Genomic DNA, 72,089 nt, shown 5'->3' on the forward strand with positions numbered 1-72,089 from the left:
CGAAATAATAACTCCAAGAACATGGAGTTTAAACGTGAGCTCTCCAATGTTTTGGTTCATATGTTTAGGCGATAATTCTTGATGATGGCGGTAATTCTTTCAAGTAAGCTGATACAAAACTCTAAACATCTCTCTTTTCTACGTAGCTTTCAGGGGCTGTAATTTCGCTCTCATCAGTGAATCACCGTGTAAAATCAATTACATCAATAGAACACATTCAGATAAAGTTGGAATTTTTCGAAGGAATTTTCAAACCAAATGTGAATTACGTGAACCGTTAATACTACCACCGAACTCTAATTTAATACGCTTGCTGCTGGCACACAATAGAACCCTGCTGTGAGGATTTCCATAGAAATTCCCATAAACTCAACCGCTCCTGTTGTCACATTCTGTCGGTGTTCGTTCCACAGATGGTAATTATTTTCCCAATCATATTAAAACTCCACTTGATGCGCGCGCCCGCTGCCGAAGGAAGGTTCTTGAGACGTTCGCTGCGGTATGCACCGCATCGGCGCATACCCTTTCCGCCACCTTCCCCTAGATGCCGACAAAAGTCAGCTCGAATGATGTGTTTTCTTTCAATTTCGTTTCCGGAGCGTAAAGTGAATTACAACCGACAAAAGAAACCACAAATCTATAGTTTGCCCCATGTTTACTTTTTTCTCTCGTTCTTTTTTTTGAGGGGGCCTTGGGCTTTCATGCTTAACGAAATTGCTTCCGGAGAGTTACCATAATAATGAAACATTACGGGCGAACCAAGCACCAAGTGAGTGTGTGCGGCCGCGTTCTTTACGGCCGCGATGCAGCTTGCACCCCGGGCCCAAGAAAGCCCGCTACGACGGTAACGGAGATCGGCGGGACCAAAAAAAACCGACACTTTGCGTTTGACACGCTCCGGCCTCTCCGAGGGCTGCTGCTGGCTCCAGGACGCAGAGCTTCTTGCACGGATCGCGAAACCGTACGCCAGGGAACGTGCAGCAAAAGATAATAAAAATATGGTTTAACTTTTAAACTCATCGCACACACGACACGCCGCACACGGAGACACGTGTATAGGATACACATCCACACACACGGGTACGGGACGTCCGGGACGCCGCCACCGCGGGCCCCGTCATAGTCACTAGTCGGGCGTCGTTGCAGAAGAAGGCTTCCGTCGGCGGCTCACACACACGGTGCACGATGGCAGCGGATAAAAAGCTAATAAAACGTGCCCCGAATGCATCCTTCCGCTTTGCGGTCGATCCAATGATGAGAATGATGAGTAAGGCCACCACCTCGGCACACGGCACAGTGGGCTAAGGTTAAGCCATCGGACACCTGATTTTGTGTCGCTTGAAGAGCATTGAGTTGAAGTTCAACATAAATTAAATTTATTTATTTATTATTACTAAACACAGTCAACTGCAACGTAGTCTGTTAGACAACGTCTAAGACTAGGTAAGAACATAAAACTAATAGCAAAACTAATCACAGCTGGCGAAAAGAACGCAGAAGCTAGTATCCGCTATACAGAGAGATACATTAATGAAACAGTTACTAAGAAGACATGAAAGCAAAATCATCACAACACCGATTTAGGGACATGTTAAAGTCAAGAAGGGACGGAAAATTGTTATTAGTTTCAAGGCAGGTCTCGAACATCGGGCAGAAGGCGAAAAGTTAATTCGATCAGCGGCGTGCCAATACGTAAAGTCTAGATCTTGAATGCGAGTACGTCCTGAGCCGACCGTTTACGATGCTCGAGTGTAGAAGGCAACGCGTTTCCTTATTGGGTAATCGATCAGCATAGTACGCTTTGCTGCGTCTTTTAATTTCAAACTGGCTAGATTTATTTTTCAGCCACTTTATATCCTTCTTTACGCTGCCTTAATCATTTTCCAATCATGGAAACCCAAGGTCTTCCAAAAAGGTGGCAACTGTTGCGAACAAGTCAATTCACGGAAGCAGAGTTTCATGACGATCTGAAGATTTCATGGCGATCAGAAGACTAACTGAAGCTGTGGACCCAATACAAAATAAGAACAAATAAATGCTGAGAAAAGCTACAAACATCCTCTAAAAATTAATTCTAATTACATTTTCTGTGAACGGTTTTTTAGCATGTCTTGAATCCTGTGACGGCGCAGTCTCACAGTGCAGAGGGCTCTGCGGGTTGCACACCGAAGCGCCAGTAAAGCCACTGGAGAGGCCACCGATAGGAGCATCACACAATAACCGAAAATAAAAACAACGACATCCATCGGCAACCGAGAAAGGGGGTGAGATCGAAAGATGATGATCCCGGTTCGCCCCCAGCCACCCCGTTTCCGGCTGCCGCCGCCGCCGTTATGTCACTTCCGGTTTCCCCTGCCCGAAGTGAGTACGTATTTCATCCTTTTTCCCATTTCTTTCGTGCGATATCCGTGTGGTTCCGTTCGGTGCGCCAACGACGTCGCAAAGGGCACGAATCCACGTCTTGCATAATCGTTACGTCACAACGAAACGGAAAAACAAAAAAAAACCTTGGACGAAACCTCCCTAGGTCCAGTCCCGATGCACCACGTTTCCGGCCCGGTCGCTTCAGTCAAAACTATCAATTTTCGGGCGGAAAAATTCAATCCCCGTCCAGGCCAGGCCCGAGTAGGGTAATGTGCCTAACCAGGCTTAAAATCAAACGCGAGCCGAACCGAACCCCGACGGCATTGCGGGGTGGGCGAGAACCTCGGGGCGGTAGGCGTCCGGCGCAATCGAACGAGATGCAGTGAAAATTGCATATATGCCCTTCCGGGTCTGCCGGAAAGCTCTCTCGGCCTAACGGTGAGCCGCTGCACCACCGCTGCCAAAAACGGAAGGTTTGGGTGGGCCCGGGTAGGACCTTGTGTTCTTTCGATCGTTGCGGTCTACTCGGGTGGCTTCCGCTGACTCTGGTTGCCGGCGTTTCCGTAACGGGAATTCGCCCGAAGATGCAGAAATAATTTGCCATTTTCCGGATGCTTCCCAGCGCCACCCTGATGCAACCGGAACCCTTTCTCTCTCCCGTTCTCTCCCTATCTTTCTCCTATCTCTCTCTCTCTCTCTCTCTCTCTTGCTCTGTCGCTAGCCGAAGTACGTAGTATTGCGCATCGAGTGCCGGAAAGGCCTTCCGGAACGGAGCATCAAATTGAATACGGATCGAAGTCGCGGACGGTCGCGAAAGCGCCGGCGGGGACAAGTAACGCGGCACGGCGGCGGCGGCGGCTGCGTATGGAATGGTCTTATTTTATGCTGGGCCGCTTCGCTTCGGTCGGACACAAATTGTTACTAAGTTTCGGGTTACCTCAGGAAAGCCGTGAACAAAAAGCAAACACAGCCTCGCCGGTGGGCCGCAGCGCCGGCGTACAGACTCATGTTCCCCGGCTTCCGAGGGATTCCCCGTGGACTCGAAGGCATTGCAGGACGATGCAAATTTCGGTATGTCTTTGGTGTTTCATGTTGGTCGCTCTGAAATTTCGTGCAGCAACTTGATACTTGCCAAAGCATTCATCACGATGATTGGTGGGTACGATTGGGTGTCCGCTAAGGCTGTGTTATTACCGCTTTTTATGTTTTGCGTTCCAGCATTGTGCGCATTGTAGTGTAAAGCAAAACATATTTTCATTCAAACATGCACAATACCACTCTATGAAACCAACACTAGAAAGCGAAAAGAAGTTTAGCTACTGAACATTGGAATAATATGTGAAAAAATGAGTATATCTTCTCTTTTGAGACGTTGAATGTTAGTTTGAAGTTTGAAGGTTTGACGATTTAATGACATTTTGATTTAATTTCGAAGACTGATACGGCCATTTGTGGCCAAAGGTGAATTAGAGCACCTCGAAAACAAGTTTAGTTGAAGTTGAAAGCTTGAAGCTTTCAGTTTTTTCATCAATTGCCTTCGTGTTGCTCGTTAAAAAAGCAGCAGAGCATAAAGAACATGTGGCCATCCATGACCCTTGGAGTATTTGAAACTCAATTAATCAAAACAATCTGGAACAAAATAATACCTGAGGACTCTAGAAATATTAACAGAACAAAAGCACGATGTTTCGCAATATTGTCTGTGCGGAATGGCATGCAATGCGGATACTAAACTTGTTTTCGTGTAGGTGGAATTTAGCCTGTTCTAAATATGTTTGGTTGAAGTTTTTCTTTTGTATCAATGAGCCCAAAACACCCTAAAACTTTCATTTACACGTCTTACATAGGGTTTTTGATAGATTTTTGATTTACTAAAGTATAGTTTTTATCCTCGTATTTCGTAAAATATTTTGTGGTTTTAAAATAAATTTCTTTTTGATTTCCACTGTAAACACATTTTTTTTATTTGTCCTTAAGTGTTACATCAATTACTTGGAAAATAAAAAAAAACTTATAAATAAGATTATTAAACATAAATAAAAATTACAATGTCCCAACATAACTAATTGATATATTTGAAAAATGATCAAATACTATGCAAGCTAAAAGAATGTGATTGAAGAAAACTCAAAATAGAATTAAATTTACAAATTATAAAAATAAAGTTGAAAACACATTAGATGAAAGTTTATCGAATGCTCGAAGCTATGAAAGCTATTGAGCTTGAAGTTTGAATTGAAGTTTGAATCTTAATGCTACATGTGGTAATTCCTTCGCTTCTTTTTCATTTTGTGACGAAATTTCCATTACTTTTGGTAGAGAATCCAAAACCCACACGATTAACATGTCAAAACATTGAAACTATGCATCAATCCCTAATGGCACACTTTGTGGCACCATCGGTAGGCTCAAACACTGCTCGGCGCAGAAACTGCCCATTGTACGTTTGAAGTCACACGAGGTCGTTAGCTAACCGTCGCAGCGTCCCATTTACATCGTCTCACGTTTGAGGTTTCGTTTGCAAGTCCCGACGGAACTCCGAGGCTGACATTCCAAAGTGACCAAACTATAAGCCTGGCCTCCGGAAAAGTTGCTCGCCTGTTGGCAAGTTGGACCTTTTGTCACCCCTTTGGCCTGGATAACAAGTACTTTCCGGATCCCGCCCGGACGGCTTATGCGCCGGACTCTGGACATTTAAGTCAAGTGTTAAGTGTTGGGCAAACAGAATCGACTCAACAGCTCCACCGGAGTCCCGGTAGGTTTGGGTCCGCTCCATGTTTTTTTTTTTTGCTGCTTTGACTATTTCTGTACTTCGCCATAGCCGCTTATCACCATTTGAGAATCGCCTTCAAACCCACCCCTGGACTGCAACGGACCGAGGACAGCACAGGGGCGAACAACAACAACTTGGCAAAACTTTACCCATCGTTAGTGCCATTTCCATTCCATCATCCCTTCCGAACGGCAACGAGCCCGGGACAACCGGGAGAAGAAAGTTCAAACGAAAGCCGTTTCGGTGGTCGTTTTGTGGTGTTTGGCAGAAACAAAGATTGTGCCCGAAGAAATGAGCAATAGACGGGATTGCATCGCGTGGCACCGGCGACGGCACACCTGTAAATACGCGAAAGTTTATCCACAAGCATGTAAACAATAATCATATTTTCGTTGTGCTCACTTTCAGCTCACTGCTGCGGTTGCTGAAGGTGTTGTCGCAGAAGCTCCCAACCCCCGGCATCGACTGACTGACACGAAGGTGGCGCGAAAGGTGTGCCGATAAAGAAGCCGGTTGGCCCTTCAGCGCTTCGCGAACTTCAGCACGTCCTCGGGTGAAAAGGGTGCCTCTCGCGCGCCCGCAACGACAAAGAAGCCGAAAGTTTTGGCGTCCGCGAGCACGTGGTGCAGGCAACGAGCGAATAATTGGATGCAATCTGGGAATAATTTTGCATCCCGGCGAGGGCCATTTAGGTGTCCCCTATCTGCGGTCCGGGAGGACTTTTGATAACATTACACCGCGATTCGCGAAGCGACGCGACCGAACGGAGCCCCGCGACGGAATGGATAATAAATGTTTATGCTTGTCTTGAGATTTGGTCCGTGCTCCGCCCGGAGTCCAGAGCGGACACTTTCGCGCGCCCTGAGCTGGTGGCGGCCGGGTTTTTGAAAAGCGTTTCCCTTTATCTGCTGGGATCGTTATTGTTTACTGTGCTGAGCGGAGGGAAATACATTCTTATGGACGGCGAATGGTATGAGACGTCCTTAATCGTCCAAATTAGAAAGGCACCGTTCTGGTGACGTTACTGTTCCGAGAATCTTAGTTTGTACCGAATTTTAGCTACTTCATATAGCCAAGTAGTTTGCATGATAATTACACTTACGTCGACCCGACATTTTTTGTTTAGTTAGGTTTTCCAACGTCCATAGATTGGGACAAAATGGGACTGAGAAACAGGCTGCCTATTAAATGTTTAAAACTGTCCAAGACTTCTTGGGTTTCTGATACCACATAAACAAATTTATAAAATACTTCTTTATTTTCTCTTTCTACGAAAAACCTAGAAATTCGACGTTTTACTCGTCTTGTTGTTTCAAAAGTAAATCAAAATATGGTTCCTTGAGCCAATTCCTTCAACTTGCGCACTTCTGTATATTTACTTTCGTTTTGCGACATTGAAGAATTGGCTCTAGAAACCTTAACCTCGAACTTCGGACCTGTTTGACCGTTGGGTCGTTGGGACGATGCTGACCAAACAATTCCATGTTTTCGTTCTCTGCAGAGTGTCACCTGGGAGAACTAGTCAAACACAAGTCAAAAGCACTGCTTGACGTCACCATGGGATGAACAAACGAAAAGCCAATCAAAATGAGTCACAATCGAAAGAGGCTTTGCCAGGTTGCGAGTTGCGGAACTGTGCGTCAGTCAAAATAACGGGAACCAGCAAGCCACGTATCTCACCGGAACTCGAAGTGGCCACTGATTAGGCCAGCGGCCCGTGAGACATCCTCCGACACCCTCGGGGGAGCGGGCGGATCAATAATTAATGTCCCAATTTTCGCTACTTACCACCGTAAACGATGCCGCCCGTCAGTGATTAGTGTTAGTGGCGGGGATTCGTTTGCACCACCCCACCACCCCCAGGTGCGGCCATTCGCGGGAGACCCACCGGGAGCCGGCGTAGATATTAATCCTCTAGATTTATGACGGCAGATTGCATTAAAAATGAATTCCACCTTTCCGGGGTCTGAGTTCGCCGGGCCGGGCCGGGCTCGATGGCGAGCGGGGACAACTGTCCCCGCTTGGCTGCGTCCGCGGTGCGACCACGGTGCCGTGCTCCCTGGAGTCGACTTTAAAGTTAATTAAAAGTTCGCTGCAAAATTTATATTTCCTCCGAGAGCCGAACCCCAAACTGCCAAGGCTGCCAAGGCTATCGATGGGCCTTCTTTCACCGACCGTTTCACCCACCTGGCACGGCCGACGTTGGATGGGAATGGTGCTAATCCTCACCTTTGCGGTTCTCGGGTCTTCTCGCCAGCCCACAGCATCGGTAACCTCTTTCACGGTGAAAAAAAAGCCTTTTTTATCTTTGTCAATGGTCTGATTTATGAGACCAGCCAAGCATGAAATTTGCTCCCTTTCGCAACCAACTTACTTATTAGTGGTGAAAAGAGTCACGGCATTCACGCACACGGAAACACGGCCTGGGATGACGTGAGCTTCCCTTCGTTCGTCCGCCATCGCTCGTCTAGGTCAAGGGCAGCCCGGGCGCTGTAAAACCGGGAGTCAGCACCCCAGGTACCAGGGGATGTAACTTATTTTCAATTTTCTTTCCCAATGCCCAAAAACGCCTTTCGCAGGAAGTGGTGCAAGGAGCGGCCAAGCGGAGGGTAGCCACAGAACCCTTGGCAAACCGCCTTCGCCTAGGCTGGTGGAATGCGGAATGAAAAATGGTCGACTTAATAAATATAAAACAAACTTTCCAATCACAGGGCGGGCGCTTTTGCAGTTGATGTTGGAAAGATAAAAGTGTTCATCCAATCGACCGCCGGAGCTGAAAGCTTGATCGGGTTCTTCATTAAAACAACGCGGTGTGTGGTGAGCAGTGAGCTGTGACTTCTTGCTGGTTCCGTTTCCGTGATCCCCTGCTTACTAGGAGCTTCACTTACTTAGATTTGGCTAAATTTTATTATATTAAATAAAAAACCATAATTAACTGTTTTACGAACTATATTCTCACTGGATGAGGTTCGAACACCTCAACTAATTCGGTTTTTATGAGTTGATAGATTAACTTGACTTAATGAAACTTTAATGCACCTTTGGTTGTCGAAAATAGTCGGAAAATATGGAACCTAAAAAAAGTCCACACTCGGGCAGTTTTTGAAGGGGTCTTTGATAACGTGAATCTAAAAAGGAAAGCAATGTTAACTGTATTCGCGCAACATTTCATGGGGCCTTATTTTGTTACTTAATTACTTAATAAGCGTTGTAAAACTTATAAATTTTGATCGGACAACGAGCCGGACGAGTTCCAACTTAAAGTTTTGTACTCTAGTTGATGCTGGGTGGGGCTGGCAGAGTGCGAACTTAGAAACTGATGAACCGTTCCAGTGCCGGCGGATGATCTACGAAGAAACCCAGATAGTTGTATGAATTTAAAACTTTTACAAACAACTAAATAGACAAAGTACATCAACATTGAAACAATGATGCAAATGAAATAAACATTTTCATTCAAAAGTTATGCCAATAAACAATGAAAAAACATGGACAAGCTTGCATAAATTCTTGAAAGCATTTCAAATTATTTACCAAATTATTCAACAAAGTTGATAACACACATTTAAATTAGTCCTCTTTGGTTAAGGAAAGGAACCCAGAGCTGGCGCAGTTCATACCTTGCATCAAGTTGATAATTATTTGTTTGTGGTCGCTAAGAAACCAGAGAAACCTTATCCTGAAGGAGTAACAAAAAATGTACTTAAAAGTGGATCAAACACGTGGAACATAAACAGCATAAGACGTTTCTGATGCCAAAATCTCACCAAGATGTTGGCAAAGAAACTCAAAGTGAAGAAAGTTCGTGGAGAAAATACTAAACCGGTGCGATGGTTCTTTCTACTGGACTATTAAACCTGCAACAAGACTTGAAAAGGTCAATTTAACTGGTTGTGATCCTTTGCTTCATTTTGACTTTTACGTTATTCAATGAGACTTCTTGGTTAAGTGGTGAAATTGGTGAACCTTACATTCCTTGATTTTGACAGCTTTCCACAGCCAAATCAGTTAAACTTTTAATAATTTTATTTCGAACCCGATTCTGCGAAAGGCTGTTTCACTATGTTTGCAAAGAACGTAGATCGAAGAAAGAGTGTTCTGCACGACACCTCGCTGATTTAGAAAATACGTGCGTCACTAATCTTCGCAGCAGCATCAACAACTGCAAACGCTCCATTACAGAATGCCACCGGCACTAGACACTTAGCCGCCCGACGAGCGCCACCCATTTCCGGTGTTCCGAAAGAAAGAAGTCCTGTTTCGGGCGCACGATTTGCCGGGGCTCCTTTATTTCTTGTTATTCTGCAACACCACGGCGTCGGCAGACACCGAGTTGGCAGTCGGTTCTGGGCCCCGGCCATCGCAAGGCAGCATAAATCCTGCATCCGCCGTAAATCGGTTAGCAGCGGGAAGCTTGTGACGAAAATGTTTTAATCCAATTTAGAGCGAAAATGCATTAAAAAATTTAATTCAATTTTACACTTCTTTCCGGGCGGTGCGCTGCTTAACTCTCCCGACGGAGTTGTCCCCTCGGCCCACGGTTCTCCCGCCCCCATGGCGCCCATTTCCGAACCGTCCTTTTCGGCGCATTTCCGAACGGGATCCCGCGCCGGCAGAATGAATGTCACTCGAGGGAAACTCGAGGCTCGAGGAAGAGCCACCGTGATCCGGCCAGCAAGGGAGGTTCCGGCACTCCGACAACGAGAGTGTCAGATAAACAGAGAGAGAGAGAGAGAGTGAGTGAGGGCGCGATCGAAAGACAGAGATACAAAGCGTTACGCGCTACCGAAACCATTCACGTGACAAACAGTTCAGCTGGCCCGGCGGACGGGGCCGCATAACCTCTCCCGGCGCCACCCCTGCACAACGCGGGTTGGGTGGCGGGGCCCATTTGCGCCGTGAGCGGCACAAATTTTGAATGACAAATTTAATAAAAAGATTTTAATGTCTTTTCGCGCGTTGATTCATTTACAAAGCAACCGATTCCGCGGGAAACTCCCCGGGAAGCGCTCACGGAAAGTGCCGAAAAGGCGCCGAATGGTGAGGCTGGAAACTCGGGGAAGGCAGCATTATGAAGGCAAGGATAGCAACCTGTTATTTGCACACATTCGAGCGCCCGTGTGTGTGTGTGCGTGTGTCGTGTAAGCGTCAGTCCTGGAGCCGCGGAGTAATTCCCGAGAAACCCCACACTTTCGCCGCCCCGATTGGATTGGTGGAAAATCACGGCGCACTCACCAAGCTTTAACGTTTTATCGCCCAAGCAGCGTTTTCCGGTGTCGCATTGGGCGGAAGTTCGCATCGCATCGCAAGGGGCCGAAAACGGATCGTGGTGGTGTGGCCCGGAAAATTCCAGTCATTTTATGGCTTTTCGGCCCTCAACGGGTGACGGAAAATCCATCCGATGATGAAGAGTGCAGTGAGTAAAAAATCGGCCCGTCACTCATCGCCGGAACCGGAAGCGTGGATGGCGAAATAAAATACGGGTTATGTTGCCTTAGCCAAACAAAAAAACCCGGAACGATGGAAAACCGGAGAAAATTAGAGTTAAAATTATTTCACCCTCAAGCTTAGGCCCAGTAATTTTGTCTTGTAACTTCCCGGCTAGCGGCAAGCTCCGCTGGCACCATAAGCCATTCACCCGCACTTTACGAGCGTTTGATTTCGGGTAAGCCGTTCCGTTTTTCTAACCCGACGCCGAACGGTAAGCCCCCGCCACGTACCGGGCCAACTGCTGCCGACGCGGAAAATAAATCCATCCGCAAGACCGATTTTTGGGGTAATGAAATTTGTCAAATGTTTTCATTCGGCGCCATTCGGTCCCGCGACACATGCTGTTAAATCTCTCGGAATGCTACCAGCCGCCCGCGAGGCGGGAGAGAGAGAGAGGGAGAGAGCGAGAGAGATTAAATTTATCACCCAACCCGCGGGAGGTGGTCCAGGAGTACCGTCCGGGGGTGTCGTCAGCCGAAAATGGGAAAAAGTTAAAACACAAATAATGCTGCAACGATACCGGAATCCCCTTGGCCGGGGATAATGCGCAGCGAAAACACAAGGAGACAGGAGGAGAAAATTAAAAAAAGAAAGGGCTGGGGGAGCAACCGGCAGGCGGCAGTGGCGTTCAACCTTGATTGCTACTGACAGGCCCCGGGCCGATGACAGTACCCCGGGGGGGTGGGCCAAAAAGTTTCTAATCAGACACACGATTAGCGAAAATTGTGATGGAATCAAGCGCTTAAGCGTGACAGCGGTTCGGCGCGCCGGTGGCCCCCGGATCCCCGGTGTTGAAAGTCGGATGCCGAGCCGGTTGGCTGATGGCTGGTTGACGGCAGATTTTGGCAGGGAAAAAAATCTTGCGAACTCACTTCCGGGCGAGGTGATTATGCGAAGAAATGATGCACACTTTCAAGGTCTCCCAAAAGTCGCACGATAAGGCTTCGGTTATTGGGATATTGTTTGAGCCATGACTGAGGTTATTGTTTGGGGACACACACTGTGGTTACACCGGTTCACAAATCCCGCATTCAAAAGAGAAACGCCACATTTACCATACACCTGGTTTAAGTTACAGGGTTTTTTTAATTCAGAGGGTTCGACGAAGGAAACCCATAATTCTAAGAAGTCTCACATAACACGTCAACATAATTTTATTCGAAGTAAATATCGTTTGATGCTCCACATTTCGCCCATCCCTCAGACAAATTGTGGTTTATTTTGCAATAAAACCTTTTTTTCTTTGGTCGAAAACCATTCGGCGACCTATTACGAAAGAACTTTATGTTCTGAGAAGTTCTGGTCTGCAAGTCCCATTGATGCAATAAGGCAATACTGTGGAGGAGTCAGGTTTCACCCACCCAAAGTTTAAAGATAGAAAATTCGTTATAGAAAATCGGTTGCTTTCTATTAATGGCCTTTGCAAAGCACATATCACAAACACACAACAGAAAGATAACTGCAAAATTGGATGATTAAAAAAATAAGTCTTACTGAATTTAACTATGTTATAGACATCATGCTCCTTTTTCTAGTAGTGCCTTTATACTTATGTAGTTATTTATCATATTCAAATTTAGCTTTACTCTATTGACAGCGATATCTTATCTTCAACATATAATCATCTCACAAACCCCCGCCAATACTGTCCGCCAAATTGGCTAAACTAGGTGTCTGTCCCTTGCTCGTGAGATGGATTGTGTCTTACCTGTCTAATCGTGTCATTCGTGTTAGGGTTAGTCAGACCTTGTCCTCTGTTTTTACCAACGTCTCTGGCGTTCCCCAAGGAAGCAATTTGAGTCCGCTATTGTTTTTACTGTTCGTCAATGACCTGACTCTTCGGCTTCCTTCTGAGTGCTACTTAATGTTTGCTGACGACCTGAAATTGTTTCTACCTGTCTGTATCCCGTCTGATTGTGTTTATTTGCAATCATTACTTGAACGTTTTGTTCATTGGTGTGATTGCAATAAAATGTCATTGAATGTCGATAAGTGCAATGTTCTCACTTTCTCTAGGAAAAAGTCCCCTGTCATGTTTATGTATCGCATTGGCTCGTCTGTTGTTCCACGTGTAGATGTTATCCGTGATTTAGGTGTAACACTGGACGCGAAGCTGAGGCTTAACTTGCACTTCGAGGACATCATCAAGCGTGCGTACAGAATGCTTGGTTTTATTATTCGTATGTCTTCTGAGTTCCGTGACGTTATGTGTCTTAAAGCTTTGTATTGTTCTCTCGTTCGGCCGATCCTTGAGTATGCTTGTGTTGTTTGGCATCCGCACTTTCGGTGCTGGATTGATCGTATTGAAGCCATACAACGCAAGTTTACGAGGATCGCTGTCCGTAGACTTGGTTGGTATGCTGCGGATCGACTTCCACCATACAAAACGCGCTGCCTTCTACTCGGGCTACGTTCACTCGAGCATAGGAGACGGTCAGCACAGGCTCTGTTTGCTTTTAAGATTTTGACTTTTCGTATTGACTCGCCAACACTCCTGTCTCGTATAAATTTGTCTGTCCCTTTCCGATGCTTGAGACGACGACCCAACCTGGAACTTAGAGTTGACGCGCGGTCTTCCCTCTCTGGGCATAATGATCCATTGCTTTCTCTGTGTCGTACTTACAACAACTACTCGTCTTTTCTTGACTTTAATATGTCCCTCGATCAGTGTCGTGATGTTTTTGCTTTCATGTCTTCTTCTTGGTAAATGTTTCGTCCGTGTCATTATCGTCAATGTCTCCCACAAACCATTGGTTACCAGCTTGGTCGTTGCGTTGTGTCAGATCGATTAGCTTTAGTTCTAGTTTACGGTTAAGTTCTATTGTCAATTAGGCTAAGTCGCCCGTTGACTTATACAAACAAATAAATAAATAAATAAATAAACCAAACTACGATAGCCGATCCCGATCGTTCACGACTACTACACTGCCTGAACACTAAATATACAAAATGCGCCACACAGTAGGAGGGCCCCAGTGACTAATTTTATTTCCGTTAGATTGAAGTAAAAAACCCAAGAAACACTGTCATCTGTTGATTGCAGCGTTCTTCACCCATTGCTGTGTCGATCATGAACGTCTTACCGAACCTTGAAACTCATCCATAATTTTAAAACCATTACAATGGTGAGTGTACTGCACTTTGCAACATTAGAATGCTGATACGACGTTGTGTAAAGTAGCTTGGTTGGCATATTTGAACGAAACAGGGATTTGCTATCACGCCTAACCAGTCGATACAGTAATAATACCGGGGCCATCTTTAAAGGATGGTGGCACTCCCAATGCTTCCAGATCAAAGCCTGCATTCATCTCGGCTCGGCCGCCGAAACATTGAATGCAACATTGTGTTTCCGGTTAAAGCTCTAATCGTATTGTTTCAGTCTGAGAACGATTGCCGGTGCGATTCTGCATTGGCTATACCGAGCCTATGTAATTTGAATTCCCAATAACTCCGTTATGTGCTGCATTCATCCGGACCGAATGGTGGTGGGGCATATGTGGGGCTTCCGAATTGATCAGTGGAATTAGGGTCCTGATAAGACTCGCTCCGTACAAGCCGTACAACTCGGTGATGGCTACGAATGCATTTCAAGTGCGTCTCAGTTGCGAATCAAACATCGTTCCTTATCAATCGGAGTAATTGAAAATACTTCGCAATAAAGGGGTATATCAAAGGGTAATATTGCGATATGAAAAATTTATTAATTTTGAAAAATTTCTGAACCTTCAGCGGAACATATCGATCCCTGCATAACTACGGTAATTATGTTTTAATAATCTAAAGCAGCTTGCCGTGAAATCTACAATTCAACAACACACATCGCTGTCAGCGGGAGTGGTACAGTGGAACTCTCAAACGAAACCAACCAAAAACACTATTCTCAGCAGAAGCGTTTGAAGATGTTTTCGGAGCTCCACGGGAGTCTTTCGCTGGCCTCATACGTTAACGTGAAGAGCAGCCCACGGGACCATGTGCGTCAGCTCAAATCTTCAAGCGGCGCCCACCGTACGCTGCAGATTACAGCAAACAGCGCCGGGCGACGCTTTTCAGGATAAATTTTCTATAATTTGATGTTATGTAATTATGTTTTATGTGATGTGCTGTGCGCACACATTAGGGACGATACTTTGACGCTACGAGTTGGGCTGGTGCTTCCCGCATCCCGACGCCCGACGAAACAAGCGACTCGCTCGGCTCGTCGTAAGACGTGGCAAGTTTTGCCTTCCCGAGCAGAGCGGTTTTAGGGTAGGGCGGTTCGTCGGCTTCGTGCGCCAGTGTCGCCAGGCCGGCACCGTCTTCTTGACACGCTGTCCCAGCTACAAGTGTTGCTTAATCCACTTATGTGTCTAAATGGATACCATCATTTAGTAAAATTTATATAGAAATGTTCCATTTAAGTTTCGCCTCTCTGTGGTGTACTGTCCTTGCCGCAGTCGCCGTTACCGCCGCCCGGCTGTAAGCCGGGTTTCTTGAGCCGGCAGGGCTTCCTGCCGCATCGGAGGTTTAATTTTTTTCCTCGCTCTTCTTTTCGTTCGTCCTTTCAGTTGCAGGTTCCAGTGATTGAGCGGGACTCACGCCAAACGCAGCCAGGAACCCTGCTGGAAGGAAGAAAAGTTTCCTTAATGCACATTCCTTCTCCTGCGGAAGGGCCCCGGGAACGGTATCCTGGTCGTGGTCCTGGTGTACCTTAAAACTTCTACTTACCCAAGCCCAAGCCCACCCCCGGATGGTAGTGTCGGTTGATCGGTCGGTCTCATTTCGGAATGAAGCAACTTGGAGTCGTCGGATGCTTGCTGTGGTCCCGAAACCGGATGACACTGCACTGTGGCCCGAGCGGCCGAGAGACGTCTAACCATGTCGTGAGTTATTTGCGCCAGTTGGAATGAAGTTTATAAACATTATTGTTGATTTCTGTGCCCGGGCCCAGGATGGATGCGTTGCTTGTGCGGTTGCATCGTTTTTAGCGGCTTCACCGTACCACTCGAAAAACCGTCCATCGGCGACCCGTAATATCGTAAGCGCCAGCCGGGCAGGTTGGCCCGTTTGTGGCTTTGATTTAATGTGAAATTTGATATAAGCCAGAGAGATTTATTCGGATCATTTGCACGGCCAGTGCACGATAAAGCGAAGCGAGCTGCGACCGGCAGCCCCAGGATACACGGGAACGCAAATGACTGGTTATCTTCAAGATGAGTCCTATGAACTTTTTGCCAAGAATGCACCGCCGCTACGCTCTCTCTCTCTCTCTCTCTCTCTCTCTGGTGTCCTTTGAAGCGTGCCCACAGGGAAGGATGTTCAAATTTCGTAGCCCAGCCGAGTGCAGCATATGCAGCTTGCTTTATCGTTCGCCTGAACGAGCATTTGTCAGCGAACCAATGGTGGAGGCTGTGGCACTCCAGGGGGCTGTGGGTGTGTAATTAAATCTCCGGAGTCTGGTTCTAAATCAGGCCCCGTTTAGCCTTCAAAGTGCCCGCCGTGGATCAACCCGGGGCGAGTTAATGAGTGTTGCGAACAAGATAAAATGGGTGAGCCCCGTTTTTGTGGTCAAATCCGCCCGGGGCGACTTGTTGCTGAAGAAACCCGATGCCGGACCATGCTACGGAACGGAGCATTTATTATTCCACTTCATGTTGCATACGAAGAATTATTTCGAAGATCAAACCAGAGCCCGGGTTTTGCTTTCCCCGAAAAATAATGGCATGATCATAACTCTAATGCGTCTCGTCTAATGGATGCCTCCCACGAGAAGGAACTAGGAACGCTAATTAAGTGTCACTGCTGGACCCTCATCAGGCCTGTGTCTGACAATGGGGGGAGGCCAGCCAGCATCGTACCAGGGCATCCGGTATTATGGTAGTCTTTGCGGTTAGAACATGTTCGGTTTTTGAACAAAAACTGCCCGACCGAAGCACCTGAGTGGCACGTGCTGCTCCTCGGCCCGGTAATCGCCCCGTTGCACCGGAAACGTGTAATCGACCCCATGAACTGCTGCCAACCTCCGACCGACTGAGCAGAAGTAATATTTGCCAACAGCACCAAGCGCGATCAAAAGAAAATCATAAAATTTGGCATTGTTTACCCCGAAGATTAAAAGCCATAAATCATCGCCACCCTCGTCGTCGGTGGCGTGGGTCTGAAAGGTGGCGGTGGCCCAGGACGTCTCGCGCAACCCTGGCGACATCACGCACAAACAAACACACGGTGGCACCACGGACCACGGTTTGCAGGTACTCCGTTTGCGATGGTGGTGAAAGCGCTGCATCGGGCATCTGAACGATGGAGGCGCCTGGTGCTCCACCGATTGTGGAGCACCAGGCGCCTCCATGGCGCTCCTGGCGGCTCCTCGTTCGTGCGGCTCCCTTGCGCCACCGTCGGGAAGGAGGAAGAAATTTCTCACCATTACTTTGATTTTCGTGTTTACCGAGCAGGAATGTACGTCGTTTGCTCGTGGCTCAGAGGCTGTTGGCAGCGAGATTTGTGGTCGAACCTTGCGGCTTAAGATGGCAATGGTGTTTGCTTTTCCCAAGCATGGCGACCGTCCAACGGGAACGGAACGGGAGGCAGGCGACGACGAGGCCCAAATCTGGCGAAGTTTGGCTGTTTTACGCGGGAACGTACGCGACCCGCGCAAGCCTGGTGCTTTGTGAAAATGTGTCCCTCGCGGTCCACCGTTGGTTAAATTGATGAAAGCCGTATAGGAAGCGTCCATTGTGCAGCTAAGGCTCTATTGGCACAACCCGCACTCCTCAACTGCTCGTTTCGTTTATGTCGACAGCGATGCGGTGCTCCATTTCCGCGGGTTCGCGCAACGTATGCAATGCAGTTGTAGATGACAGGAAAACCGTATCGCGAGCTACGGTAAGTGATTACGGGAGATGGAAAAGAAAAGAAATGTACGTCCTCCGTTTCCCGAAAAACGGATGCTTTTTGAGGTGGCGAGTGAGCGCAAGTGGCTGCGCACCAGCAGGTTTACGTATTTGAAGTACGTACTTCCCGGTCAAGTCCCGGAAAGTGACAGTCGAACTCTACCACTACTTCGCCACCCTTAGCATCAGGCCCGGCGGAGCGGTAGCAACGTGTCCAATCCGTTCAATTCTCGGTACGTGCAGAGAAAAAATTACGTGACGTTGTTATCAACAACCTGCATCTCGTGGCGCGCGCGTTTCCCCTTCACGTTTCGCCGACGTAGTCCGTGTTTGTTCAAGGGATCGGCCGAAACGGGGCCCGAAACAGTGGTACGGTGCTCCATTAGGGGCTCCCAGCGTTATGCTGGCTGTTGATTGAAAGGGAAAGGCGTTTTGTTAGGTGATAACCAGCAGATTGAAGGTGACGTTCCATTACCGTAGCGCTAACCCTCGTGCGCATTCCGTCAACGAACAGTTTAAAGCGTAACGTTCTCGCACCGCCCAGTAGAGCAGGGTTTCGAATCACGCGTACAGGACCCACGAGACACCTGTAAGTTTCAGCACGCGCATGGCCGTGCATAATTACTACGCTCATAATGTGCAAATGTATGTAAATCAAACAAAGATCTTTTTTTACCAAGGTTCGTTGAGGCCGCCGGTGAAATTTGATCGCAACCGGAGGTGAATTACCTTGAGTCGGAGCAATAGACTGTGGAGAAGGCCTTCTGTCTCAATGACATCCTTTGGTTAATATTAACATTTAAAGTTGGGGTAATTTTTCAATATGGTCCGTTTTACTAAGGCTTTGCTTTAATTTGATCTACAGCTATCGAAGTGTAATGAATGAGCAATATTTGGGCCATAAAAATACAGCTCTGATGCTGATTAAGCTGCAGCCCTAAATTACTGTAAAAGTAGACACTAGGTGTGTCACTTGAAGCTCGTATGTAAAAATGAACATATTGCTAAACGCTAGAATTTAGCAAACAGAGGTATTATCTTAACACACTGTTGTTAGCTTCCTTGTTACCTTGAACTGACAAATCCGTACGTTACGTAAACGTAGACGGATGATATTCAGATGATCAACATTAGAGGTGATAGAAATACTGAAGAGACACTTTACATTTGTGATGGGGAAAAAACATATAAAATTTTTTTGGTTTTTATATCCTCAGTTATCTGACGCACTCATTATTTTCTTGTTGTTTTTTCTCCATGTTATATGCATGTGTAGTGATTTCATTATCTGTGAAACTGATGCAGCCGGACTGATGAAAACGGACAAATCATGATCGATTGACACTTATGTGGCCATCATTACGTAGACCTGGATGCTTCGTAAAGAGTAGCCGATAGGAATGTGTTACACTTTGAATTTCGTACTGCCAAAACCGAACTCGGGGTTATTTTTGGTATCTTTACTATATCGCTTTGTGACTTTAATTTTGTTTTTATCGTGGATTTGCTGGATTCTTTTACACGCTCACGCTGTCAGTGCAATTTGTTAAACTTGAATAATGTTCAATGAATTTCCAATGCAGTTATTAAGGTATTTACCTGAAGAACTTCCTACTTGGTTTACCTATTTTGTGTAAGGTTATGTCTTGCTCATTTCACATTTTCTCGTGTTTCTTCGCTTTATTATTTCATTTCTTTTACCTGATTATGCTACTAATTGTGTTTAGTATAAATCTTCTTCATCTTCATCTAAATTAAGTTTATTCCTTACTTAATTATATTTCGTGCTTGCCCTTAACAACTTTTGTTCAGCTTTCGGATGACTGTTACTCTTTAGGATTGTTTATCTATAGGTAACAATTTTATGAGTTGGTTTTTTGTATTGTACTTCGTTATATGTTTGCACCTTCAATGAGCTGTACATTTAATCGTAACGTAAGTTGAATTTTGCTGGGCAACTGTGTATTTTGTAACAGCCGATGATGGATATAACCGGCGGGCTAAGCAGGATGCAGTCTTCCTGGAAATATGAAGAACCATAAACGGTAGATAATAATTAGGCTACGCCGAAATCTATAAATAACCATCCATAAACCACAACGAAACATCGTTAATGTTCTTGATGTTAAATGTTTTACTCCTTTTATCAAACATCTGCCACCTGGCTCACGACATATTGTTACTCCATGTGGTCTCGCGATCATCGCTTTCCTAGAATCTTGAAAGCTACGAAAAGTTAGTCACCTTCCAGTTAAACAATTACAAGATTGTGATAACAGAGATTTGTCCAATCACACGCACGTGGAACATGACTTCGCAGCTAATTTCCCGCACAGTTTGTTGGTTGATGAGAGCGCCATAAGTCCCTCAGTTTAGGCAAATGTCTTATTCTTCGCCATAAACTGCTGGGAACTGCTCAACCACCAATCAATTCTCGGGCCGCTGTATATTCACTCATGCTATATTACTATCTTTATTCCTCGACGATGAATGTCAGCACGTTTTCATCACATAAAAGTTGACCACCGCCGATGGCATAGGATCTGGCACCTTAGCAAAGGAGCAGCACTGCCTGCCATCATTATCCAGGGATGGGTTAGGAAAATTTTGGATATTCGTAATTGAAATCCAAACCCGCCGAACACCGAGAGTTGATGATCCCGAGGGTCCGCTGGTCGTCCGATCTCGTCCCGTGGCATCCGCGGTGTGTAATTAATTTTCAGATCGTATAATCTCATTTTATGTGGTGGATCGAGTGTGTCTAGGACATAAAATCTAGCCGCGGCGGCAGCCCGCGTCTAACTTGGTGGCACTCGCTCGCTCGCTCGCTGGAGGAGTTGGCCATCCCACAACTCCGCCCGATTGAAGATGGCTTTAGACAAACGGTCCGTCGACGCTGTCACCGTCGCGAAGCCCGCCAACTACCGAGCCAGCAGCGAGGGAAATTTATTGGTGAGAAATTAATGTGCAAAATCTAAAATTAATTTTTAATTATGCTTCTTTAATTGCGCGAACCGTCTGCCAGGCAGGCGACACGATCCCGTCCCTGCCGGCCCGGCCTGTCTTGTTCGCGCAAGAAATGCTCACGCCCCACACACGGCCACGGTGCTGACACGAGCCCGAGGAACATCCGTTTGTTTTCCCGATTTGCCAGTCACACCCTATCGTGACAATGGAGTTAATGTAAGGGAAAAACAATCAGGCTGAGTAGGGCATCTTGCAGACGTTGACACATCAGCATGATTATTCGAAAGAAGGGCGTCATTCGGCCGCGGCATCGAGCGTACCGATGCGTGAAGGCTTCAGCCGCCAAACGAAAGGTCCTGCTCTCTGCGAGCCTCGTTTTGCTTCTGTGGCTCTGTGTGTGTGTGTGAACGTATGCGGCCTGAAAAATGAGGTTCTCGAATAGACACGGCCCACCGGGGTCGCCACTGCAGCGCATAGGCGAACTTCCGGCACGTGAAAGCGAGGCTTCTTGGAGCGAGCAAAGGCGAAAGGCGAAAAATTTCCACCCGACCTACGCCGAGTGCCCGGTTGCCTCGGTGGTGGTGGTGCTTCCCGGCACGGAGCTCGATTTCATAATTCACATTTTGCCCTCTCGATCCGCCCGGCCGCACACCCAGCCGGCGGACATCCTTCTTATGTTTCGATTCTAATGGATTTTTAATGCATCTGAACTTATCCGTTCCTTTCCAGCCGGAATGACTTATTTTGCATCGATGAAAACCTGCGATGTAGGTGGTCCCGAACCGGATGTTTCTCCGCACCGGAACCGAACGCTGTGGAAAAACAAAATGGCTGGGGGCGGTTGCGTGCACCGACACTCCAAGGTGCAACACCCCTGCAACGGCAGCGACCGGATGGGATGGGAACGCCATTTACTTAAGAACAATATTGATTGCTTTTTCCCTGAACTGATGCCGCTTTCCACGCGATCAATATCGGTGTACTTTAGAGGGTTGCTTCCTACTTGTGTGGATGTGCTGGGTGTTTTTTTTTTGTTTTGTTTTTCGGAGTTATTGGAGCGCACGAGTTGATGATGGGAGATTGCTCGCAAAAAGAAAAGCCGCATAAGGCTTCCAATTAATTTGATGCATTTTGCAACTTTTGCTTTGATCCGGCCCCAGGATCGTGTTCGATAGCGACACCATGCTCGAACTGGTTGGACGAGTGAACAAAAAGTGTTTAAAGTATTATTTGCACACGAACGCAGGGCAAACTACAGAGCGGTTTTGTGCTGTTGGTTCAATTAAATTTGTTCTAGTTCATTTATTTTACCAATATCTTTTTTCACGGTTTCCTTATATTCGACGTCAGCATAAGAGTTTCGCGATCCGATCCTTCATCTTCGACCAAATGGAGTACATAATCATATATGAAAAAAAAAACAGTATAAGGGTTCCATTTGAATCAGTAAAACAAGTATTGGTGCAATACATGATAAGTTCGAGAAAGATCAACCGAAGAAACGAATTATTTTCAAATATTTTACAACATATTAAAGGAAATTAATTACAAATACGGCCCAGTCCGTCCTTTTAAGATAAAAAAATATAAAAAAAGGAAATTAATCGGTTCACAGAAAGTGAACGACTCTTTAGTTTTGAGTTCCTTCCTACAACGCTCTTTTTCGTTATTCAAAAACGGCCACAGCTCTGTAGGCACGGTTTTTCTATCCTTATCCTTTCTTATTCCACGTTGAGTTGAGTTATATTGTTAAGGTTGCAAGATGTTGTCACTACATTTGCGTGTTCCCAAAATCGGCCTTACAGAGTTGAAATTAGCATTTAGTTGAAACAATAGATTGGTTCACGTTTATTGTTTAGCTTCGAAACCCATTGAATCAGTTATATTTTTCCAGATTATCGCCAAGCCTCGTTTTAAACAGTACGCGCGCCGTACGCTTTAAGAGCGTTCTATTATTTATTTACCAGTGCTCAATTATGTTGTTGCCTGATTTTCCATGTATTTTTACGCAGAATAAAATGCTACTGATTTGCATGTTACTGTTCGTCGCGCTCTAAACATTGCATTCAGGTTTGAAAATATCCTAGTAAAGAAAAATGTACCTTAAAATTGTCCTAAAACAAAGACAATCAACTAATCAGGCTGTTCATCTACAAGACTTTTTTCTTCTTTATTCGGCATCACAACCGGCGGGCAATCTTGGGCTGCAATAGAGTATCCTTCACCGCTCGCGATTGAGCGCCTTCGTCCACCAGTCTGCTATCCAGGCCGCTCGTCATTTCAAACGGGGTCTTGCTATTGTAGCGACTTCTCCATTACCCACACACATACGGGACCAACAATCAATCTGAGCATCTTCCTCTCGGACGCGACTAAGAGAGCTTCGTCAGTTTCGGTCACCTCTTCGTACGTCACCGAGATTGTCTGCAGCTTGCTCGATCCCTATTTACGCCTAAGTCGAAGTTACGCCTGAGTTACGCTACGTCGAAGAGCCTTCGACCTATAATGTATATGTCACCACCATAGAGCTCGTTTTGATACAGAAACGAGCGTAACGAACACGGCACAAACATGTTTAGATTTTTTAGTATCGTTAAGATATAATTAATTCGAAAATATCACTTCTCTGTTGTAATTTCTAAACAATAACACAAAGAATTTCCGTCATCGGTTTGGGCTCAGGTCTTAATCTTTTCATTTATTTAATTAATCACTACAGTTCAAAAGTACCAGTGGCTCAGTATTAAGGCATATCCTACCCAAAACGATAGCCAACTTTGAAGGTTCATGATTGTCAATTATTCGACAGTACTACCCAATATAGGGCAGCACTACCCATTAAATCTGGCGTTGCCTGGAGTCTACATAAATCGCGCGTAGCAAGCGACTTCCACAAAGAGCTTGATCCAATGTTAAGGCCAACATCGAGTGGGCCCGTTATCTTAAGCGCTACCCCGAGCCTAACGCCGTAAAGCAGCAGCGAGCATAGCAATGAGCACGCAGGTCAAGCGGTCACCGTTTTGTCATCGCCGTCGCGTCTAAGCCGAAACAAATCGTAACCCAGGGCCACGCGCACCGAGGGACTCGCGAGGACCACTCGGATCGAAAACCGGATTCCTTCGAATTCGCACTCGTCAGTCCGACTATGCCAACAAGCTCATAAAAGCCCGACACATTGGTGTCAGTGTTCAGGGGCAAGATTTAAGACTTCGAGATCCCGGCCAAGTGCGGCACCGTTCACCCGAGGCTCAAAACCGGGGCGCCCAAAACGGGAGCAGGATTTAGCAGCTACTCGCGCTAAGCCCCCGGGCGCTTCCCTCTCGAGAGCGGCTTCCGGTTGCGTGGCGATGGCCATGTCAACTCGGGCGCGGCCCCACACCACGGCCGCTCGCTGTTGGCCGTGTTCGTCGCGCGCAAACGAGGACAGTTAGATAATCAAAATAAATTCGTTTCCGACTCTGGGCCGTGTTCGGCTGGCGGCTGGGTTTTTGGTGCCCGGTCTCGGGGAACCGGAACCGGCAAGCCAGGATGGGACAGCTGGGGCCATAAAAACGGAGCTTCCCACCCAAGAGCAACGAGGAGCTAAACGGCGCAGCAGCAGCATCAGCGCGGAAAGTGTTGCTGTGTGACGTGCCTAAGGGGAAAAAAGCTCAACTCGCCCAGAAGCAGCTTACCGAGCGGCCCTGGAACCGCGGGAGGACACCGAGGGACATTGAGGGATATAAAATAATCAGGAAAAATTACGCCACCCAGCGCGGCGTCAACGTGTTCCGGGGCGTTCTGCTATTGTTTTCCACTTTGCCCATCGTTGGGCTCCCCGATGGTGCTTTATCGAGGGCCATTTGTTATCGTGGGCCACCTACCGTAAGGACCATCACTGTCGGCCACAGCTCTTACGCGCACACACACACACACCGTTACGATGAAAAAGTAAAACATTGCCTCGCGACCGACCAAAGATCCAGGGCCGGGATAAAGCAACAAAGGAAGCTCCAACCTTCAAGGAGCAAAGGGAAAAAAGGGGATTCGAACAAGGATCCCTCCTGGCGGGCGGCGGGAACTGTTTACGACAACCACCGACGGGAAATGGGGACGTGGAACCACGTGCCACGCGGGCTTTCACGAGACCCCCACCCGAACCGGTTCCGGGTTTTTCTTGTAAGGAATTAATTTCCGGCTAAATTATTATGCCGTGTCGTTACAATTGCCGTTTTTGTGCGGTCGCGGCCCAGCGCCCAGTTGGCACGGCGACGGCCGAAAGGAGAGTTATGGCCCAACAAGTGCAGGCGACACAACAAAACCCGAACCCGGCGAAATCTGACATCTTCCAGCAACAGCAGCAGGACCACCGGCCGTTAAAATGCTTTAATTTCCAACACTTCTCTCGTTGCGATGCCCTTAATCCTTGGTCGATGGCCGGAGGTTGTCCATGTCCATGAGTTGACGGTGGTGGAGCTCCATCAGTCTTCGTTTGCGTCCGGGTTGAAGTAACGCCAACATTTCAACCGCACGGCCCGGTTCCGTGGACCTGGACGACTTGGGAGTGGTCCCACGGTCAGTGTCTCGACACACAAAGGCTCCTCGGGTTCCGCGGGCTTACACTGTCAGGACGAGTTATGCCTACGAAAGACCCGCTTCAAAAACCACTCAAAAAGAAGAAGACCCAAACCAAACGCATTTCGACCACTTCGGATTGGCGACGCCGAAGCGCGTTTGTTTGTACACCAGGCAGTGTATCAGCAGCTCCGCCGGCTCCTGCTGTCCATGTCCGGCCACCACGTGTACATTCAATTATCGGCCTCCACATCCGGCGACGGTAAAACAATAAAATCCCGAACCGAGCATACGGGATGAGATTAACTTTCCGACGTTGGCCAGGACGTGGACGCACCCTGCCACGCGGCTGCCAGGTGTCAAGGCGTAAGGTCGACCCGTCCCATCACAAGACGTGTGCACATTCTTCACCCGCCACGCCCGGACGCCCGGTCGCCAGGACGCCCGGACGCTGGTAAATTTATTCCCGGCCTTATTTATATAGTAATTAGATAAGACGACGTCTTAAATAGATCTTGTAAATTATCACTCACTTCATTTCGTTTGCAGACCCCGTCCCGGGCCGTCTTTGGCCTGTGTGCTGGGCGTCGTCGTCGTCCTCGAAGCCGGGATGTCTGGTGTGCACATATGTTTAAGCTCGGATCAGTGGCACCCACTTGGGTAAGGGGCGGACCCGAAGCTGGGCCGGGCGAGAAGATCTGTGGCTGTGACGTCCCGTGTCTCCGTGTCTCCGTGCCTGCTGCGTGTGTGCTGCTGTGTGCCCACCTCACAGGAGTTGCGGAAGACGACGTCCGGTTCGCCAGGCAGCCAGCCGGCCCCACGCCGGCGACATCAGAAAGGACTGCCGACTTTTGAAAGGTGCTTGAAACTGTCGTTGCCCATGATCCGTGACCCGTGTAAGTAGATATACGATGTGCCTCTCGGTTTCGTCCGAGCGTGGGCGAGTTCCGGGAATGGCTTTCCGGTCGCAACGGCTTGCCGGTAGCTCCTTCCGCAGTGTGCCAGGCGGTAGTCGGTATTTTCGGTGTCCGTAGCGATCCACTCGAGACGATCTATCGCACACCTCGGAGTGCGCCGGTGTTTTTCGCATTCCGCGGGTTTTTCCGGGGTCCCGGGAAAGATAGGGTTCCATTGCTGTTGAATATTAATACACGCTTCATAAATAAACGCTCCTGCCGGTGGCTCCCGGTCAGTGTCGGGTATTTATGCCCGCCGGTGATACTCATGGCCGCGAATCTGGTGCCGATCGTACGGTTGACGGTAAAATCAAGTTGTATCGAAGTTTGAATTACCCTTACCGGAGGCGCTTTACCCTGGCACCGTGGCGGGCGACACTCCCCACATGATTATTACAGGTTCTTTCTGCACGATCCGGAACGATTCGGGACGGTCGGGTCCGGTTTCGCGTAATCCAAACATTCACCGCAAGCGGGGGTCGGTGGCTCCGGACAAACATTCGGATCCACCGTTTTGCAGCACCCCCTACCGAGGCCTTGCCGTGGCCGGGTCTTCGGCACCGAGTTCGCGGGGGGAGGCTTCCCGTGGACTTCGGTCGTTCATTACCGGAAACATAATAGAGGCATTTATTGGATTTTTTCTCGTCACTCGGGTCACCATTGACCATTGTGGAAGGGACCGAGTTCGGACCACAAGCTTTGAAGTTGCGGCCGTTGATGATGGAGTGCTTGGGTATTTTCCAGGGCACATTCAACTCAAAAAAGGAACCCCGCGAAACAAAAACGGTGATGGATGGGAACGTGGCTTTTGGTGGGGGCCACATTTTTCCACTGTCCAACCAAAGCGCGCCCGGTATATGATGTTTGCGTTGCGCTGGCTCTCGCTGGTCCTGTTGGAGCAGCTAAGCTGCGTGATACGGGATGACATTTTAATTAAAAAAGGCTCAAATGCGTGCCGGGAATAGCTTAAGCTATCGGACATCGGGGCCATCGCAATCGGTGCCTCAGATGTTTGGCCGATTGCAAGGAATTCTAAGCAGTAGATTTACGCATTGATGCTCCTGCAGTGCACAGGTAATGCCCAGCTGTCGTCCAGTTCAGCTTGAGCACAAACGCATATCAACAAGCGAGGAAACAAAAATGAATATCATTAATAGCAGCCATAGCTCTTATTTAGTTCTACAGGTGTAAACTGTTCAGAGTCTTTGAATAACATTAGAACACTATTGCTCTGGTGTTTGACTCGGCATTTGGATTGTTGTCTGTATACGACCTTGTTGTGAAATAGTGTTTAGTAAAAAATTAGAGCCAGTTAGGCCTTTTGAGTTATACTCATATGTTCTCGACGGTTGGCTGGTCTGGGGTCTAGATATTCTAGAACCTGAATAGTTTGATGCTGGAGGTGATATATTGCTACCTGTGCCTTGTGAATTGTTGTATTAACCTGTTATAGGATGAAATCTTGGTCAATAATACTTTATCCTTCATCAAGAATTGTTTCTTCAATCGAATTTTGGTATGGTTTCGAGTGAAGGTGACCAGGGAAAGTTACTAACATGCCAGTTTGATAGAAAAAATGCATCAAAATGAATAAGGCTGTTGTATTTTGCTTCACAATAATTAAGTCCCCATATAATAGAAGAGTTCAACGCCTCATAAACGATGTTTATCCTTACCTAAAATTCATCCGTCGAGAACGCCTATGCCCGCAGGTTTCAAAGCACGCCAATGATAGAAATCATTTGTTTTAATAAATTGTCTAACTTTGGTTTGGAAGCTTGTGGAAAATAACGCCAGATTTGCTTGCAGATTCTATAGACTAAGTCGGATGACATTGAGAGAAGTGACGTCTATAGCTTCTGATTGAAGTTTTTATTAAATAGCTATGGCGGATGGAATGTGATCTCTAGTTGAAATGTTGGACACACGTTTATCAGCTCATGTTGGTGTTGATCTCTTACGCCCACCAGCTCTTATACGATGAACGCATAAATCTTAAATATGTTTACTCATTGCTACTACGCTTTTGTCGAATATTTTTGCCATATCCTTGTCATTTCAACATTTAAAAAATATTCATGGCGATTTGACGTTCTTCATCGACAGGTTTACAAGATGTCAAAGCTTTGGTCATCTAATCAACTGAGAAACAAAATAATGTATCATTTTCTCTGCATTTTGAACATCAAACCACTTAAAAACTTACGATATTATTACTTTCAAAATGCTAAGTCTAGTCCAGTTGCTTCAATATTGAACAAACCGAAAGGAGCAGATTAGAAAACTCGAACACTTCAAGCGTCAAACTTCCAATAAACTTTCGTTCAAAGGCTCTTGTGGTCTTATAGTCTCTATATTTTTGCCCTGAGAACCTCAAACTAACAGTCAACATCTTAAAAGATCAATTCCAAAAGCACAAAACAGATGATTGGCGCTCCCGGACACTTAAACCAAGCCTTCCCAAGCCTTATCTGACCGGACCGACCAAAGTCCCCCGCCGGGTGAAAGGAAAAGCGGAAGAATTCTTCGCCGGAAACGCACGGCCGTTCATTAGTTGCGTGCCGCGGATGCAAATGGACGCATTTTTAAAAAAGTGGCAAGTGCTCATAAAAAGCATCGCAAAAGCGAAACCAACGGTGGTGGCCCCCGGTTGAAATGCAACAAATGCTCGCCAGTCAGATTTTCCCTCGCCCTCTCGCCCGGCATGGAATTTCACCACTTCCCACGGTCACTGCCTGGCGGAGGGGGCAATGGGGGTGGCACAGTTTTCTCACGGCCCGAGAGATTCCGCCAGTTTTCGCACGCATCGCCCGTGCGCTCTCTCTTGTGGCACTCTCTCTCGAGCGAATTCTCTCCCGCAGTCTTTCTCTCGTTCGCTCTCTCGCTCTCTCGGGGACGGTCTCTCGCAGGACGTTCGGAAAAGCGCCTGTTCGGGCTGCGAAAAATCGGTCAGCGGCGCGAGCTGCCTGTTATCCAATCATGCGAAGCGGACCCGAACTTTGACAGCTGCCCGAAGCTGCGTCGGGGGCCGCAGGACCAGCCGCCCGGTATGTCGACTTTTGTCCGGCTTCGTATGTCGACTCCGAGCGGCGCTTCGGGACGCGCAACCGGACAGCAACGGTGCTCCAGTTTTGTCCCGATCGTGTACCGCGGCGGAACCCGCTATAGTTCCGCCTGAGCGAGTGTGTGAGTCGAGCCTTTCACCGGATCCGGATACGCGCGTGAGTATCGCGGTGCGGTGGCCACGGTGGAGCAGCCAAATTTTGGCAGTTACACAGCACATAATTAGTGTGTGTCCACGAGTGTGTGTGTGAGTGAGTGTCCGATCCGATCCGATTCGGTTGGTAAATTTAATTCCGGTAGCCACCGTCCGGGTCCGGTTACCGGGAACCGGTGGTGGCGGAGGTGGAGTGGCGTGGAGTGGCCTGGCGTGGGTCAGGGCGTGGATGGCACGCACACACCACGGTGGAACACCGCGGCAGAAATTAGTCCACGCGTTTCGATTTGGCCAAATACCATAACAAAGCTCAATTAGCCCCCCTCAAGGATTAAGGCCACCCCGTGCGCGGTCTCTTGCGTGAGCCACGAAGTGTCCGCGTGTGCGTGCGTGTGTGTGTGTGTTTATGCCGTGCGAATGTGGCTGACCTGCCGCGAGACGTGTTGTACTCCGGCGACGTTGGTGTTACTTTTCTTCGCGGTCCGTCCGGCGTTACCAGTGGCAACTGGCGACCCGTTCCGGTCGCCCATTGCCAATCTTAGGTCTCGGAGGCCTCGAGAATGCGAAGACCTTGGGCGCGCCGCGCGGAATGGTTCCGTAACATTTAAGTGAAAACGGTGACGGCGGCGCACGGCGCGTGAAGAATGTTATTTTTGGCCATTTGGCCTGCCTTGTCTGCTGCCGAGGGTTTCTATTCTGTGTGCGTGCGTGTGTGTGTATGTTTTTCAATTTGTGAAAATGCCCGAGTCAGTGCCTGGGAACGGATTCCCCGGAAGGGAACGATTGAGGACGAGCCCGACTTGCAGACATCGATCGCCGTGGATCGTCGGCGGCTGCTAAACAACATTTCAACGCCACACCAGGGGAAACCTTTCCCACTGTCCGGGTCCGTGCCGTGGGCCCGTTCCGTTCCGTTTAACATATCCTTTCCGGTGCTCCTCCGGGCTTCCTGTCTTGCTGGCTGCGTGGAACGAAGTGTGTAAATAAGGCGTGTAAGCAAAGTCGAGGGATTTGAGCACGCAGCGTGAGGAACACCGCGCCCCACCGTCGTGCCACAATAGGAAAATCGGAAAAATCGATGCCGGAAAGCCGACACCCCCCGCTGCGGCTGCGATTTCAAAATGTAAAGCCCACGTTACTGATCCCGTGCCGGGCGGCGGGCCGTAATCTAAAATTCCAAATAACGCGATCCGCCGCGCGAACCGCCACCGATTTGGCAGCCGATTAAGGTTCGCCCGGAGAAGCGTGCCAAAAGCCCAGCAGGAACCAGCACCGGAGCAGGGTGTGTGTGCCGGTGCCTAAATTATCCACTTGCCAAACGACCTGTGGCCCTGTGAACGGGCAAAGGACACGGGAAAAATGTCTGATTCATCAGGACCGGCGCAAAACCTGACCTTCTCGTGCGAACGGGGTCCCCAACTCCTTCGCCAGGCCGCCTCGGTAGGCAGAGAAAATCAATTTTTCCCACCTCACGGGGTAAACTAGCAAACACTCACGAAAAAAAAAACCCGTACCTGGAAAAACAGGAAGATGGAAATATGGCGTGGCGCGCTGGGTAAAGTATCAACACCCAAAATCAAGATACAAAAAAAAGGAAACCTGAACGCTTCTCCGGGTCCGGGACCGAGACAAAAGAAGGCGTGCGAGGTGTGGCCAAACAAGGGACAGAGAGTGACCGAAATTAAATGAACAAAACGTCGAGCGTCGAAAAGCAAAAAAAAACCCAAAACGGAAAAACGCTGACTCTGGGACCACCCACTGAAAGCAAGCGGTGCGCTTTGATGTTGTTTTTAATTAACGCGCTTTTCCGGTCCTTTCAACGCGCTCCGCCGGCCGCCGCGGTGGTCGCGTTGACGGCTCGCGTGAACGCGGCTTGGCTGGCCGGCCGGTGCTGAGGAGGACTATGATGAAGGTCCCAAGACTTTTACACCCGGGCGACGATCCGACGATTAATGCCCACCGCCGTGAACACCCGGCCCAGAGTCGCCGGGGTAATGTGGTCGACCTCTCCGGGCGAGGCTCCTTTTTATGCGCCACACACCACCGCAGCAGCGGTACAGGAGCGATATGCGTAATTACGGATCAAGGACGGTTCATTAGCGCGGTTCATTGCAGCGGCAGAGCGACATCTATACCGTGTGTTTATGGTGTTCTAGCGGGAAAAGTCAATCCACGGAACGGGTAATTCCCGTTGGTCACCCGCCGCCGGGCGTACTAGTAATTGATCGGTGGAAAATGCGTGTAGCGTAGAGCCAACCGACAATCAGGTTCCGATGGATAAATGGCCCGATAACCTGGCCAAATGCAATTAAGTCTACGCTGGTGCAAGTTCATTACCTGTGTTGTTTTGCAACAGCGTCGACATTGTTCTGTTTGGCTTTTTTAAACTGTTTTGTCGATCGGACAGTTTGTTCAAAATAAGGTCACACAACTTGTGACCAATTCCCCAGTTGAAGACAGGTTTGATCATTGTATTTGATACGTGGTCTGTACAAAAAATCATTAGTCTTTTGACCAAAAATTGACACACATGCTACGATGTGTGAGCCAGGGCGTTACTGATTCCCCACAAATCCGAGGGTTTCTGCTGGATTTTTTCGCGCGAATCGCGCATAACTTTTAGGGAATATTCCTTATGGATCTTACTACACTGCGACAAGAACTCACGATGCAGCATGCATCTGCAATCGTAGAAAACTGTAATACGTGGTCTGAACAAACATTTTTGCTACTTTTGAATTTCCGCAGGCTACGTATATTCGATTCTCGATATTTTTGCGGCGTTAGCTAGCTACACATATCAGTGACTTATGGTGAAAAGTTCGATCATTTTGAGTAATTGGTCAATTTTTGACAACTGTTTTGCTTAGACAAGATTTAGCTCATCAGCGATGGTTGCCTTTTCCAAAAAATGGATGGCAAGGAATGTTTATGACATTCGAAATGGTTACCGTGGCTATTAAGGTGTATGGTGAAGCTATTGTGACCCAAAGCAGCGCTTATCGGTGGTTCAAAACTTGGTTCAAACTGCAAAGTGCCGAGAAGATGTGAACGTCGAAAAGCCAAGTTTGGTCGAATGTGAACCGTTTTGCTTACAGTTTTCTTCGATTGCAGGGTCGTGGTGCATCATGAGTTGTTGCCACAGGACAGAACGATCTACAACCAATACTTCCTGCAAGTTATGCCCAATTCTCCCGAAGCAATCCATCACAAACGCTAGGATTTATGAGAAATCCCAAAATTGGCTGTTGTGCTCCTGCTAACACAAAACAACACACTAATGATGCCAAAGCTACCGTATTCGCTAGATCTGGGCCTCTGTGACTTTTCCTTATTCCGGAAACTGAAGGAGAACATGAAAGGACGACGCTACGATACGATTTAGGAGATAAAGACGGCATCGCCGATGAGCCAAATCTTGTCCAAGCAAAACAGCTGTCAAAAATTGACCGATTACTCGAAAGGGCAGGATTTTTTACCATAAGTCATTGACATGTGTAGCAACCTAACGCCACAAAAAATCAAAAATCGAATGTTCGTAGCACGCGGAAATTCAAATGACGTGAAAGCTTTTGATCAGACCAAGTACTTGTGTCGGGATACCTCTTCTAAACAAACCTTTTAAAGAGAACAATGATCGCCCACCGAAAGCCATGGTTTCCCTGTTCTATGAAACTTGAATAGTACTCGTGTTAAAACGATGAAACTCATCGAACTAAAACATCGTTTAATGGAATGTCTTTCCCAACAATCAGGACTCCTTTCCGGAGTCTATCAGTGGTATTTCTTATGGTTTACTGAAAGAATCCGATGAAGTATTCAATCAGTATCAATAGTATGCAATCACTAAATGATACAGTGTTCAAACTGACGCCTTTCACTTGGAAACCGGCAGAATACATACGTGCATCGAAGTGCCATTGAATTGACGCCAAAAACAGTTGAAGGATGCAAAGGCTGCTATTAAAAGTAATCACATTGTCATTCGTACAACGGTGACAGCGGTGCAGAGCCCTATTCAGTGCAAAACCATGAAACACCAAGTTACGACAACTAGCGACGAGGTACCAAACACATCCCAAATACTCTTGTAGTATGCATTTTTCCTTCTTTGAATTTCCTTCGACGATTGTTCCAATTCTTCCCATTGTTTAGGTGATGAAGCTGTTGTTGGAAGGAAATGTTGGCCATGTCGAGATGCAAAGGAACAACAGGAAACCTGTTAGGCCCCTACAGGACTTGGACCATTCACGCCATGCTTCGAGCAAACGCGTCCTGCAACCTACCTAAATCGGGACCCGAAGTACGCTCGTTTGCCACCCCCCCCTCCCCCCAAAACCACTCGGATGATAAAAGCAATTTTATCCAATGCCAGCATCAACCGGAGGGGGACGGGTGAGGGAGGCCAAGCGAAACAACGGACACCGACGAACGTGAAGCCGAATCCCATTGTCCGGGCGTGTCATTAAGATCGTTTCCCGCGATTGTGGGCACCTCATTTTCGCAAAGGTCAGCGCGTTTCGGCTCGGGCCTCGGGACCCGACCGACTCCCGGAAACACGGCGGGTAGGGCGCAGAGCATTAAACAGCCACCTCAATTATGTTGCGAAGCGTGGAAATTCGCTTTCGGAAGAAAAGCCACGTAAATGTTATGACAGTAAACACCCGTGGGTCGGTGGGGTGCGGAGGAATGGTTGGGGTCGGACTCGGTCAATGGATGTCTCGCCGTTCGCCTTTTATCGCCGTTCGCCGCCAGCAGGTGCCGCCGGCAGGACGCAGACGGGCGAAGACGGACGAACAATTGTAGCCGTCGGAGAGTCGTCCAATTTACATACTTGACGTTTTGTACGCCTCCGTATCTTGATGGGCGCCCGCGAAGATCCCGAGTTAATTTGAAGTGTAAAAAGGGTCCCCGAGTTCATAAACTCTTTCTGTGCTCCGGACACGGGACACGCTCTGCACGCGGGCTTCGGTCGACCTCATTTCGGACAGGTAGTTGGCCGCTCATCCGATGGCGGACCGATTCGTGGCTGGTCCGGTTAATCACTTGATCAACCCTTCCACGTACACGTCACGCGGTGCGCTGTCCGCGGTTAGCCGAGCAAATGTGGTCCAACTTCGACTCCGCAACCCGGAGGCGTAACCGTTTACCAAACAAATCCTGGCCCGGTCCACCGTGGCGTGGGCTGCCAAATGGTCGGTCCGGTCCAATGTTTTTCCTCAGCCCAGCCTGGCCTTGCCTGGCGCGGCACATGACACGGCTTTCGTGCTCCATTCCGATGTGGAAATAATTCGCTCAAAACCCGCCGGGGTCCGGGGTCCGGCCCGAGCTGGGCTGAATAAATAATTCGCCAGCTCGACAATGCTCGACCGCCGCCCGGTCGGTCTTGGCCGGTGGGAAACCGTCAGGAGGGCAAATGAGCAGTGGGCAATTATTTTGTGACAGTGTGGCGGCCTCCACGCTGACGGCGAATCCTTCGCTCCGGCCGTTTTCCGACCGCACCGCGCACTACCGGACCGATGACTTATGGCGGCACTTTAGATTGTCCAACCTCGGCTAATGGGACCCGGTGGGTGGTGGTGGCATTTCCTGGTGGAATGTGAGCGATTGTTAAGGCGTTTCTTGTAGGAGGCAAAAAAGCTTGCTAATGTAACGCACCCGTTATTAAGATATTTGTGCTGGAACCGACCAGCGGAACGCAATCACATTTCTTCGCACGGTGGCGCACCGCGTGCTCGCTTTGGCCTCCATTCGTACCTTCTTCAGCTCGTTCGAGGAGTGACCAATTTGCTGTCATAATCATAGGGAAGTGTAAATGGCTAGAAAGCATGATAGACTAAGGAAGCAATCGGAGATCGATGGGCTTACTGTAATGTCCTATTCAGCGCCAATTAGAGGACGTCAAATTATTTTTCCAACATGACATACACAGGCTTGGAACCAGACCATTTGTTGTGCATGCTGCCAGGTCAATTCTGTGTTTGTTGGGTCCTTCCGTTTTGCATTTGTGGCAGCTCGAAGAACGACGTTACTCAGACGAAGACTATGTGAGCTCGTCCTCCGCCATTCTCATGACATGACCAGCTCACCGAAGTCTGGCGAGGCGCATAGTAAGATTGTCGTACAGTAAACAACTGACTCGATGTTGTAGCGGCTTCTCCTCTGTCCTTCCACACATTCGTCTAAGAGGGCAACGTCAGTTTTGGACAGAGTCCATCGATCAGATGTATATGTGCGAATTGGGATTATAAAGGTTTTGTATAACCCCAGCTTTTACCATCTCGAAACAAGATGTAAGCAAAATAGTTGAATGAGGCTGTAGAAGCTTGACCAAACCCATGCATACGCCTGAGCTACATCGAAAAGCCTTCGACCTACAGTGCCTACGTCATCAGCATAGGTCAGGATCTGACTGGACTACACGGTCCCTAAGGTCTCTACTCCACAGTTCCACGGATGGTGCGCGACCTCCAAATCGATAGAGAGGTGTTCTGACGAAACTCTTTCATCTCTTCCAAGATTTGCCGCTTGGTGAAAATTATTATCTGAAATTCCCTACCCGCCAATAAAGAAAATGCCAATAATTATAATTCTACAAAATTACAGCGTGAAAGCGCCTCATTTAACTGCCCACCAAGCAAAGCCTAGCATATTTTCAAGTTCAGACAAAATGGTGTCATTTCTGTTGATTCCATCGGATAGTACACTTCTTCGAATCAGTGTCCACAGTGTCCAGCATATTTCCCACCCCAAATTCGCGTCAATTGGTGAGGTTTTACTTTGTTCTACCGCTGCGATTGAGCTTTCAGCAGAAAATAGCTGTGAAGCGCGAGCCGCCCGAATTAATCCATGCTCATTCACGGAACTGTGTCCTGACAGGCTTTTGCGTTTTGTCCCATTACTTGTTGGTGATGATGATCATCGCAATCAATCACTTTTATTATCAGTATTCTTAGAACCGACGGCGAGCCGAATGGAGCATCAACTTAAAGTTGATGCACTGTCAGGGTTCGAACTGATGTCTGTCGCTTGCAAAATCGATGAATCGGTGCAGCGCTGACGGATGATCTACGAACGAGCCACCACAATCAATCATTATTAACGATCAAAGTGCGTCCGATATAATCTTCATCATCAACGGAGGAAGATTATGAACTGAAATACAAAGAAAATCGGAAGAAACAAAGTCTATCGAAGCGCGGAGAAAAACATCCCACAGTCTATTGTTAGAGTTGTACCGTTTCCTCTAAATAATACATACGCTTTGAAGGAGAGTATGTTAAACAAATCAAATGTAATGTTTTATGTCTCGCCGCCACATTTTAAAGCTCGACCCAACCAGCGCTTTAAGACACAGAAACATGACGTTAGATTCTATCACATCTATTGCTTGGAGCGCGCGCGCTCAATGTGTCAAAAAAGTTGGCAAATAATATCCGAGAAAATGGGCAAAATATGAATATTTCGCCGGCACCGTCGCCAGTCGCCATTGAGTATTCTCTTTCTCCCTCACTCGGTCCCTCGGAGATATGCATATCCTCGGCATACACCGATGGCTTCCGGCGCTCGTGATATTTTCATTCCCCCCTGCGTGTGCCAGTGCCCGACCTCCACGGCGTCGCCGTCGTCGTTGCTAACGATTTCGGCAATCATCCGGCCGAGCCGTGGCAATGGCATCAAGAACCGTCGCTGCTGCCGCCGCCGCCGCCGCCGGAAATCTGATTCGAATGCGAAATTTACACCAAATTCAAGTGTCTCATTTATGCAAACTTACACACTTGTTACTGATACGATTTTTCACTGTGCCCTCGCCCCCCGGGAGCCAGCGCCCAGCGCCGGGCCGGGCCGGGCTGCTTAACACATTGTTGTCACCATTTCCTCAAGAGGCCTCGAGGGCCACCCGGGCGTGACGTGGCGGCAACGCTACGCAGGACCGCACTGGGAGTGGCGCAAAAGCAAAAAAAAGAAGCAACGAAAATCGATGTCAAACTCAAACGCCCAGAGCCGCGCGTTCGTGTCCCGGGCGAGGATCCCACCCACACACGGTGGGGGGCCGGGACCATACGCTGCGCCCGGGCTGGGGCCACCCGGTGGGTGGGTGAGAAAATAGGAAAAAGTAAAATCGGATTGCAAAGCATACGGCATGAGGAAGCCAGGTGGCTGACGGTTGGGATCAGAGACACAGAGAAAGAGAGTGCGAGAGAGAGAGTGCGAGAGAGAGAGAGAGAGAGTAGTTGATTGTAAATTCTGGCCGCGTTTCTGGCCGAGACGGTATCGACAGCCACGGGAAGGAAGGTGGGTCGGATTCGGGGCTTCCGGGAAGGAACAGAAACCGGCCGTGCCGTGCCCTGTGTGACGCAACGCCCCCCGGCAGGGACGAAGCGTCCCGCCACGACCACCAGGGTGACCAGGGCTCTCGGCTCCGAAGGCTCGATATTATTGAATCAACCAAATACCCGTCGCGAAGGACCACCGGAGGCCGGCACATCTTGGGCTTCGTTGGACCTGGCCGGAGCGAACCGGCCGGAATGTGGCGACCGGTGGGGAGGGAGTGTGCGGAAAAATACTTCTCACCGTGCACATTTCAATTTCGCCACAGCCTGCCTCGCGTTTGCGCCCGGCGGGCACTTGTTCCTCGATTCTTTCTCACTTCGGTCGTCCTTCGGTCGGCGGCGCTCGCATTGTTGGGGCGTTCGCTGCCTCGAAAGTTTCCTCGGACTCGGGTGGGCAGTAAAATTTATGTTTCCACGTTTTAAATTGATTTCCACCGAGGAAGCTGGGGAAGAATTGGGCGCTTTTTACAGTAAAACTGGTAACATTCCAGGCGCATCTGAACTTCCGCATGTTTTGACAGCAAACTGTGGTATTCCAACTACTGTATCATTATTGGCTCCAATGGAAATAGTTGCAAGAAGGAGTGCACCACTCGCCAATCAACCTGCAGCTAAAAGGTGTGAAGACTGAAGCACACCGTAATTGGAGCTATCGATTGAAGTACGAAGTACGAACACAACTTCATCATTCTGCCATCGTTCCAGTAACTTAGCAATCCACGGCAGCCGGTCCGCTTTCTTCCATGCCACTCGATAATGATGTTGCGATCGAGCCATGCTGGCTCCAGATTTTCCCCCTTGTATGGTGCAACTATCGATTCCGGGAGCCGACCGAGCTCCCGTGTTGCTACGAGCGTGCACCGGGCCGGGCAACGGAGGAGAATAATCGCCCGCTTCCGGGTCTTGTTTTAAAGTGCTCATCTGGCTCGTTTGAAGCACTCTGACCCTCAGCCACAGCCCGGGGGCACCCACCGCTCCGCCAGGTGCCTGTGCCGGGTGCCTACAAGCATAATCGAAGGATTATTGACTTAAATGGAAAATAATGGAAAAGTTTCAATCGATCCGGGGACTCACCCTTTGCGTCTGATCGGCTCGGGCGCCATCATCAGCGTCAGCTCCTTGCGCGGCCTTGCGGTACGCTGCTCGCTTCCTCACTAATTGGACTATAATTCTCGTTGGGGAAGTTGAGTCGACACTCGGATCGCAGCCCAATAATAATGACGACGAAGAGGACAGCGACCAACACGGCGACCGCGACTCGAAAAGCCAAAACTGGCCAGAAACGGAGCGTCCGACATTTGCCCGACACAGAAAAAAGAAAACGTGAACCGATCTGTCAGTGGCAGAAATGAATTTTCCCGAAATGAATCCGTGCCCCGTACGAAACCGTCGGCCGCCGGAACCTCTTTACCACAGCACGTAGGCGGCTTCCATTTTGGGGTCCTTCGTCGCACCGCGTGGGGGTTCCTCGAATAAGCGTCGTAAGTAAGTAAACGCACCGCAACGCAGCGCATTCCATTATCGAGAATATTCGTGGTAAATTAATAAATACCGGCGCCCTGAGGACCGGTTCGGTTTGGAAGGATAATGGAACGGGTATGGCCACACGGTGTCTATCGCGCGAGCGAAGGAGAATGGCTCGAAAATCCCTTCCAATGGCAGACGAAAGCAATGCTCAAAATGGACCACGTTCCTTCACTTTGCAGAATTGAAACGTTTTTTTTGTTTCCTACCGCCCAAAAGGGAGAGCAAGTTGCCGGGTTTAAGGAATTGGAAAATTATTAATGAGCAAAAAAGATTACTCGCCATTGCTCAATTAATTGCGGGATAATTTAAACGCTCGAATGCGCCTAAACCAGATACTTCGTCGATACTTGGGGCCCCCGCCGTCGACCCGGGACCAACCTTCATCCGCCCCGGTCGCTTTGAGCCGTTCTCTCGCAACTTCAAACAATTAACGGCGTGGTGCGTGGTTTCCATTTTAACTGTCCCCAAGACGCAGCCTGAAACTTTGGCCGTTTGATTCCGTGGCAGGCCGGCCCGATGATCAAAGGCCGGACCGCTAGAAACCCGACACCGACTGGAGCGTCTTGTTCGTGCAAATAAAGAACTCCCGCAGCTCCCAGTGTGATGGACACGCCGGGCAGCAATTTTCCGTGGACCGGGAAGCCATTTCCTTGATAATGAGCGATCGATCCGATCGGAACTTTGACGCAATTATGGGTGGGCTGGAGAGGTGGGGGGTTTGGGTTGTTGGCGGCCACCCAACCGCCGGATGATGAGGCCGAAATCCGATCCCACCTGGTGCGGATCGGGCCGCGAAGATTATTCGCGTGCAATTTAGATAAAACCAAACTCCATTTATTACACGCGGGCAGGAAGTCGCGGTGGTCGCGGGCGGGGCGCTAAGTGCAGCCTGAGTCAAGAATTTCCCCGACCGAATGCTCCCGCGTAACGTGATAGCCCAATTATGGCCGGTAACTTTTACGAGTTGCGAGTTTCCAAGTATATATCCTCAGTATGGCTGGACAAAGTTTGCCGCTTCCGGTGTTCCGGGTGAACTTTGGAATATAAACTGTCCGGTCGGCAGATGTCCGTGGATGCGCGGCGCGGCTTATAAATCAATCACCGGGCAACCGCTGGGATGCAGATCCTGGCAGATGCGGGCTTCCAGTCGCCGGCCTACGGAAGCCATTTTCGAAGTAATTTCGAAGGATCAGCGAGATTGGCTGCCAACGAACCACGTCCGGCGAAGTCCGCAAAGTTGAGCGTGTGCCGAGAACACGGTACGGGATTCTTTGAACCAGTGGCCGGTTCCGGGCTGGGAATTACACGCCGAACCCCGGACCGGCCGAACCAACTGTTAAGCCAAACAATTGACTCAAGCCCGGCAGCGGCAGGAGATTATTTAATCGCACACTGATAAACTTTAGTTCCTTTGTCACAACATAATTGCACTCCATGAGCCGCGTCCGAGGACCGACGAACCGAAAAGAAAAGAAGCGAAACGCGCGCGTGTGTACGCCAAGGACCCATTCAGGAGGGCAAATGTTTACGGTCCGCCGTTGTTTATTATTACTGCGCTACATGTCGGTCGGTAGTCGTTGCTTTTTATGGTTTCACGCATCGCCCGACACTCGCGTCGGTGGGTGCGTAGCAGTCCTCGTGCGCTATCTCGTCCCCACGCCAGCTCCGGTGCGAGTCCTGGCGGAAGCCAGCTGGCGCGACCATCCAGCAGGGTCCGAGCAGTGTGCCGCCATTGGGTGGTGCATTCAGAAGACGCCACAGAGTGGGGTGCAAAAACGCACACCCTGCACGACCACGAGCGAGAGAGCGAGAGAGAGGGAGAGAGAGAGCAGACACGTTTAATGGGAAAACTTGCAGATAGCAGCAAAACAGTCGTCGCCGTCGTCGTCGCCGTCGTCGTCGCCGTCGTTGTTGGGTGAAACCGTAAAGAAAAGTGGAAATAGCTTTAACCTCATTCACTTCCTGGTGATGATGATGGTGGTCTCGGTGGTGCTCGTTTTCCGTTTGAACTACCGGACCGGGGTCGGGTCAGTGTCGGGATCTCCTGTGTGTTTGGAGGGGGGGGGGAGGGCTGTTTTTCTTTCGCCAAACTTCCGAGAACCGCAGGCACAATGCGGGCCACATGGGAGAAAAAACGGACGGACACAGACACGGCACGGAGAATCTTGCAATATGGAGCATCATCGTACCGTAATGCTTTCAGCAGGAGGACGGTGCTCACTTAGCACCCGTCCTGCACCACCCGTCGCTGAACGCTCTCTCTCTTGCTCGCGCTCTAATTACTCGTGTGAGCTTGGACCTTGCTGCCGAAGTCGATGATAGCAACAGAACGCAATGGAGCAGCGGAGTTTCCCCATACGTCTCGCTCGTTAAACCATTTCAAACACACGCCAAACGACGGCGAATCGGGTGAATCATCTGGCGATGATCGCAAACCGGGATCGGCCAAACTTTTCTTCCGCCCAAAAAACCAATCCCCGGTATCATAACAAAAACCGTGAGGCGCTCTATGCTGCCCATAAGCGGCATGCCCTTGAAAGTAGCCAGCGATCCTTGGAACTATGGGGAATTCTTATAGGGCAAAGGGGCATTGATGGTTTTAGCAAGAATCGATGGATTTTTTGAAACTTCTTTGTTTGATATTCTAACGCCGCAAGTTATGCAATCGGCGTGGCAACTGCTGGGGTATCATAGTAAAATCATATTTATGACTTTTTAATGGAAAATCATCTGCAAGCAATCACTTATGCGTGTATACATACAAAGGAGTCCAAACTTCTTCAAAGGACTTCATCCAAACTCATATCGATATTATCTACTTTGTTAAATACGTGAACTATCATGATGTCTAAATCAATCGCCCGAGCAAAAGTAAGAGTTTTAAATTATTTTCTCTGGAAGATTGTCTTACGTGCACTGGCCTATCTTGCCTAAAACATTTATGCAGCCCTTCCGAAGCTTTTTCTCCTAAACGACCGAGTGGTACAGGGCTCTGTACTATTACATCCCGACCAATAGTTTATGAAAAGCAGGAGGTACTTTTTGCTAACTGTAAAGGTAAATTGCTATGCAAACGTACATTCCGTAACAGGTAAATATTTGTTCCCTGAATAGACACATCCAATTGTTCTAATGAAGGATAAATATTTTACCTTCCTGGCCTCAACAATAGAAAAATAGAATGGACAACACATTTGTAATATTAAGTACCTTAACAAGTGGGACTTCAAAAGTACATAGAGGCAATATGTATATTACGCCCATTTGTAACTTGTTTACATGAGACCAGGCATTCCTGGTACATAGGACTTTTTTTTAGAGTACCTGTAGCCGTCGATCTAGCAAACCTGCTAGATGATCTAATTTTAATTACAATGCTTAGGTTAGCCGGACCAACGAGAATAACTTTTTTGTTACACTACCACTACAAGTTGATCAACAGCATTTTTATCGTAATGCTCTACACCGATTTCCAGCAAAAATGTACAAGAAATACGGAATGTTAATGTTTGATTTTTGTATATCTAAAAAGGATCTATAACCTTTCTAATGACTCATAATAAAAGCATCCGCTTGAAGTCCGAGAAAACTTTCCCATCAAAGGAGTTGATAAATGCTGGCTTAAAAGAACCATTTTTATCACTCTTTCGACTTTGGCATATCAATTCTCGGAACCTACGCTAGCCAGAAGGCTAAAAATCCGGATTGGTTATAGTTAACTTAGCTATTTTAAGCGAATATAAATGAAACCCTTAAACTATGAAATCACGTAATGTCCTCGCCTTTGTCCCATAGTGCGCTGGGTGGGGCCACAAACACAAAACCACCCTTATGGTCCAGCTGACCAATTGCTCCCACGAGAACCCGAGAACCGGGATCGAATTCCAGGGCAATTCTTCGTTTTGATGGGTTTTTTTCTCTCGCTCTACACTACGCCGGTTTCGGTTTCGCCGGCCTCCTCATTGGCCGCCTATGTTTTCTATCACAAACGATTTGTTAAGCGTTTGCTTTGTGCGCCCGCGAGATCCTTGTGTGGGGTGTGGGGGGCCAACTGCGTCGAGCGCCTCAGGCATTCCGCGTCGTTCCACACCTCGGTAACGGACAGTGAATTGTTCCGCGAACGGTGCACACCCGGCAGTGTTAGCGAACCGGAAGTACCGGCGAGCAAAAATGAAGCGAAAGCGAACCCGAACAGTGTAGAAATGGGGAAAACAACGCGATGGCGAGGAATTTCTTTGGGATTTTATTTTATTTTCCGGCACCAAGGAGCGAAGGAGTTGATGAAGTTTCTTCAAAAACACTCATTAAGTCTGCCCGACTGCAGACGGCACCGCGACGGCGGCCCGGCATTCCTTCCGTCTAATTATCGACGGCTGACGGTTTGTGGAATGCGTGCGGGCGTCAAACCGGGAATTGATCGATCGGCTTCCAGATACCTGATGGACGAGCGTCCTGTGTGCCAGTTCGATCGATTATTGCCGTTGCAGTTGCTTGCTGAGCTTTGACCCACGAGGCACAATCGGCCGACGGCCGACGGCCGAAGATTGATAATACTCGAATTTCATCGTCCGACCGTCCGGCACACCTAAGCCGACAAACTGAACCACCGGCACGCAACCATTGTGCCCGGTTCTGCGTACTTTCAGCCCGAATGCACTGATCCTTGGGACGCTGGGAACAGCTGCCTGGGACGCCTGGGTGCCCGAATCGAACACGGCAGCATCCGAAGGCCTCACTAATCGGTGGACAAAAACTTACATTGATCCTGCCACCGCCCACCCGGGCTTTGTTCCGGTTCCACGATGCACAAAAGCCTAGCCGAGCAGAGTCCCTCAGTGGCCGACGAGACCCACGACGGGGTGCACCTGATGCGATTACGGAGCGCTTAATCCTGCCGTTCGGACGGGCCGGCCGAACCGGCCTAGGCGTCCCTGCTAATCTTAACGGTTCGGTGTAGAGCTTTCCGATTCACGGTGCCGCTTCCTCGGCACACGAAACAATAGCAGGCGCCGGCCGAGCCGAACGGGCCGAGAGTGATCGAGTGAATTTCCCGGAGGTGGTTCCTGGTGCTTCGGGAAATCGCCGGGCAGCAGTTTAAAAATTGTGTTACTTTCCACGTGATGCCGTTGCGGTGAAAGACACTATTATCAAGTGTTCTCTCTCTCTCTCTCTTTTCGGTGGTGTCTGCGGTGCGCAGGATGTGTGTTGTCGTTGCCGACAGTCCACGAAACATACGCAAGTGTAGTGAGCAGAGCAGCAGCAGAAAGTGTAGTTGCATCACCGAGCGACCAGTGATCGTGCAGTGCAGTGAATAATAATAACGAGGGTTCGGTGCAAAAAAAAGGGCGAAGCGGAAGAAGGGTGTGCGAAAAGCCACATGTGTGCTTCCGGTCCGGGCTTGCGAGCGAGATGTTCCGACGAGAGATTCGCTTCGGTTGAGTCGCGCTGAGTTTTGAAGCATCACTCCTTCGCCCTACGTCACGCGAGTCACCGGGCCGGGACAGTAGCGGGCGCACACACAAACACGCAGCTGCTGCGAACCCCCCCCCCCCCCCCCCCGTGTCATCATCATCATCGTTATGAGGCCGCTGATAATGAGCGCCATGTTTGTGGCCGTGCTGACGGCCAGCCTGGGCCGGGCACAGATCGACTGGGCGGAAGACGACGACGATCCAGGTGAGTTCACAGTCAGCCTTTGCCCCGGGGGGTGGGTGTAGATTAGCACGCGGAACGCTGGGTTGGAAATGGGGCTGAACAAGGACCTCAAGGACTCATCAACGGGGGCCATGTTTCAGACGCGTAGCGTCGCCTTGTTGCCGTTTTCAGCGAACCATTCCAAAACCTTGGTGCGGTGTCGAATTATTAAAAGATTGACCTTTTAAGGGCTCTGCACAATGAATGCGTAACTTAAGGAGCGGAGCACACTATGGAGAAAACTGATGATTTTATATATATTGTCGTAAGATAGATAAGTTATCTATGACAAATCCGAATTTTTTGCCTTCCATATTGCGCAATTTATCTGCCAAAGTCGAAAGATTGATAAAAATGGCTCTTTAAAACCAACTTTTATCAGCTAATTTGCAAATCTGCAGAAGATTATACATTAAAACATTTTGGTGCAATGCAGATTGCATAGCTCAGGCGTTTAGATTGTGCATTAAACGATTTTATTGTCATTCAAATTGCATAGCTCAGGCGTTGAAAAACCTTAAAATAACAAAAAAAAGGTTATTTATTATACTTGAACGCTTGTATTACACATAAAATGTTGAATTTAATCAAAACACATGCAAAGAAAATAATAACTTTCACACTGGTTAGCGAGCGCGAACGGCAAGCAGGGTAACTTAAAACTAATCGAAGACTACTCAATTGAGGTTTTGTTTTATAACACAAGCATGCACAATAATTTTAACTTAATTATTACTTGTAATACAAATACAAATTCATCATAAAACTATTTTAATTCTCGCACCAAAACTCAATGTCTCTTGTACTTGCCAAAAAATCTGTCAAAAAATCAAATCATAAAACAATTTCGCCCTAACCAACTATACGAACCTTGGCCTGCGTTCCTTTGCGTCAGCAATAGTAGAGTTGTGATTTTTCTCAACCTCGACGCTCTTGAAGTCGGTGACGCTGCTGAAGTTCGACGACCGATGTAAAATGCCCCATACGATCCCATACAAGACAACGTGTTTTCTACGCTAAGTTACGCATTAAATGCGCAGAGGCCTTTAAATCCCCAAACAAAAAAGCGAAAGAAAATTGAACCTGCGTCGTGTAATTAGAGAACTTTCTCGCAGAACGCGAGAACTCGAAAAACGCAAAGGGTCGCAAAAAGTGGAATCATAATTCCATCCCCACAGCATAACGAGACGCGCGTGGGGCCGTCCGGTTCTAATTAGGTTATCGAAACGGAAAGCGCGAATCGGTCACTTGGGTCACTCACGCTGCTCGATGCAGCTGACATATTTGATTAATTCACGTGTGAAAATCAACACACACAGCAGGACCCGGGCGCATCCATAAATGCACCGCCGCCGCCGCCACCGCGTATTTGCATCTCCCCCCACTGGCGCAGTTTTTTCACGCTTCCTAGCGCGGGATTGCCGAATTGCCGACATGTCACGGATCGTCGAATATAGCGTACAGCGCCAGGCGGGCGCAGGGTGCGCTCTAATAAATCCTTCAAGCCACCCAATCAGGGGGCCGCCGGCACCCCAAACAGCCCATCTATCTTACCTGCTGCCGATGCACACTGCAGTATATCAAAGCCGCGGGGCAAACATCTGTTTCGGCGCCCCGCTCTCAATCTCGCGCTTGGTGCATTCTGCTCCAACGGAGCGCACAATTTGATTTAATATTTGCCGTCCGTTTTAACCTTTCACGTGTCCGAAGCTGGCGCACACTGCGACACACACAAGACGACAGCCCGGCCTGGCCGATTGGGCGGCCGGACCGGACTGCATTTCGCTGTGTGTTGGTGATGTTTGTCTGGCGCCGAAGGACACCGCCCCGGTGTGTCCGGTGTGTGTGTCCGGTCCGGACTGCATACGTGACGTGACTCCTAAGAGCTCTCGCGACTCGGAACGACCCCTTTGAACGAGTGCAGCACCGATGCTGCACCGATGATGCGCCGCCTCTAATGGCACACCGGGGGTCGTGAAAAACGTCGTGTTTTTCCCCATCGGGTGTGTCCGGGGCCGACCGACGAATCGGATGCATAAACGATGACTTCTCGCAATAATCGCCGGTGCAGAACCCGGTCTCTCGATCGCCCCACGAGGGCTGGAGGACTCCAGGTTCAAAGTTGAAGAAGTTGACACACATTTTATCACGTCCGAACCGGCGCGGGCACCGATCGATGGGGTCCGAACCAGCAGCAGAACCCCCGCAACATTTCGGAACATTGAAACTACATTTTCGATTCGTATCCTTCCGCACACACACACACGCACGCACACACGTCGATCCGGGATTGCGAAGCCTCGGAACCTTTCGCCGGCGTCCATTATTCATTCGATTGTTTGCATAATTAATACACGAGGCTCGCGTGTGTTTATCTACCGGATTCTGGTCCGGTCCACGCGACTTGATCCGCAGTTTTTCCGGAGCACCATTCTTGGCATCGATCCGGAAACCGGCCAGTCGGTCGGTCGATGCAGTTGAATGGTGGTGGTGTGTGTGTGCCCTATTGGACGCCATCTTGGAAGCGAGTCAGCTGGAAGCAGTTCCATCAGTTCCAGTCCGGGCTTCATTTAGGAACCGGACTCCGGTGGCTCCAGAGCTGAACGGCCACCTACCAGCCAGCCAGCCAGCCAGGGTCCGTGTCGCGGGTTGTGCGGCCACCTAACCTAACCACAACCGTGCGTGTGTGTGTGTGAGTGTACGATCACAACGACACCGGGGTCGGTCCCGCTCAAACAGAGCGGACATTGATTGATTTCTTTGCCGGTGTTATTCAATTGCCGGCACTTGAACGGGTCCCCGCCGTCGTTCGCGCTCCTGTCGGCCGGCAGCCGGAAGGAAGCAGCAACTTTCAGCACCTTCCCTACCGACGTTCAAGTTTACGTTCCATTTGTCATCAATGTGTAACTGTCGTGTCGGAAGGGAAAACACGAAAATGATGAATTTTTGCCCCGAGTTCCCCGAGATCGCACCCGGCGGAAGGTGCGACCCGTTGATGGCCGACTCTCCCCCCTCTCCGCGTTCGGGTCCTGCGTCACGTTCCCTGTCCCTGTCACTCTTGTGCTCCTCGTCCGGACGGCGCAAACTTTTTTCCCCGATCACGCAAACCCGACGACTCGTCGAATGATGGAAATTTCATTTCCACTTCGACTTCGCCGACACTTACACTTCGTCGATGCGCGGGCGGAGGCAGGGGGCCACTTAGCCCGACCGCCCCGCTGACTGGGTGGTACTTGGGGTACTCGTCTGCGTCGTCGTCGTCGGACTCTAAACGGCTGCCGGGCCAGCGGCACATTTACGGCTAGAAGGCTAAAAAGTCAAGAGCGTGACACATTTTGATTGGATACTCTTGCCCTGACTGCTCTGCCCGGTTCCGGGCCTAGCGCCGGCGGAAGTCGCGAAGAAGAAAAAATCCAGAAAACCAGAAAAGACCTGATTGAAGGTTACCAGCAGTGAGGTAACCGCATTAATGGACCCGGGGTCCGGAAACTATCGCCCGGGAAGTTGCACGGATTGAACCACTTCCGTCTTATTAGCAGGATACATCGGAAAGGCGAGCCGGTAGGCATCGGTAGCCACCGTTTACACCCGCGTAACGCTGCCACTGGACTAACCTGTCCAAAACGTTCTCCACGGCGCGCTTAGCTTTTACACGGCCGTGAGCCTTCCGGATCCTCCCGGATTCACTTTGGCCCCCGGGGCCGGAGCGGCCACTTATTGGAATACCAATCAAGCCCGCCAAAGCTGTGGATTCCACACTCGGGAGGCCCGTAAGACCTGCAGGAGGCACTTTTGGGGATTTTCGAGTTCACCCGGTGGCGGCGCATTTGTGGGCCATCGGTTTGATTGCCCACCGCCATGGCGGAGTGCCCGAGTCCTGGCAAATATTTTCGTTGAGCTCCCCCCCCACCCACCAACACGCACACACACATCTGCGGGGGAACAACAATCGATTCTCCAATCAAAAAGGCAACCCCAGAGTGTGCCTTATTTTAGCCAGGCGCCAAAAACACTCTCACTTCACCAGCACCGAGCACCGAGCACCGAGCACCGAGCACCGGTTGCTGCTTATTGATCCAGCGCCAACAGCAGCTTCGAAATCAATTTCCGTTCGACAGGTCGGTAAGCCCCGGGAGGCGAACCGGGAGGTACCGCACCGTCTACGTACGTGTGGCGGCGGTACCCATGGCTTATTGGCTTGATGCTGGCACCGCAGCCCGACAACGCTGCATGTGTCACATCCGTGATGCCGGAGCTCAGACTGATCATTACCAGCTGCGGGAGACGGAACGCCAAAGCCAGCTCCGGCGGTGGAGACACGCTAGCCCCAAAACACACAGGGGACCTGGATGGGGCCTATTGATTTGCAGATCCAGAAATGGGCCAACCGGCGAGCCGAGACGAGACGACCAACTCGGTGCACTTTCCGGTACATTCGGCTCCACTGGGCCCGATGTCCTTTTCTCGCCCATCATGTCATTAACGTAACGGGTCCCCGCTCGGTCTGTAACCGGGGCCGACCGCCATCCGAGCGTATCCGACTACGGTTCCAGTTGTCCAAGGATTTCTTGGGTTTAAAGCTTTCTCCCTGTCGGTACTGTCGTCTGGATTGCTTGACCTGGTTGGTGGTTCTAAACTTGTTTGATTAAACATTTTAGCTGCCATCGTTAACGACTATCTTAAATTCTTTCGACCATACAAAGTCAACATTACTGAAATTGGCACCGTTGCGTTTAAGAAATGGTTTTGGATATTCTGACAGCATCTCTGACCATCGTCGTAAATGAAATGCAAATTGGAAACAATTGGAAGAAAACGTGTTTTAAATATTATTTTACAATTAACTGATAAGCTAATCAAATAACTCATAGCTTACTGAGGAACCGCTTGATATTATTCAACCGTCTTGAATAATATTTGTTTCTTAAAACCTTTTGGTACTGTGCAGTGTACTTTACTATCGACGGGTCACAGTACTTTTTTACAATAGAAAAAATCAAGTATCGTGCAGTTATAATATTTCTATTTTTGGAAGGTTTAAATGTAAAGGAAATTTATGAACGAATGTTAAAAGTATATATGAACTCTTCGCCTTTAATTAGTACAATAAAAGGGGTGTTTGTTGGTGTTCAGGGAGACCGTACTGAACGATAAAGTGTATTGCAAACCATAAAATGGTGTTTTTCTTATCGGAGTTCGAATGCCAGTAGAATCATCCTAAACGTATGAAACTCTCACAAATGCAGTGCGTTTTCCAGGGCTGAGACTAGCGGTCCAGCTTGGGCAAATGTTGTTGAACCGTGATAGAGCTCCAGACCGATTGTGTTTGAAAACCTATATTCCCCATGAAAATGTCGAAATTTCAAAACTAGTAAATCGATGGACAAATGTGATGTTCTCCTCGACTTGAAATCTTGATTTAATGCACTTTTCCGTCAAAGAAGTTCACTATATCCTAAATAAAGTTTTCAAGTCGTAGCTCTATTTCTATTCCTGACAAGACAGCTTAAGAGTCCGGCCAGCCTGTAAAATACGACCAACCTAACCTTTCCTTAGCTTTTCTTTCACAATACTTCACGTTCCGACATTCAATTTGCTGCGGGCTACAGTACGGCAATAGTTGTCCTGTTTCCCTCCGAAGGCAAACACTAGTTCTTGCCTCAAGGTGGCCAAAATGACAGAAAAGACCACGGCTCCAAGGAACACGGACTCCCAATAGCGTCATGCTTCTTTGGAGCCGTAAGACAACAAACCTTCAAGAACTGAGCGACCTGCTCGTATTCATTTCATGCTGACCAAGATAACACACGCTTTAAAGAGGCTCTATTAAATTACGAAATTGCATTAGCAAACAGGGTGCCCAGCCATTGAGAGTGGCGGGCGACCACCGACCGCCTGGGGTCGGCGAGCAACACGATTATCGTGAAATTTCATAAAACAAGAAATAACATCTGCCAAAACAATTCACTTTCACCCCCACAATCCCTGTTTCTTCGAGGTGCTCCCACAACTTTCGACAGCATGCAGCAGCGGCCTGAGTCCAGATCCGAGTGCATCCGCACCCGGGGCTCTGGATCTCCGGAACGTCAGCCCCCGAAGAAGTGGAGCGTAACCGGCACAGGTCGCCCGGGATTCCCTCGGGTCCCTTCCACACAACGACAGAGGGCGCATTGTTTGAGTAAGAATTTCGTTTGAAACTCGTTGATTTTGGCACTGGCTCCGAAGGTCCCTGGAAGGTTACCCGTCCAGCGATGTGATGCCTCGGGCTGTCGACCGGCCTGTGGCCCGGCCTGACAGTGGTCCCTGGCGACCACTGGCCGGGGTTGCTTCCGTCAGGCTCGACGACTGATCTTCTTACGGCTCCTACGGCTAGGCTCGGTCCTTTCTTCAGCGTGGTGGCACTGCGGTGGCCGTTGAGGTAGCTCCCCGTCGCCACGTTGACCGTAAAATTGAAGTTATTGCCTGAAATCTTGATTCGCCCGCTCAGCTACCCGTGCCCCGTGCCTGTTGTATGTATGCTGCTCCTTCTTGGCCACAAACCCGAGCCAAAGGCCGCCACTCAAGGTTAGCTCCCAGGCAGGACACTCGCCCAGTGCACCGGTACGTAGGCCGGTACGAAAGGACAACGGCAAACATAAACGCCAGACCGGGAGGCATTTATTTGAGTTTTACTTTGGACGATTTTGCGGACGTCACCGGAGCGCGCCATTTGTGTCGCCGCGTGCCATTCTTCAGCGTCCGGGCACTTTACCAACAAACGAAAATACCCGGCAGCGAAGAAAAGTTCACCCCTTCGGTCCGCAACCGACCTGGAAAGCGATGGAAACGAAGAAAAAAGAAGGCGAAGGACCAGAAAACAACGCAAAGCTTGTCCGCATCATCTTCGCGGAGTGCTCCAGGGGTGGGTGCTGGGTGGCGGTCATGAAGGTGGAAGTGATTTTCTTTACCTTACGCTTCAGTTTTACGACGACAAACGGCAAGAAGATGTTTGGCCCCGGAGGCCCCCACAAAGTGGAGGGCCTCCGCCCGGAAGACGGCGGGCTACTCTTGGGGGCAGGATACTGGAAAAACTCCACTCCAGCTTCCGGCAAAGAGAAAGAGAGCGAGCGCGTGAGAAGCCGTCTAGTGATAAATGAAGAGCTTAAATGGTTTGTTTTATGAAGATATTTTATGAGTGAAAGTTTTTCTGGCGCTTCCATCGTCCTTTCGATCCGTTGCGCCGTTGTTGGCCACGGCAGGATGTACTTTTCGCCGCTCATGACAGTTCGCGAAGGAAGTTCTGCGTGTACACCGAGAGTCGGACGGGGGTGTCCCTGTCTCTGCTTTCCGAAGTATACTTTCCTGCTGGAGACCAGAGGCACCGCCGACTGGATTACCAGGACTAACCCTGGAGGCCCAAGCCCGTAGGAGTTTTGTGGCCATTTTGTGTGGCCAACTTTCACGACTTATGTAGTCTTTGGGATGGCCTGGCCCTCCGAAGTCCACACAAAAAGTCCACGACTAATCGGGCGCCCGGAGCACGGAGCGGAATGGCCATCCACGCCCGTCCAGGCCCCGGGATCGATACTAATTGAATTCACCGAAACAGCGGGGTATGATTGGAATGCATAATCTGTCCGAAATTCTCTGCTCAAACAAAGGCTACTTTGCCCAACACTAAGCCGCCACCGCCGCCGCCGCCGGCTGCCCTTCGAGCAAATGGCCACCTATGTATGTGTGTGCTGGCCCTAGTTTGGGTCCTTGTTCTGGCAAACCCCCGGCCAAAGATGATAGGAATGTAAGGTGCGATGTATTTAAAGATAGTTGGTGAGTCCTTCCCGCACCCAGCAAGTCCCGTTTCATTCCAGACCACCACCACCACCTCCAGAGGCCACGGCCTGCGCTACCCACACATATCCGAGGCACACACACAGGGAACCCGAACCCGGCGCCCGGATCCTTTTTAATCAGATTTTGGTTTAGAATGCAAATTAGCTTACCTTCGTGTTACACGTCGCCTAGACCGGCCTAGGGCCTAGGCAACGGCCACGGCAACGGCTGTGCCGGTCTCTGGGACCGTTTGGTGGGAATTACGATTCGATCATGGCCCGACCGATGGTCCTTACGCTGGCGTAGGCTTCGTATTCCACACCCCAAACTCAGCCCTTTAATTGTTTTGACAGCAGCTCTCTTTGCTTAGCCTTAGGCGAGTCGGGATCCGGGATCCGGGCCGGGAACCGGAGGATAAGACAGAACCGATCCCTTTCGCCATCGTCGTGGTGGTGCACCGGGCAGAACGGAACTGCAGCTGTTTACGCAGACCCTGTCGGTCCTGTGGAGTGGGATCCCTTTTTTCCGGTGCGTTCCATTTTACAAATGGAATGGCACCAGAAGCACCAGCAGATGAAAGATAGGGACCCCGATACACTGTCCGGCCACGGTGATGCCATGCGTATTTAAGGACGTACGTACGTAGACGCGTGGGCCCTGCGGGTTTGCATTGCCCCCGGAATCGGTTGGTCGTACGAAAGATGCGGTACACATTCAACAGCTGATAGGCTTTGATAGTGTCCTACCATCGAACGTTTCCAGTTGACGGTGACATCCAACGCCGTTCCGTTGGCACGCTACGGAGCCGAAAGAATTGGTTTCAAGTTTATTTACATAAATTATGCCGAGCCGCCCAGCCCAGACGAGGATCCGTCGACTCAAGTGGACTCTCGGACTGTCGGACTGTCGGGTCGGAATTTCTGAATGGGCCCAAGAGTCCCCATTCCTACGCTAATCGCTCGGAGGATGATGGAAAAAATGTATCCAAAGCCAAACGTTTATTAAAACCACTACACCCGGAGTGGAAGACGATACGACTGCCGCATGCGTTTAGGGTTAGTGTTTCATGCTTCATGCGCCAGTTGTCCCAGGCAACTCCTAACGTCGGACCCGACTGTCGGTAAGCAGAAACTCCCGGGTACGACCTCGCCCGAACCTCACGTTCTGCGAGTCTCTAAAAACATTCTAAAATATGAATAGATTTGAATTATTTGACGTAATGGATGTGGTGGAGTCGAAGCGGGACACCAAATCCCCATTTTACCAGCCCCATTATGTTGTCCGACATCTGCTTGCGAGTTCGAGGATTTCTTGATTCTTTTTTTTTCGCTCTGCCGTTTTATTCGGCCCCAACAAACGGGTGCCCGGCCCGAGGACCAGGTGCAAGTGCATCAGTATCAATTGTCTACCGTGTCCCGTTCCCGGTCCCGGTGCTTCTGGACTTCGTCTGGCTACCTCGAACGGACGAGATAATAGTGCCCGGACCGGACGTGGACCCGGTCGGAGGGCTCTATATCCCCGGTACGTGATGATCCACGCGACACGAAGGATCTGCAGGAACCGGATTCACCGGAACTCCACACCGGGCGGGCCGGGATTTAGACCGTTACAAACCCGCAGCAACCTGACCGGTGGCCGACGACCAGTGAGTCCTCGGAGCAAAGCCCACGTGGCCGCACGGTGAACGGGAACGCGGCGATTGGACGATACCCGACGCAGGTACGTTTGTGCCGCTTCCGGTTGAACTGACGCCGGGGCCGGCCACAAGATACCCCTCTCCCGAACACACACACACACACACACGTTTTGGAGCGTAAAAAATGGACTAAATCATCCGGAATGCAAACGAACGGTGGAAAGCGGGTCCGCGGGGACGCTTCCTGCCAGCGATGGTCTATGGAGATTTTTCACAAGCATTCCTCGAATTCTGTACTCCCACGACCGTCCCGCACACACACACACACTCTCGGAACTATTGAGAGTGGCACCGATCGGAACGAAACCGGTGCGGTTGGCTTCCGGAGGTTTGTAGTGGCTGTGGCGGGCGCGAGAGGCGAGAATAAAGGTAGCACCGATTTTCCTTTCGAACGGAAAAGCGCCGAGCTGTGTGTGAGGGTACATCAATATGCAGACTGGAGCGATTACTGCTTTCAGATACGTGAAATGGAATAATAAATAAGCATAAATCCAATGATGTATGATCTGCCGGGTACCGTGACCCGTGTCTGCTGACCCGCAGTCAAACGGGCGCACCACTTTCGGCCGCTTAGAGAGCAGCGCACGACGTACATCCACAAGGCTCCAGAATTGATTTTCATAACGCTTTAAACTCAATTTTGCACCTGTATTAGTTTGCATTTTATCAGCTTTTATCATTAAAGAAACTCTTGTTTTTGACCTCGAACAAAATGGAACCATAGCATCGTGGAAGATATGTTATATAAATTTACAAAACTCACAAGAGAACACAGTTTTGTCTAGCTATTGTCAATTTGTACGGATCGTCCAATTTGAACAGTCTTTGATTTGTTATCAACGTGTCCTCCCAATTTGCTGGGTGAAAAATATTGGGAAAAATTAGACCATTGCCATGCTGTTGCTCTAACATATCTGTTGTAAACGAACTAGGCATGAGTAACGAGCACTATATGTAAACTCAAAGTACACAATCGAAGATTGTTTCGAATTGCTTTTATTGCAACATTATTATAGTGATTTCTAGAAATTGTTACGTAGCATGTTTGAGATTTATGCATTCGCAATATTCAATAATTCAAGAGACTGCGTGTTACTATAAGCGGCCTAAATGGTGGGTCTTTGGTACATTTGAAAGTATCTTTACGATCCACAAGTCCGATTGCAATTTTCTTTCGTGCGAATACGCCTAAAAGTATGCAAAAGCCAACGTTCTCTCAAACGTGAAAAATTTGTGACCGTAAACTCAAAATAAAGCACAATAAATTACACGAAACAATCGGTGCCTGCGCATGGTGGTACAACGCCAAACCAAAAGCACGTCCTGTCTACTGTCAAACGCTTTTAAGTTGATTTGCTTATTACGAGAAACACAAACGAAGGATGATAAAATGGCCACTCACGCAGTAATCGATGGAGTGTGAAATCACCTTTGCTGCGTCGTTTGGCATCCTTCAAACTCAAAACCATCGCTGGCTGGCACTTGGAACGGAAAGCAAAGAAAACAAGCCACTCGAGCACCACAGCAATCAGCTTTAACGCGGCGTTTTTGTCTTCGGCAAACGGCAAAATGCTTCCCGGAACCGGTGCTCGGAAGATGCCCCCGTCCAGGGCCCAGCAATCAGCGAGCTACGCCACAGCGAGCTACGCCCAAGGACTCTCCGAGAACGCAGGACGGCTGCCGAGCGAGAAGCGAGAAGCGCGAAATAAATAAATAAATGAAATATGAATATCCTAACAAAGTGGATCGAGGGCGACGGTGCGCATTCGGCGCACGAAAAGCGGTCCGCGAACACGAACAAATGAAAATATAAATAAATGAATAAATATTTATCCGATAATGGCGCGCAGCAAAAGTGCACGATCCGCGAAACGGCTGAACTGGTTCGCTGGATGGAACTTGGGAAGCTGACGACAGCTCGGAAGCCGAAGCCGAGCAACTATAAAGACCGGCGCGGTTCGAGATTTCTCGGCTCTCGGAAGCCGCGGTCTCCGCCAAGGAAGGCCGTTCGACAATTCGATGCCATCGCGAGCTTCCCATTGGGTGGGGGGCGGCGAATCAAGAGACAAACAAGCGACAGGAAAAAGGTACACAAACTGCTGAATGCCCCGAAATGGGCATGAATTATAAGCAGCAGTAGCCACACACCGCCACTGGGAGGGATGCTGGTTTCGAAAAGATCTCATCAACCGTGGATGGCCACTTGATAAAATAGCCCCCAACCTACCGTTCTCGGACGGGTGGCCATAGTTACGGGGGAATAGCGTCCCCGCAGCCCACTTTCGATGCTGCTTCATTCGAGTTGGGCGAATTCGCCAACTTTTGACCTAATTTTACCTGCGAAGGGCGTGCGGTTGCGACATGCTTTCCGACCGACCCAGAGCAGACCTCTGTGTTCCCGAGAACCCCCGCCCCTGGGCCCCCACGGTATCGATCAGCCGCAACGCCTTGCCAATAAGCTGTTGCCCAGAGCTAATCACTTAACCAACGGAAACCCCGGGACAGTTTGAAATTGAAATGTCGCCCATTAATAACGCTGATGCATGTCGTTTGTTGCGGGTCCGGTCCGGCTCCGGCTCCGGCTCCGGGGTGGTCCAGGGTGATGTCTGATGCATACATGACATGTTCTGCACTGCAGCTGCAGCCGTACGACCATTGTTTTGCACCGAGGAAGGACGGGGCCAGGGTGACCGAGAGTGTCGGGGCTTGGTTACACAACACGACACATAAACCATAAGCAGCAGCAGCAGCAGCAGCATGGCGGTGTCTCGTTATGCTGCGCACGGTAAGCCCCGGTGCCCGCCGGTGTCCCGAGAACCATTGGACACTAAATCCAATTTTCTTCTGTCACATTCATTCTCCACCCCGAAGGCACCGCCGAGGAGGAGCCGAGGTTCTGTCCGCCGCGCCGGTCGGTCGGTTTTTGGGGGGCAGTTTGTTAACTCGTTTTCAAATCTCGGCCCCCGAAGCACTTCAATGCTGCAGCACGCAACACGCCGCCGCAGCGCCGAGACAGCTTATGGGCCAGGGCCCGCGCGTTCAACGGCCACAGACGCTGGCTCGGGTCAATGGCACCACCGAACCGAGCATTAGCACAGTGGGAGGGGGGGTTCTGTTCCCGCGGGGCTGGTTTCGCTGTAGAATGTTAATTAAATTTCGTAATTAATTTATTGGTGGTAGATAAATACGAGCGTTAAACAAATATGAACACACATAATGACGGCGCTCATACGACATTCATGAGCTGACGTGCGGGGATCACTTCCCAAGTCCGGGCCAGTTCAAGCAGCCAGTTCGGGCTTCGGGGCGCCTTTATAATTAGCTCTCGCTCTCTCAGCTGGCGCACACAACTTCTGTGAATCTTTGTGCAATCCTTGCTGACGACTTCAGGTTACGATGGGTCTGCGAGGTATTGCGTGTGTTTTTGTTTGATGTTTGTTTTTGTCTGCCATAATGTCGGTGAAATGAAAAAAAGTAAACCGTCATCTGGTATTAGTTCTATTGAAATCGGTGCCATAATACCTTGACTCTATTGACGCTATCAGCAGCATTTATCGATGCCTTACCTTGAACTAATGTTGTGAAAAAATCATCGCCAGAATACCCAAAGTGTTGATCCATCAGGACGTTGGTTTTGCTGCCGTTGTGTCCCACAGAGTGCTAGCAGTAATGCTGCTTTTTATCTTTGCACTATCAACTCCGCACGTAAATTTTACATACAGCAGTTAACGATACCACGTTTTTTGCAGAACAAACGAATTTATGAAATACCACGATGCATGTACAAATCGAAAAAGAATTCAAATTAAGATGTTAACTATACTTTTATCAATTCGTTTTGGTCCACACGGCAGCAGCTTATAATAAACAATTCCTTTCAAGTCCCACCGTATACCCAATAGAAACTTCCTAACCGCTAGTCCTGGTTTGGCCACCATTTAGGCATTTTTGTGCGTGTAAAGAATTATCTTTAAAACGAGCCTAAACTTGAAACTGTACGATTGATACTTCACGAGATATCGACCACAAAAGATATCTACGGTGAAAAACGTCGATTTCTTTTTTCACAACCTAATATAAGGTTGGGGAAAAAGTAATCCATTATTTTTGGGTGAAATTCAAAACATTATTTAAGATACTTCCGATGGTCTGATTTACGTCAAATATGTACCGTTTTGTTGGAAAATTTGCTGTCATTTCAAAGGTAGGCTGGTAATGCCTCTTTTGTAAAAGGCTTAGTCGTTATTGACGAAAAACTGGAGTAATCCATTTTCACAACCCTTTTTGATCTCAGTTTTTCATCACTCAGGAAATTTTTTAATGCGCGAAAAAGGTGTCAATCGTTTAGTGCAAAGTCCGGACTATACGGTGGATGCATTAAAACATTCCAAACAAAATCTCGGACTTTCTGGTGAGTCACTAAAGACGTGCGTGACATTTCGTTTTCCTAATGGAACACAAAACCTCTTCCGATGACCGATTCTGGTCGTTTCTGGGCAATTGCTAGCTTTGAACGGTGTAGTTATTGACAGTAGAGGTCTGAAATTTAGTGTTTGGCTCCACGAGAGCAACTCATAATAAACGTTTCCTTTCGAGTCCCACCATATACCCAGTAGATCCTCCCTGGCCGTGAGTCCTGGTTTTACCACCGGTTAAGATGCTTCACCACGCTTAGACAATGATTATTTTAACACAGTATTGTCGTATGTATCCCATTTCTCATCCCCAGTACCTATCCGTTTAAGAAATGGTTCGTTTTCATTCCGTTTAGCCAAAACTTCGCCGATGGAAATTTGAGCCATCATGTTTTTTGGTGTAAATAGGGTGGCACCCAAACATCGAGCTTTTTACTAAATCCAGCTTTGCGCAAATGGCTTAAAACTATTTGATAGTTAATCTTCAGCTCCTGACCGATGCTCTGACTACCAACATGCCGATCAACTTTGATTATTTCTGTCATTTTATCGACATTTTCGTTGACGTATCTGCCCAGGCTTTAACATAAAATAAAACTGAATAGGGTCAACGAAGCCAAAATTTAACGTAGCTAGCTGTTAGAGCATCGGCACCATGAACACCATGCAAAATTTCAGCGGCCTAACTTGAATTTTCGCCTTTATCGAACAAAAATTGTAAAATATACCCAATTTTTTCTTTGGTGACTTCCATTGTTTACACCCTATAACTCACAAACGAATGGAACAAACAATAAACAGTGAAAGCATCTTTTTAAGTGTGAAGTATCAGCTTTAAAACAAGCCTAAACTTGAAACTGTACGATTGATACTTCACGAGATATCGACCACAAAAGATATCTACGGTGAAAAACGTCGATTTCTTTTTCCCCAACCTAATATTTTTATACTTTCCATGTTATGTTTTCCTTGAAAAAATAATATTTATGATTATTTTACGTACTATTTTGCATACGTACTCTTACAAGCTGATGAATCATTGCTTACAAATAGCTATATCTATTCTAGTTGCTTCAATATTTTCAACCGAAAAACATAGATTAGAAAACCCGCGAACTTCAAGCATGAAACTTCGACTTAGCCTTCAACAAAAATCTCTGATGGCTGCACGTGGCTATACCAGCATACGAGATTGAATCAAAATGCCATTTAATCGTCACATTTTTTTGCGCATTATTCAGATGAACGTAGATAATGAGCATAGTTTTGCAAGCTTATTTATATGCGCTGTTCATTATCATTATCTCACCTTCGAACGCACTATTAGAATTACGTCACGTCACTTCTGAACCAGTTGCTAATACTTGTCTACTTTGTGAACCTTCAATGAGCCAGTCCCGAACATATACTCTTCTATTCTATGTTCAAACTTGGTTCTATGCTACTATATGTTCTAAGTAAATCAATAAATTAATAAACAAAAAAAAGTATTGACACCAACACCTGAGTGTTGGCCCACAACGGTGTCGTCTGGCCGTGCCGTGTCGTATCGTGTAACGTCTGACAGCAAGTTACAACCACAGCACACGCGGTGAGCCAGGCTGGTGAGCCCTAGGAAACTCCTGAATGCACCCCACAATTTGGCACCACATCAAACGTGGTGGCTGCCAGGACTCCCGAGCTCGTCGAAATAAAGGCGGACGTGTTCGTAACCTCAAAAAATAAACATCGGCACGAAAACAAACAGTCGCCATAAAATGATTTATAGTTCGTTCGAGTACCAGTCACCGGGAACCGAGTAACGACTTCGGCGCCCGCGCCACACGCCGGTTAATGGACACCGCACTGTTCAAAAATTTAGGCCCAATGACAATTTGCGCACATCTCTCATGCGAAACGCGCAAACCCCGGACCCCGGTTCCAGCGGCACTGACACACGACGGTTACCTAACTCGCTCCCGGTCGGCCAGGTGACACCGGGCAAATGGTTGCCCAAAGTGCACATTTCCCCATGGGAGAGACACCTGGCCCTCGCCAGCCCCCCCACCAGGACCCGCCAACTCTTCATGACTCAATAAATAAAGTCGGATAAAAAATGGCGCCCATCCCGGGTAACTCCCGGATCGGTCGGTCGGGCCTACGGAGCCAGGAGCCGTGTTGTTTTATGCATACCTGTGCCGCCGCCGCCATCTCCCGGGGCCGCGTCAGACGAATGCACCTACCCGGGCATAAACGACTGTCCATCCCGGGACGGCCAGCGGGACGCTAGTTGTCCCACTCAAAGCACCCTGGTCCTGCTGCGCAAAGCGAAGGACCTTCCTCGAAAATCACCCAACGGAGCGACCCAACAAACGAAAAAAAAAGTGCGCGCAAAACAACAGGAAAACACCACCCCCTGCCACAGTGGTCCTCTCACCGCCACACCGGAACCGCCGGTGCGAGTGTGTGGAGTAAATTAATTAAAACTTCAATACCACCTCTCGCGCTGGGCCGAGATTGGAAAATGTTATCGCCATCGACGTAACCGAGCGCACCGAGCGGTGTAACGTACGCCCCGTACTTCGGTGACGTGGCCAGTTGCGAACCGGCCGACCATCACCGGCGCTGATTTGTGATGAGGAGTTGTTCCGCGTCGCGCCGTCCGAGACCGGAGCACCGGACGGACTTTCGAAAGGAGTTTTCCCTTTATTTTCCCTCCCCAGAGCGATCCCACAACCCCCGGGCCAGGCCAGGCATCGAAAATGAGCTTTCCCCCGGGGGCGGGGCGGTGCGTCGGGCCGGGAAAAATCGCCCACCCGCCCCAGGGCACCCACCGGTGAAATATGTAGATTAAAAATGTGCCATAAAAAGGAGCATAATTTATAGAAGTTTTAAATTAAATTTTTTCACCCCAGGCACCCCGGGCACCGCGGGGCTCGGAGCGGTGGAGCGGGCCGTGTCTGCATGCGTAACATCATTATTATCGTGTCACAACCCAACCCGAAGGGTAGATAATCGTTTTCTGGTGGCGTGACGTGACGGGCAAGCGCGCGAACCCGCGTGGGTTCCGGGCACGGAGCACCGAGCAGGATGCAAGCAAGCGGTTTTTGCTTCCTTTCCCATCGCTCACGGGTGCTGGGTTCCGGGGGGGGGCCTAGGAGCCATTACATCTGATGCGATCAGTCGGTCAGTCGTTTCTTTTTTTTTCTTTCTGTGGTCGGTGCATACCGTAGAAGTAACGGAAGAACGTATTAATTTGGAGATTTGAGAGTTTGGATCGCGCGCAATCCTTAGCCCCGGTCCCGCCCGGGTTTGTGAACTCTTAATCAGCTGCTCGATAACAGTAACGATGTGTCTGCTTATTAAATAACGCAATCATGCTACGGCCTTCACGGCCTGATTGCGGCTGTTTTAAAAAACCATGCCATGTTCCCATGGTGGCGCCCGAAATCTGTAAAGCAAACACCAGCGTGTGTGTGGCAGGACAGGGCAGGGCAGCGTGAGCGAAGCGAGCCCACTCTTTGTTCCGTTGGCCCGCTGGCCAAATCCTTTCCAAATCCATTCGGCGAGTCTGCGAAATGCCAAAAACTCTGCACTGCGGAGCATTATCTCTTTATGCTCTGCCTTCACTTTAGCCTTTAGCTGCAGTTTTGGGATTTGTTCTTTTTGCGGACTTTGGGTTCCTTGCGCTCGCTCCTAATAATGTAGGGAAACTGAACACTGGAAACTGTTAGTTCTTTCATTGCGCTTTGTCGCTTGTGTCTGCCCGGACTCTCCACTTTTATGCTGTGCTCTGCTGCATACCCGGCCGGCGACCCACATTTCTGCAGGTGCAGGAGTCTCCTCGGTTTTTGTCGATCCGTCGGTCCCATTCTTTCGGTGCCCTGCACATCTATCGAGGCGGAGCTGTTTGGAGAAGTTTAAAATTTTCTGCTCCTGATTTTCTATTGACATTCATGTGAAGCAATCCCCCACCGGCCGGCTTGTGCCGGCACAAAAGGAACATAATCCAGACGGCCGCCGCCCGTCTGGAGCGCGGAACGTGCCGTGCAGGGGGCAGCACGAGGCCGGAGCCGCCGTGGACTAAATCAGAACCGAAAGCGGATTTGGACCGTGGCTTGCCTTGTGTCTTTGCACGGCGTCGTCAGCGTCGTTGTCGTCGTCGATGCACTCGATATATCTAGGCCCCACAACGAGCGCAACCGTACGGGATTGGTTCCGTCCTTTTGTTGACGTTCCCCTGCATCTTCCGCAAATTGAAACATCCTGCGGCGGTGGCGGCGCCGGGCAGCTTCAGCCGGGCGGGCTTTCCAGTGACGACAACCGAACCGTCGGAGCAATCAACATCTGCTCAGCGGCAGACGAAAATCCCGCACGGTTTTCGGAGGGCCCGGCCAGCTTAGCCAGCGCATGGTTCCGTTTGTTTCGAGTTTATGTTTCCAGTTCGCAGCATAAGGAAGCGTAGGAGCATCCGGAACGCTTGGGTTCTTGACATGAAGGTTGAACTGTATCCACCAAGAAATCTTCAGTTCTTTATTTTATGAGTATATCGGCAGTTAAGAATCATCATTAAATTATTAGGCTTTCAAGGTGAATGCAAGTTTGAATGTGTCAAACTATGGAACATATTATATTGTAATGGAACTTTTTTAGATAATTCATGTGAACAGAAGAGCCACTAGCCAACCATGTCTGGCGAATACATGTCTAGAACTTGAAAATGATACTTTTTTCAAAGAAATCAAATGTTGATTACATTGAAACGAAAAATTCTTTTTTATTCAAAGTATGTGCCATTGCTAGACATACATTTCTTCTATCTCTCTGCTAAATCGTAGATTCCCAGACGAAAGAATTTTTTGTCTTTTGAAGCAAACCAAATAGTCCTCCAATTTCGACTTCCTCGTAGGAAACAAAGTGCAGCTCAGCCAATACGTGTCCCATCGATGAACATGAATGATAATCGGAAAAAGCCAAGTCTGGTGAATACAGCGGGTTGAATAGTAGCTCCCATCCAATTGTTTTGATAGTATCCTGAACCAGTTTTGCATTGGGGGTCATAGAGACGCCAGGTTCAGTGATCATTGAGCCTCACCTGGCGCCTCCATTTGAAACAAGAGAAACAACTTTTTGGTCGTTTTTCGATGCATTGTTTAAATTGATCATTTATTGTCAATAGCGATCTGAATTAACGGTTTCACCAGGATAAAGGAGCTTGGTATGCATCACACCTTTTTATCCCATCAGAAAGTCCTTTTTTTGTAGTCGCACTTTGGTTGTTGTGCCAAAATCGCAATTTCTACATTTTTTTAACCACTCATAGCACTGCGATCTTCGAAAAACAAGTTTCGACAATTATTTGATGCTATTCTGTAGCCGTTTTCTTGCACAGGCAGCAGAGAAATAATAGTCCCCGCAAAACGTCATTTTCAGGTACAAAAGTTAACATGGTCTAACCCTTTCAAAAATCGGTTGCAAACTAAATTAACTTTTTTTGCAACCTGAAAATCATTTACCTTATGTCAAAATAAGGTAAAGTTGCCGTAAAAGCAAAACTAGGAAGACCAAATTGACAGGTAGAGCCATTTGTTTAATTGTCTCATTTTATGATTGTCTCAAGATGAAATGAATTTATCTAACGCTTAAATTAGAATTCGGTATTGTCAAAGAAGATATTCTTATTGTTTGTGTCAAGCTTTATCATTCTACGAAACATATTATTGGATGTTCTGGATTGGATTAAATTACTATCTGCTTGACACGATAGTCATGTTTAGGTTCCGAAGTAAAGCAACTGTAAGAAGCAACTTGATGACAATGTGGAAAAAAGTGTTCGGCACAACATACTGAACGTACGTTCACCGAGTCCACGAAGCACACAAAAACGCCGCAATGAAAACGTATCCACCCAAGCATAATGTGCTTCGGTCGCCTTCGAAAGGTGTACGTTTACCCGCAAATGATGCCAAACTACGGAAAAGGAACAATTTCCGGCAAATTAAAAGCAAAAATAAACGGAAAACGCAATTCTCCGTCGACTATTATGGATGATCCTCCATATTGTGTGCCGCTGGTCGCTGGCCCTGTCGCTTGATGCCTTGCGCTTCCGGCCGTTTGCGGTCCGGCTACCGGGCAAAACCGGAAGTTGGCGGACCGCACGGGTCGGGTACGGATGCACACCGGTCGGGCCAGCCACTATCCATCACACCGTGTCGTGGGGAAGCTTTATCCATTCTTCGGTGGCTGGCCCGGGGAAAGAATGGCCCGGTCTTTTAGAACGTCATCGGTTGGGCTAACCGTCGGGCTAGGCTAACGGCTACGGAGACGCCCCGCTCGGTGGCGAGCGTGTTATCGTTATTATCGTTATTATCGTTATTATCATCCCACTATTGGCAGGCGAAGAGCACACGTCCCATTCTGACAGCTGTGCCGTGTGTTCCATTGTGACCTCCAGGGTCCCGGTCCCACGGTCCCGTGACGACGGAGTTCATCAGGCGCATTCCGGAGGATTCTAGACGCCCTCGGTTCACGCTCATGTCAGCATCATGTTGCGTTTTATGGGACGTTCGCTAAGGACGCGCCAGCCGACGCTGGGGCGCCCGAAACCGCTTCCATCTTCACGGCCTTCGAGTGGGGGGCTACATTTCGCACATCTCACGCTAACATCTCGAGCTCGAGCCGAGCGAACGATGAAGTGCTCCATCGGCAAGGACCAACAGCCAGCTACTTCGGCTTCGGCTGCATGCGGTGTTCGCTTAAATCGCCGTCTGCCATCGGGGGACTGGCCTTGTTTAGCGTCTGACGTACTTGCAATCGCTTTGAGGTAGATTCTCATCACCGCCACGTACCATAAACACGAAACGAAATATGCTCGCCGGCGGGTGGCCGTATGTAAAAATGTCCAAACTTGCGTAAGGCGGAGGCTTCGGTCACCCTAATGAGACCGTGTCTGGGAGTCTTAATTTTTTTCTCCTGTCAAACAAAGTCATAAAATACATTCAACCTTACGGTAGCAAGGAAAGAGTCACGACACACAGCCGTTGGGTCAGTTCTAGACGAGCAACCGTTGGTCGGTAATTAAAACGGTCACAGACTGACGGCCCTTGAATTCATATTCTTTGATCTTACCGTCACACATTCAAGAGAGCACCTTCGAATTTTCATAATAATTCTGTCGGCTTCGTTTGCCTTCGTTATCCTTGGCCGTTGACTTTACGCGAACCGTTGCCGTTTTTATCAACTCAACCTCTGTGCTGTGCTTTTATGCGTTCTGGGGAAATTTTAATCATGTTAATCACATTTGCAGTAAAGTTTAAATGAACCTTTTCACCCGTTCGGACGTTCAGCATCCCAGGTTCCACGAAATCGTACCTGGCGCCACCATTAGCTAACGACCATTGAGCTGCCCTTAAAGCGCACTAACGTTCTCATCAACGATCACATTCACGCAGAAGCGTTTTTGCTGTCCGTCCGCCCGTCTCTGCGTCGCACAAGCTGGGTGGCCGGGATGGTTGGAGCTACTCAAGGTCATGCTAATTAGTACTCACGGAGTGCGAACCCGGAGAATCCTTCAACTAACGAGGTCACACACCTTGTTCGCACCGGGGCGAGCTCCCGGAATGTGTTTTTCACAGGCGTTTCCACACTTCGTTGATGACGCCGGGTCACCCTCCCGTGGAGAGAAGTTTGTGCCGGTTTAGTGCCGCCGCAGCTCCTCAGCCCGGCAGCGGGTGTGGAAAAATAAATCACGCGTTATAGCCGAATTATGTTGCGCCGGCGATTGTTCACTCGGAACGACGGCGCTGCTGACGGCGGTGGCTTGGAAGACAATTTCCGAGCCCAAACATTTGCCGGGGCGTTGCTATAATCATCTGCTGTTGGCTGCTAGCCCTCCCGGGGCCAGCTAACTTCGATCCGACCGCCGCACTTGAGCACGAACGTGAAGAAATAATGTCTTCGCACCGCTCGCAACTACGGAACAGGACGCCAGGGCACCGGAGCACCAAACATCGTGCAGTCTTTCAGCACATCGTCGAATTTAGTAGCTCCTTTGCTGGTGGGGGTGGGGGTGGGGGGGAACTGTTGCCACCGTTGCCACGCCAGTCACAAATAAAAGCAAACAATCATTTGCCGCCATTTTCCGCGTGCGGTTGACGTACGCTGCGTCTGACCTTCTACCAGGATATGCTGCCAGGCGTACGCCTGGGGTTCGATTGTAGCACAATCAACCGCACATAAACTCGAGCAGTGAGCCGTTCAACGCTGGCAATGACGCACTCGTACCTTGCTCGTTGCTAGCGAAAACCACACGGCTCAATAGTTGCGTGGGGAAATGGAACTCTAGAAAGATGAATTATTTAGCTCTAGCCGAAAGTACGATTCGGAGCAACATCGGATAATAAATGTGAATCCCACCCTGGACGGGGCCAATGGTGAGCTGTGCACCTAGGGCGAGGGTATCATGAATTGTAAAGCATCATAAGCAGCAGCACTGACAGTGTTAAGTAATTACGAGAAGCATCTAAATAAAATAACAGTTTGTTAAAGTGGCCCGCCATGGAGGCGCCTGGTGCGCCTTGGCGCGCCCAATGGAGCCGCCTGGTAGCCGCTTCAATCCGTGCACCTTTCGGTGCAAATCGCACCCAAATCACTTGAGAATGTTGCCGCCTTTTACACAACTTTTGCTGATCAACTTCCCCATCCGAGAAGTACGGTACAAATTCCAGCCAGAGTGAATAATTTATTACTTCTCCAGCGTCGGCAGCGAAGCACGTGGCGTGGAGCGAACCGAAACCCCGTACCAAAATCATTACCCAAAGCCCGCTCGAAAATGAGATTCAGTAGATACGATAAGTATGTATCAACATTTTGACACCTAAATCTATCGAAATCAATCATGGTTCCGGCGCGCCTCGCACTCTTGACTTGGCAGCTGCCTGATGCTGGCTCCCGGTACCGTTCTTCCGCTGGATACCGGTGCCGCGAGCAGCGAGCAGGGCTTCCAGTCGATTGGCTGACATGCTGAGAAACGAGCTCCAAGCAGCGGCAGCAAGGACGATAACGATAGCGGGCGAAATGCTGTCGACGACACCGACCGAGCACACAATGGATGGCTACTCGTTATGCAGATCACGTTTGAAAATCGGTAAATGTCAGCGTGCCGCTGAGCAGCAAAGGCAGCCTGGGAGGTGGACCGGTCCTTGGCCCTGGTCTCAAAGTTGAGCTTCTTAAGTGGGACGAAAAAATGTTTCTGCTTGCCAGGCGAGCGCGCCGACGGTGGCCACTCGACCACACCACGGCACCATGGTCCAAATCCAACTGCTGACAATTGATAATTTAGTAAATTGATTGGAAAATCAAGGCGCGTTTTCTTCTCGGTAAGCAAACGATGCCGACCGATGCGGATGTCCCGGCTTTTGTCGGACTTGTCCAGGAGCTCACTTTTGCGCACATCATCATAAAGCGGTTCCCAAAAACCGGCCACAAACAGGCACCGGAATCGTAATCGAAATGATGGTAGTCAAATTAATGCTCATCGCACCGTCGTTTCAATGGCACCCTGATTCGACCGATCGAATCGATGGCCATTGAACGGCCGTGTGCCGATCCGGAAAAATGTTGAACTTGATGCCTTCGATTGCCTACCAGGACCCGCTACCCGAATGACGCTCTCTGGCACTGGAGCACTGAAATAATGTTGCCAACCCAGCCCAGTGCCACTCCAAAATACATTTCACCTACCTGCCAGGGTCGGGTCCGGGAAGTTGCTGTTTCCATTGCACGCTGCCGGTCAGCTCATTTCCACTACATATACACGCACACATTCACACACACTTCCGCCGTTTTTTGCCCGATCCTGCCCGACGTGCATTAGCGTAACGCGCGGTGGTGCAATGTTTTGCAGTGCTTCGCAGTTCCGCCGGACCGCTGCCGATGCTGCTGCAGCAGCACCACGCATAAGTATTCATACCGGGACGGTGAAGACTGCGGCCACATGCGGCGGACAACCGGAGACTAAAACACTTCCGACTCGACAGCCCAATGGACTCACCATTGGGGCCCGGCTGCCCCATGAATATGTATAGAATGGCAGCGCCATTCTGCATAAAGCTCACCGCTTCTGCGCAACCCGATTCCGTTCTTTGGGCCCATATTTCCGGTGCACATTCCTGCTGCTGCTGCTGCTGCTGCTGCTGCTGCTGCTGCTGCTATATTTCATCCACTCCGGGCAGTTCCTTGCGGTGTTCTGGGGTTTGTTTTTCCGCCACTGTTAATTTTTATTCCCAAAATTGGAAGGATGCAGAAATGCCAAAACTTATACGCACGCATTTAAGCCCCGAGCTCCGTCCGTGTGTCCCGGTCCCGGGGTGGTCCTGGTCTGTGTTTTATACGCACGCCGGGTTTTTCTGTTGTCTACCGTCCGACTCGAACGGTAGCCGGTTGGTGAAACTTTGCCCAATTAGATTTTCCCAGCCGTCGTCGTCCGCCGTGCCGTAATCGGCAAACGAATCAGCTCCTCCACCGCCCTCTGCTGGTGTGCGGCCGTGTTCGTGAGTGTGTGTGTAATCCACATTCGGGTTCGCGACGCTCGTTGTGTGCATTTAAATTTTTATTACCATGGAAAACAATTTAATGCATGCTTATTCATGCCGATTCATGCATATTCCGAAAAGGCGGCCCGTGCGAAGACGGGGACCACTTTCTGGGCACCGCATTGGTTGAACCAAATTTCTTGTCTTGTCTTTTCTTGGCGGTTTTAGCGCAAATAGCGGCAAGTACTGTTCCTGGAAACATTATAAAAAAAAAAGCAAAAAGGATTTAATCGAGCGCAAAATGTTTAATTATCAAAACCATACCGTGCTCCGAGCGATTTAAGGCGATCTCTGGCGTCATCGGGCGCCACTTTTCACCGGCCCGTAGGCCTCTGGGAACGTCGGGAAAACATAGCAAGACATAGCAGGCGGTGCTGGTTCGCGGTGTGCCTCCTCCAGCAATCACCTCTAAGCGTATTCTGATCAAATTCCATTCAAACGAAACGTTCGTTAAGCGAACGAAATCACTCACACGCCCCGCGGCCCCCGCCCCGGGCCGCGAGTGTTGGGCCACAAAATCCAATTTGGAGAAACAGCTTCACCGACGGTGGCGACGGCGGAGGAGTTTAATATCGGGCCGCGGTGTGGTGTGGTACCGAATTTCCGGCTGACAGTTGCGTCCCATTACCGGCGTGAGTGGTGCGCGTAAGTTTCGGCACGTCAGCCTCCGACTCCCGGTCTGTGGGTGGTAAGTGACGGCGAAGCGACGCGTTTGTTGCCGTACCGTGCGGTCCCGAATGACAGTGGAACAGGTGCAATATTAAATTGTGTCACAAATGTAGGCCCAGTCCGGCCCAGCATCTTGGTCGTGAGATGGCGCGCCATGTGGCTGACTAAGCTGCGGTGCGTCGTTTTTTGTTCCACTTTATTTTTCCATTACCGCTCGCACGATCCTAGCACACGATGGCCTACTTGAGTAGGGCACTGGGCCCGAGCAACAGTGTTCTCTGTAACCTAAATACCCGTTGCCGATTATCGTCGTTGAATCTTAACAAAGCCAAAGAAGCCACGAAAAAAATTAAACGCTGGCGAAAGGCTCTGGAAAGGACGAAACAGCAGCCCACAGGGCACAGAGCTGAGGATAACGTCCCGTTCGCTTAGGCGGCCCCGGTGCTCAGGGCTTATGTGAATGGCTTACTCGCCGATTGAAACAATACAAACATTCCGTCCAACTTCGGCCAACACCCAGGTGGGCACTAGGGCCGAAAACTAAAGCAATAGAGAGCCGAGCGGCACGGATCGATCCCCGCCCGGTACCGGTGACGGGTCGGATTTGGAAGCATATTGAAAATTTAATAGATCCAAAGCTCGGCGAACTCGCCAAGCGGGGGAACCGGGGAAAAGCACTGTTGGAAACGACCGCCCGCGGCAGGATCGACATCGGGCTAAGTGAATTGGACTTAATAGAACTTAATTATTTTATTAAACTTTAATCAGCATCTACTCCAGACGCTGACTTTCTTCGGTCGGTCGGCCGGCCAGTCACCCCGGCAGCAGAAGGCAGAGTCGGTGGAGTCTAATTGGGGGACGCCATGGACGCAAGTGTTTCGATAATCGCACCGAACGGTGAAGCCCGGTTGGTGACGGGAGCCAGTTCCAATCCAGAGTCCAAGCACACACACACCCACCCACGCGAACACGCCCACTGCGAAAGGAATGGATCTGTGTCTTGAGACAATTTCTGTGAACGGCTCCGGTGAACGGCTGTGGCTCGAGTGCGGATGTTCGAGCGATTAACTTGTTTTCCATCGCACGTTTACACAATCGATTCGATTTCTGTTGAAATTAATGTCTAGCAAGTTGCCCCGGGGAGGACTCCCGTTTGCCGGCGCGGATCGTGTGTAATCTACCGAGGATTTTGGAGGGGGCCGTTGCTGCTGGTGGTACGGTGGCAGAGATTGAGGCAAAGATTGGGGCAAAAATCGAACAATCTAAGTTAAGTAATGCAAAGTTTAAAATGTAAGAAGTAAAAATTGTAAATATTCTGCAACATGATTCTGTCTGTCGGTCTTTGTCACAGGCTTTTTTAATCAAGACTGTTAATTGAATGAAGTATTTAGCATATTTGTTTGTTAAGAAAACAGTAGGGCATTTTGACTTTCAACCCCTTTGAAAGAGTAGCCGATAACGCTCGTCGTAGTCACACAACTGACCTGGGTTCGCATCCTGAAACCTGCTTCTGGTTGGATTAATTGTGAAAAATATAGCTTTTAATAAAGGAATTGGATGTCAAACAAGTATGGGTACCATTGTTGCCTGATAGAACCAAGCATTTAACAAAATCGTACCATTTTAGTTATTTAATTAATTTTACGTAAAGCATTAAATCTTCATGTTTCGTTTAGCTCTGACATCAGGACGATCCAACCCGTATCGCTTAGCATTCTCTAGGGAACAAACGTAACGGAGTAAGGGATTATGCGATTTTTGTGACCTGCTCAGCATTGTGCACAGCTGTCTCCGTTGAGCAGCCAAGTTTCACATATGACACAAATTACTGGTGTCAACATGCCATCATACCAATATCATATACTTTTGACATATTTGCCAACATTAGCACAGCAAATCCAAAGCACGAAACATTAAAATGGATACCATTATACACCTATTCTTAGGTGTAGCAATAAATCCCAACTAAAGCTTTCCGCCTGCAGAACGAAGACCCTTTCTTATTTCTGCGTGCATTAAAAGATTTATTTAATTTTATTTTATTATGATTACTTCAGTTGTTGTTTTATTTTTAAAAACATGTAAAACAAGGTACCAAAGGCTTAAATACCTCTCTCAGCAATAGACGAAGCAATCAAAGCTTGTCGAAAAGGAACCAACCTTCCAAGTGCGTCCTCGAGGCACT

The sequence above is a fragment of the Anopheles cruzii genome, chromosome 3 (genome assembly GCF_943734635.1).
Source record: "Anopheles cruzii chromosome 3, idAnoCruzAS_RS32_06, whole genome shotgun sequence".
NCBI classification, from domain to species: Eukaryota; Metazoa; Arthropoda; class Insecta; order Diptera; family Culicidae; genus Anopheles; species Anopheles cruzii.